This window comes from Crinia signifera, chromosome 5 (assembly GCF_055691185.1).
Source record: "Crinia signifera chromosome 5, ASM5569118v1, whole genome shotgun sequence".
Lineage (NCBI taxonomy): Eukaryota > Metazoa > Chordata > Amphibia > Anura > Myobatrachidae > Crinia > Crinia signifera.
Window position 1 is genome coordinate 74,172,729 of NC_139221.1, and position 72,089 is coordinate 74,244,817.

Below are 72,089 nucleotides of genomic sequence, written 5' to 3' on the forward strand. Positions count from 1 at the left end.
GCTGCTCTGCTTCCAAGATGTGCCAGGTTGGAAGTGTAAGGTCCACATGTATGTGATGCCCACTGCTGTCACTTAGCTTAGTCATCCAGCTACCTCGGTATAACCTTTTGGCCCAACTACAGTAAATGAAAACAACTTTGTGAAGTGATCAAAATTTACTAGAAATGAGTGGAAACTAATGTTATTGAGGCTAATAATACTTTAGGGTCAAAAACAGGCCCAAATTCTGTTATTTTAGCCATTTTTAGCATTTTTCCATAAAAATCCAGATCCAAAACCAAAACCCGCGAGGGTGGTTTTGCCAAAACCAATCCAGATCCAAATAACGAAGGGAGATCCAGATCCAAAACCCGAAAAAGTGGCCGCTGCACATCTCTATTTCTTACAGGATTCTAACAAGTCCCTTATCCACTCTCTGGTCATCTCCCTATGTGGAATCCCTGACAAATGTCTCTCTCCACTCCAATCTATCCTCAATGCTGCTGCCTCATCTTCCAAACCAAACACACTACATACACCTCCACTCATCTTCAAGTCCTTCACTTGCTTACCTTCCCTTTCAGAATCCAATTCAAGTTCTCACACTCACGAACTTCTCACACATCGTCTCCCACTTACATCTCTGACCTTATCTGCCTTTACATTCCCACCTGACCTTGGGCTAGATTCTCTAAGCTTCAAAAGTGATAAAATGGAGAGTGATAAACAGCCAGCCAATCAGCTCCTACCTGGCATGTCACAAACTGTGTTTGAAAAATGTCAGCCAGGAGCTGATTGGCTGGCTGTTTATCGCGCCAGAGTTGAAATACCGGTTAAAGTTAACCGGTATTTCAACCCGTTTAAATACAGTTTTTAAGGCAGTGAGAATGCCTCTTAAACGGTATTTAAAATCCCACACTACTTCCCCCTCCCCTGGTACCTTTCCTGGAAGGGTACCTGCACCACACCCACCCCCTCTCCTGGCACTTACCTGCGTGGGGGATCCGGGCAGCGGGGTCCGGCATGGGCAAAGCACTTCAGGTCCCTCCCTTCCTGTGGCTGATGGATGCAGGGCAGTGGGGAGGCAGCGGGGTGGGGTCTATTTGGGATCCGGGCAGTACTTGGGGCTGATGGTAACTAGTAGTTCCCACTATGCGCATGTGTAATGAACCGCTCATTACATATGTGCATATGTAATGAGCGGTTCATTTGCACGGCGCTCATTACACATGCGCATAGTGGGAACTACTAGTTACCATCAGCCCCAGGGACTGCCCGGATCCCAAATAGACCCCACCCCGCTGCCTCCCCACTGCCCTGCATCCATCAGCCACAGGGAGGGACCTGAAGTGATGTGCCCATGCCGTACCCCGCTGCCCGGATCCCCCATGCAGGTAAGTGCCAGGGGAGGGGGTGGGTGCAGGGTAGGTACCAGGGGAGGGAGGGGGGGTGCAGGGCAGGTACCAGGAGAGGGGGGGGGGGGGTCCAGGAAAGGTACCAGGGGAGTGGAGGGGGGGGGTTATGAAAGACAGGCACTCTTTTTTTAAACGGTTCACTGTGATGTGAATAGCACTTAAACGGTATTTAAAATGGTAATCTAGTGCAATGTGAATGCTAACACCGTTTTAAATACCATTTAAAAATACCGGTACTTTAACCGGCTCTGCAGTGGGAAAGCAGCATTAGTCACTGTGTTGTTTATTTGTTTATGTGCTCTGTAATTGGGCACTGTGGATCTTTTGTGGATAATAATAATTGTTAAAATCAGGGAGATTGCTAGATATTCATAGAGATGGCTACTATTTAAGGGAGTCTCTTGTAGAATATAGGAGGGTAGGCAACTATGCTCCAAGTCTTATGCCCAGGTGCCTTCAATTAAGTGTAGCATATAGGTCACAAGTAGTATTGGGGAACTCACAGGCCTGATTAAGGCTTCCAGCCACCGTAGGCTAATATAGGTTGAGTATCCCTTATCCAAATACCTTATTCAAATATCCGTTATCCAAATTACAGGTCGAGTATCCCGTATCCGAATATCCGTTATCCAAATTATTCCGAAATACGGACATTCCAGAAAGTGAAAAAATTTTTTTTTTTTGCTAAAAACTCACTGGGGACATTTGTAACAGCATCACTGGGGACATGATATGTAACTGGCACTATATATGTGCAAGACAATGATTGCTTGGCATTCAAATTCAGTGCTGAGATAGTACACACATTTTGTTTCACGTTTTGAAACCTTGTTTTTTGAACAATTAAAATATATTTGTGTGTATTTTATGTGGTAATAAAATATATTTGTGTGTATATTATGTGTTTATACAGCATAAATGCAAGATACTTCAAAATACATCATTGAAATATTAAAATATTCCGAAATACGGAATAATCCGTTATCCAAAATTCTCCTGGTCCCGAGCATTTTGGATAAGGGATACTCAACCTGTATTCTGAAAACCATAGTCTCCAGAATGTACTTCTTTTTTTTTTTTAAACCTAACCTGTAACTAGTACTACTGGGGACATGATAAGTAACTGGCACTACTGGGTACATATGTTGCTGGCACTACTGGGTACATCTGTAACTGGCACTACTAGGGACATCTGTAACCGACACTACTGGGGACATCTGTAACAGGCACTACTGGGGACATGATATGTAACAGGCACTACTGGGGACATGATATGTAACTGGCACTACTGGGTACATCTGTAACTGGCACTACTGGGTACATCTGTAACTGGCACTACTGGGGACATCTGTAACCGGCATTACTGGGGACATCTGTAACTGGCACTACTTGGGGCATGATATGTAACTGGCACTACTGGGTACATCTGTAACTGGCACTACTGGGTACATCTGTAACTGGCACTACTAGGCACATCTGTAACTGACACTACTAGGGACATCTGTAACCGGCACTACTGGGGACATCTGTAACCGGCACTACTGGGGACATCTGTAACCGGCAATAATGGGGACATTATATGTAACTGGCACTACTGGGTACATCTGTAAATAGCACTACTGGGTACATCTGTAACTGGCACTACTAGGTACATCTGTAACCGGCACTACTGGGGACATCTGTAACCGGCACCACTGTGGACATCTGTAATCGGCACTACTGGGGACATGATATGTAACTGGCACTACTGGGTACATCTGCAACTGGCACTACTAGAGACATCTGTAACCGGCACTACTGGGGACATCTGTAACTGGCACTACTGGGTACATCTGTAACTGGCACTACTAGGGACATCTGTAACCGGCACTACTGGGGACATCTGTAACCGGCACTACTGGGTACATCTGTAACTGCCACTACTTGGGGCATAATATGTAACTGGCACTACTGGGGACATAATACAGTATGTAACTGTCACTAAATATTTTCAAGAAAATGATTGCTAGGCATTCAAATTCAGTGCCTGATATAGTACCCTGCTCCTTCCCTGCACTGAATAGATGCCGCGTGCAGGTGCATGTCATCTATTCATCGATCACCAGCTGCTCTGGAATCGTCAACTCGCCCAACCTGCCCGCACCAAAAAAAACACTAGAGGGACACTGTGACCCGTGGGAGGGACAGTGGGACATTCTCCAATTAGTGGAACTATCTTGCTGTAATTGGGAAATTTGGGGGTACTTCCTCATCTTTGCGGCCACCGCTTACGCCAGTTACGTTAGCCGTTACGTGAATCGCGATTGTCTCCTCGCAGGCAAGATTAGCACGCCATGCTTCAGGCTTGGTGGATTGCTCCGCTTGCCTCAACTTTAACAAAGGTAATAGACGGTGGAGTGGACACAGGAGGGTGGCGTGGACCCCTAAAATAACCCTTGCAGCTCGCCGTCTGCTACGTAAGTTCCCTAGCATAAGCAGTGGCCTCAAAGATGAGGAAGAACCCATTTGGGGGTATGAATGTGGGGGGTAGAGGGGACATCAGTTGTCTCTCTGGCACAGGGCATCACAATGTCTAGTTACAGCTTTGGCCATGATATTATTCTGTAGGTAGTTGTAGGAGTAATGGGTGTAAATGTGTTTGAATGCAGCACAGTAACTAGGCTGCCTATAGAAGTGATAATAAATAATGGTTTTGTTATCTTAGAGGGAAGAAAGGAATGCAGACAGCAGCTCCTCCTCTCCCGGGTCAGCAGCACTCACTTCTCACCGCCTGCCCCCATTATTCCCACGGCTCTCCTCCTGCTGACCCCCGCACTGGGCTCCGTTAGTTGTAGTGTGACTGTGAGACTGTGAGCAGGCAGCAGCCATGCCGGGGCCGGGCAGGTGACAGCAGCAGCAGGGACTTTGCCCTCCCCTGTGTGTAGTCTGCAGCTCGGGATGACTCGCTGCGGAGTCACAGAGGAATAGGAGGGGGTAAAGCAGGTACTCTGTATGAAACTGGCTGCGGCCCCACCTACGTAGCGTGTCACACCTTCATGCTTTCCATCAGGGAGGGGACAGGTGCAGAGTGTAGGCAGGCAAGAAAAGGCAGCAGAGGACGTAGAGCCTGTGTGTGCAGCAGGAACCAGCAGTAGGCAGAGCCCGGGCAGGCAGCAGTACTGTGCAGGAGGCCGCCGGGGGAACAAGAGTCCGGGGAGTTACTCTGCGCCGGATTACCGCCTGGGACACCTAATATAAGTGCCACTTGTGTCTCTGCTTCCCGGGCTGCATTCTCCTGGATCTCCCGACAATGGGGTATACAACGTCATCCAGAGGATCTGCCGTGCCGTGCTGGCTGCTGGCGGGGCTCCTGGTGAGTGCTCACTACTTATCACTGCTGCTCACCCTAATAGGAAGCGGCTACTTACAGTACCTGCTGCCTCTGGCTGAGGGGCCCCACAATCTGCTCCTGAATGTTTAACTGACAGATGTGAGTGACGGCTGTAGTTACCGCAGGGTGACACAGGTGGGCACACACCGCGGGCTAGGAATACTACTGTACGTTGTGGTGACGTTGTTTGTGTCCAGTTGTATAGTTATTCTCTGTGTGTGTTACTGTTCCTCTGTATGTGTCTATACAGAGTGATAGACGTCATTCTGTCTGAATCATTATCAGTGAAAGAATATTTCCAGGTTTGATGCATTAAAAAACCCTCAAAAAGCCTGTCACAGCCAAGTGTCAGTAAGTCAAGTGTCAGTAACGGCTCAGAACATGGGGAACACTAACCTATACAAACTTGTAACTTAACCTAAGTAAACATCTATCTGTCTAATAACAAACTAGTGTACCCCATGTTCTGAACTTTAGGCCAAGTGTCTCCTTTTTTATTTTATGAATTGACTGACCTCATACATTCACCTAGCTTGTATGTACCTTTACTGGTGTTGTGCATTTGTCATTGCTGATCGCTTCACCACCTGTGGGGTGTGTACAGTATATGTTTTAGTAAAATCCCATTTCAACGATCTTGAAACAAATTTGTTCCTTTTTAAATTGTTGTATCTTTTATGTACTCCATCCTCATTCACTGTGGGATTATTCTCTCTGCGGCACTCTTTGAATTTCAGAAGGACACTTAGCACAGGGTGTATGTCACCTGTGCTGTTGTACACTTGGGTAAGGTGTTGGAAAAGAACTATTACCCTTGGTTTGGGTAAAATGATATAATACGCATGTGATGTGTGCTATACCGTGTTGCAAACTGTAATGGGAGCATGAATCAAAGATTGCAGGGGAAAAAAATACCAGCCAATCAGATTATACCTTACATTTTACAGACTGTGTTTGAAAAAAAAATGCCAGGAGATGATTTGTTTAGTACTTTATCACTCACAATTTTCTCTTTTCAAGCTTGAATAAATGCCCCCTAAATAAATACCCCCTAAATGTGTGAAAAAGCAGAAAACATTATTTTATTTATTCTTCATATAGCTATATAGAATGCATTTAACTTTTACTTACTGGCTGCTTGTTACATTGAAATGGTTTATACAGTACTGTATGTGCTGGAAACAATTTTTAGCTTAGTGGGAAAAGTTAACCTGTCCCATACTGTTGGCTAGAGATGATTAAAGGCCAGGGAGCCTAAGTTGCATACATACAGTAGCTAATCTTGGATGGCTGATCAGTATATCTGATTATGGAATAATTTGAATAGATCTGACACCAAAACTAAACATTTATTTGCCATAGAAACTAGCCTATTTTTCTAGCAATGGTTTTCATTTTGTATTATAGCAAAGTGTCCATAGTTCTAACAAGAGGGGGGACATTATTTGTGGTGATTGTTTGTATTTGACAAATGTTTTAAATGGTTGCAAACTTCCTCAAGTGTGCTTTAATCAGGCAGGTCTAGTAGGGTGTGATTTTAGCTAGATTGCCGTGCCAAATATTTTCACAGCTGCATGATGCACATTAGACCTCTAACTACAGTAATTGTGCTACAAATGCTTCATATTTCTAACAATAGGAACTTTTAGATTTAAGGTTTATGCTATTGCAACACGTGAATAGGATTTTTTTTCTTTAATTCATATGTATACTATTATTTTTATCGTAAGCCCTTTTTTTTTTTTTTTTTTTACTTTTTATTCCCCTTTTAATAGTCCTGAGAGTCTCATGTGGTACCCTGTGTGCTTATTACAAACATTATCGCTGTATGTTATTTGGGCCTGCAAATATTGTTGGAATTTTGCTTTTCTTTCATTGTTTACATTTGAAGGACCCCTTACTGCTCTGCTATGAATGAAATGCCATGTTTTACATTGTTCTCTTCAAATAATCTCATGCTAGATCATTTTTACAGAGCTCCAGTAGTTTAGGCTGTGCATATTTGCATCAACTCGGAAATTGTTTTGTGACAGCCCCCATCCAATACGCAGCTACAAATATCTCACTGTATTTACTTCATCAGATACATCTGATCAGACCTATGATAAACCACTGACTGCTTCAGATCAGACGGATCTTTGGTGCAGCACCCAAAATTTTTTTGTCAGATGGATATGGGACTCAAGGTGCCCATACATGATACAATAATTGTATGCGTTTTGAACTAGATCCCATCGCATGCAATGCGATCCGAATCTAGTTTAAAAAAAGTATGTGCAGCACATAGTTTTGAACTGTGCGATGGGATGTGCACAGGAGCGCGCATTGCACACAATAAAAACGCACCGTGTACGGGCACGTTCAGATTTGGCCTTTTTTCTTCAGATCGGTCTGCCAGATCCATCTGAATCTGAAGAAAACAGCCCAAATCTGACTAGTGGATGGAGGCCAATTTTTATTTTAACAGTGATTGTCTTAACTCAGTCGATTTTGCATCAGATTGTTAAGTATTAACTTTTTTTTAAAAACAAATTTGGTGAATAATAGCTTTGAAATCACAGGTTACTCTATTTTTATTACACTGCATCATGATGTTCCCTCTAGTACCCTTAATGTTTAAGGGCAGAAGTATAACATTGTGCGATTAAACATTTAAGGTACACATACACAGTGGGGTAGGCACCGTGCGTTTTGTACTAGATTGCATCGCATGCATTTTGAACGAGATGCAATCTAGTACAAAAAATGGTACTTATATGTTTGTTGGGCGCCCGCTATAGTTAGTACGCTCATACCCCCACTATCCATGTCGGCATGGAGTTGTTTTTATATAGGCCCTTATTCTAATCGGCTCGGTACGGCCCGCGTGCGGCCGTACCGCCGATGTTTTCTCTCTGCACATGCGCAGAGGTCACTCTGCGCATGTGCAGGGGAATTCTCCGTGTTAAAAATTTAGACGCCGCAAAGGGGGCGTATAGGGGCGTGAGGGGCTTCATCCCCTCATTTCCCTATGTGTACGCCCCGCGTTTCATGGGCGTTCCCATGCAAACGCGGGGCGTACGCATGGTAATGAGGGCATGACGCCACTCATGGGGGCGGAAAGCTGACGTCGCCGGATGTCAGCTTTCAGCCCCCATACAAGCTACCACACGGACGATTGTCCGTGTGGTCTCAGCTTGCGGGAGCTGCCGCGGCGTGCGGTCCTGCCTTCGATGGTCGTCGACCATCGAATGCAGGGGGCAGCTCCCAGCATGGTGGAGGCGTACGCCTCCACCATTTTCGTGCGGTTCGCCAGCCGTCCGTGTACGGACGGCCGTGGCGAACCGTATGGTGGGCGGGGATTCGTCTGGTGCGGTCGGAGCCGCATATGCGGCTCGACCGCACCAACCAGAATAAGGGCCATAGTGAGACCGAAGCGTGGTGAGCGTAGCCGGAAAACTAAGCAAATAGCTTAGTGGGCGCCCAACTAACATATGTAAGTACATAAAAAATATGTGCAGCATGTTACATTAGATTGTACCATGTATGGGCACCTTTTTAGTTCCCACTGATCAGGGTGCTAGAGTGAACCCTGTCATATTGTGTAGGTTACACAGCGCTGTATTATAGGTTGTTTTTGCTTGAAACAAACAACAACTGTTTATAGCATTTTGAAAATACCATACAATGAGATATTTTTGTGATTATTTTTGTACATTTTGCAATTTGGTTTATCACACTTTGGCACATTTTTAGGTAAATGTAATAGATATTCCATCAGGTTAGGCTACAGTTGCTTTTTTACATATCTTCCAATATGACCCATTCCAAATTTCCAGGCATACCACTATGCAGTAGGTGTGCGTCAGTGGTGCCTCCATCACTGGCGCACCACCTCTAGGGCCATCCCCCATCACCTCCGCTCCGGCGATCATATGCCAGAGCTGCCCTGCCGCTTCGCCAGCCTCCAGCCGCCATTCACTTCTCAGCAGTGATGAAGGCGACAAGCTCGAGGATGTTTGGGGGGAGGAGACTCGGGAGCGCTCAGGAGTTCAGGCGCCGAGTCCTCCCTGAGCTGAGTTGGTTGGTTATTTGGACTGAAAATCTGGAACTGTATGGAGGCAAATGCCAATAAGCAATTTGCTCACAAACTCAGGAGAATGAACAAAAACATTCAGTGAAATTGTTTAAATCAAATCGGTCCAACTACAGTACATTGTCTGAGTGACAGCTGTTATCCATTTTAAGATTTGGGAAACATGACTAAATTACATTTGCTCCTACCCAGTACCAGGTTTTTATTCCATCTAATCAACTAGTTGGATGGTTGGAGGAAAGTTGGTCTGATGTGTGGCCAGCATAAGTAATTATGCATACTGTATATTATATTACATTTACAATCAAATGAGGCTTATAACAAATCAACAAAATTAAAATTAAGCAGAGGGGGGTAGTTGTGGCCATAGGAAAGAGAATCCCCCCCGAAAGCGGCCTCCATCTGGTGCGATGATCGTGGAAGCGGACACCATGCTCTGTGTCTGATTCCCCAGGATCACCAAAGTTATCACGAACACTGTGCCTCCAGGTTTCCCTATGTGCATAGTGGGGATAATATGTACCTATCAATAATCACAACATTTAAGCGTTATTAATATATGCCGCTATTATTATTTCTAAACCCAGTAAAGCAGTGTAAGGTGTGAATACAGGAAGTCCAAATTTTGAAATGTGTTGTAAGGAAAGCCACATTTGAAGCCTGTGAACATCCAGTTGCCTTCCACAGTCATGTCCTTTAGCTGCCATTAGATAAAACATTTTTTATAAGTGTGCACCAAATTTCCTTGGGAAACAATGGTGATTGTTCATTTTACTGATGCACTTATTTTCTAATTAAAGGGAAGTGAGCACTAGATTTTTTTTTTTTTTTTGAACCTTCTTCCAAGTCACAAATTGGAATATTAATCATATACAGGTTGAGTATCCCTTGTCCAGATATCTGTTATCCAAATTATTCTAAAAACCATAGTTTCCAGAATGTGTATATATATATATATATATATATATATATATATATATATATATATATATATATATATATATATATATATATATATATGTATATATTTTTTTTTTTTATAAATGCAGTACTGGGGACATGATCTGTAACTTGCACTAAATGGGCAGGAAAATGATTGCTTAGCATCCAAATTCAGTTCCTGAAATAGTGCACAAACCTTGTTTTATTTACAAATGTATGTGTGTGTGTGTGTGTGTTTCATGTGTTTGTACAACATAAATGCGTGATACATCATTGAGATATAACAAATTAAATGTAATCGGATGAAAGATTCATAAAGTGAGAGATTTGGTAAGAAATCTCCAAGCGGCAATCATTTACACTGCATTTTCGATAAGTGATACTCAACCTGTATTTCATTCTGATTTGTAATTGTTTAATAAACCTGTCTGTATATAGATGACTGCACTGAAGAATTTATGTCCTTTTCCATACGTATCTGCTATATTGAACTTGCATATACATACATTTGATGTGCTGGTTACCCTTGCGCTTAAGGCCCAGCCTGTTTGAGCGGCTTTCAGCTCAAAGCCGCCCAGTGTGTGTGCCCCAGCGATGAGCACTGCTGCGCACTCCCGCATCATCGCCGGGAAAGCCGCTCATCTGATGGTAATACCAGCAGGTAAGCGGAGTTGAGGATGGCTTTGCATAGCTCTGCGTTATGCAATGCCGTCCTCCCCCTCCGTCGGCGCCGGGCAGGGGGAAAGCCGCTCAGTGTGTATGCACTGAGTGGCTTTCCCCGCAGCGATGATTGACATCATCGCTGTCCATACACGCTGGGCATAGTCGCCCAGTGTGTATGGACCTTTTAGATGTCCCTTAATGACACTATGTATCTATTTTCTTTTAAGGTCCATACACACTGAGCGATTTTACCCAGTGTGTATTTACAGCGATGATGGGGAAAATCACTGGGCTGAATATCACTCAGTGCAAACACACTGAGTGATTTTCACCCCCTCTGAGTGCTTTTTTCCCCCAGAGGAAAGCTGTCCATTCTGTCTCTTATCTGCTGGTAATACTAGCAGATGAACGCCGGTAAGGATGCGGGAGCACTCACCGCTCATTGCTGGTCGTACACAATGGGCGGCTTTTGAGCCAAACCCAAAAGGGTTTGGTCCATTTAAACCCAGTGTGCCTTTAAACAGGGCACTATTGGGACAGTGTGGAATAGATATTATGCATTGTAACTACAGAGTGTGGCATATAAACTTCAAATCATTTTTAAATTGCAAATATTTGTCTGTAAACATTGAGTTAATTAAATTATGTAAATAATACCCATATACAGTATTTTGCAGCAATATTCAGAGAATATCTAGCTGTTTACATTGTGCTGCTTTGTTCTTAGGCATGTGTTGCAAAGTTATATTTGCCTTAAGGAGAGGGAACTGAAATGAATCGCTTTCAGGCAAGGCCTGGTCTCATAACCCTTCATATAATGACGAGAAGAAGGTGAAAGGAATGTAGAAGGAGAGGCTGTGGAAAAAAAAATGCAGTGTAGGGCAAATAAAATGCATTAAACACTATTTTGCATATACTGTATTTACAAACTACATTTTTAATGTGCCCTGCCCAGGGAAGTATTGGAAATGCAGAGGATGAAGCAGAATTTGTTACTGTCTATAGTGAAGCAGTCACCTATGTCCACTAAAAGGCATGCTGTCAAATGCTTAATATGTCTATTTCCTGGACTGAAAACTGCTAAAAGCACCAGGCATAGGGCCAGATTCAGCCATTCTGACTAGCTGATGCTTCATTGCTGTTGGGAACGACGGCATTAAATAGGCGCCCACCGCTGAAAATAATGTACATGCTTTGTCCAAAATGAATATTTAATTTCTAATATTTACTTTTCTTTATCTTCATAGCCATTGGTCGTGTTTGGAAATCCTTGTCACAAAGTGAAACTTCATGTGCCAGATGTTATCCACACTGGACACTTAGTTGGCAAAGGTGAGCTTAAATAAAATGTCATGTTGTTTGTAAAAAGTGTGTGCGCATATAGGGGTACAGTGAGCTTACAGTACCTCTTTATTGAGTATAAATTCCTGAAGTATACACTGATTCCTTAAACAATGGTCTATGGTTGGGGTAGCCAACCCTAGTCCTCGAGAGCTACCAACAGTGCATGTTTTGCAGGTCTCCTCACAGAATCACAAGTTAGCTAATTAGCTCCATCTGTGTATCTTTTAAAATGTGTCAGTGATTAATGAGTGCAGCTGTGCAGCAGCTAGGTTGTCTGGAAAATGTGAACTGTTGGTAGCTCTCGAGGGCTAGGGTTGGCTACCACTGGTCTATGGTTACATCACACACACATCCCTGTATACTCTGGTATTCCAGAGATTTATAAACTGTTTTATTACGCTCTTAAAAATCTGGAATTAGGATAATTCAGAATAATCGCAATGTGTAGAACTTTATATTGTAGGTAGTCACCCAATTGTTGGACTGATTCTTGGGATTAGATTATCAGGCAGCTGCATGGGCACTTTGTTTCTCCATATTGTAGCTCTTCTCCCTCTGTATCCCAAGCCTCTGCTAATAGGTTGCCGGTTTTTATTTTTTTAAATGCTCATTGGAATGGAAGTTCCCCCTTCCCCTTTCTGAAGGGGTTTTTCTTCACCAGGAAAGTAATTCTTCTGTCATCCACCACATTCTTCCGGGTCTTTTGGTGTTGCTGAGCTCTCCAGTGCGTTCTTTCTTTATAAGACTGTTCCGAACAGTTGATTTGGCCACACCTAATATTTTTGCTATCTCTCTGATGGGTTGGTTTTGATTTTTCAGCCTAATGATGGCTTGCTTCACTGGATCTCATATTGAGGCATAGCCACTCCTGACCTTTTATCTGCTTCATTGATAATGAAATAATGATGGAATAGCCCACACCTGTCCATGAAATGGCTTTTGAATCAATTGCCCATTACTTTTGGTCCCTTAAGAAGTGGGAGGCACATATATAAACCATTCTTGCACCGTTCACCAGATTTGGATGTAAATACCCTCAAATTAAAACTCCTCATTTTTGGTTCATTACACCACCAAAATGGATTTGAACAGAGCCCAAAATCTGAGAATTGTGTCCCAATATTTATGTACCTGACTGTATGCCTAACGGAGAGGTTGAGACTTTGCTGAATACAAGAAAGTCAGACTTTTTAGGCAGGGTTGAGCTTGCATCTCCTATTGTGAAAACAAGGTTTTTTTTCCACCTCTTTATTACAGTTGCATTCCTTTCTAGTTTTCTTGCAGAAAGGGAAAGCATGAGTTGAAACCTACAGTAGTTGCCTGATGGTGCAGATTTTCTCCCACTCCATTATCACTCGGGGAACTGGCATGTAAATGTACAATTTTGCAGGGGATGCTGCATGTGTCACCTCTCAGAATATGATTCTATCATATACCTGTGGCAGATCTCCAGAAGAAAAGGTCTCTTTTTATGTTTTGGTGGTTAGGGCTTCGAAAACCTGTGTTCATCAAACTGGTAATCTGTGCATAGAAGCTAATAAGATATATATATATATATATTTTTGGTATGCTAAAAAACCCACAAGAGATTGTCCACTGTCCAAGCAAACCATTGCTATGTGGATTACTTTGGTAGTTCTCCAAGCTTACTTAGGAACAGAGCATTCTGTTTCCAAAAATCTAAAGATGGAGCATCTCTATTTAAGCATTGCACTGGTGCTCGGGTGAGAAGCTATGTCAAGTGGACATCTAGTTTTTAATGTTTGTGTCTAGAGACTATATTATTTTCACTGATCTTGCTTCGAGAGGTTTCTAATGAACCTAATTGGATAAAAAATATTTACTTACGATTGTATCCTGATGAAGGGGTCACCGAACCCCGAAATGTAGATCACCTTGGATTAGGGCAGTACGGATGGTGTAATGGTTAGCATTACCGCCTAACAACACTGATGTCATGGGTTCAATACCCACCATGGCCCTAACTGTGCAGAGTTTGTATATTCTCCCCGTGCTTGCGTGGGTTTCCTCCGGGTACTCCGGTTTACTCCCACAATCCAAAAATATATACTGGTAGGTTAATTCGCTCCCACAAAATTAACTCAAGAATGTCTGTGTGTGCGTGTACATGTGGTAGGGAATATAGATTTTAAGCTCCACTGGGGCAGGGACTGATGTGAATGGTCAAATATTCTCTGTAAAGCACTGCGGAATATGTGTGCGCTGTATAAGAAACTGCTAATAAATAAAATTAAAAGCATCCATCTTTTTCACCATTTGCCAGGTCTCTGAGTGCCACTTCTTCTTGATATCTATCTATCTATCTATCTATCTCTGTAGATATATTAAGCCATCTGGCTGTGTGTATAGGCAGTGACCGCTGGTGACTGACATTTCAACTAGCTGGACACCTATATACGACTGCCCAGTTGTGATTTCAGCCGTGATAAGAGCCAAATCCATTCGCAACTCGCTCACCATTAAATAAGTTGTCACTGTGTGCATCCTATGCATAACCCAGGACTGACTCGGCCTGTCAGACATGGGGTGATCAAGGCTGGAGCTGACGTCACATGCCTGGCCATGCCTGCCCTTTCCCTGACACTCCCAGAAAATGTCCGGTTACCACCCACAAATGCTGGCTTCCTGTAAATCTTTTTGCTAACTGGCAGCGATGAAATAAGATGCCAGATTTTATTGGAAGATGGCCTTGCGCGTGAGCGCTGCCAGCTGTATGCATGCACAGTCGATCGATTAATCGGCTGGGTTGCTGATTCGCAGCCCAGTGATAAGTTCTGAATAACTCTCTGCGTGTCAGAATTTAAATGCACGGACACCTGTCTGAAACTCTGTGCCCAAAGCTTCCCAAAGTCCCCCAATGGAGAAAATAAATAAAAGAATGAACCGTCCACTTTGAGCTTTCGGAACGGTTTCTTGAAATATTTATGTGTGTGTATGTGCAATTATGTGAAATGAGGTATGTTCAATATATATATCTTTTATTCTTACTTATATTGCCTTGTTTCCGTTTTATTTTATTAGTCAATCTGCAAAACTGCTTGCATTCCAGTGAAGTAATCGGTGGATCAAACAATCCAGATTTTATAGTTGTACATTTAAATTCCACATACGATATTTATTCTACGAAATTTATTACAATTCCCAGTCATGCTTTGTCATTTGGAATTATTGTCGTGGATGTGGGCACCTTGAGTGAGAGGATTATTACCGTTAAGCTTGTAACTGAAAAAAAAGTAAGTGCTCCGTTTTTCCATTCTGTTTGGTAAAAGATAACTTCTTAAGTAAATATACTAATGATGTGTACACGGTGAAATTCTGGCTATAATTTTGACTATGTAGTCAAAATAGGATAGTAAGTTAGCCATCGTTTAGGAGGCTTGTGATACTGCTGCGCGGCCCCACGGTGTCAATATTGCAAGAGAAAATAGAATGTGCAGGCAAGTCTATTTTCACAATGTCACCTGTTAAATGTATTTGGCCTAGGGCCAAATAGCAAGATACTGTAGTCAAAATCGCAAGTGCTCTTAGCCGAAATCGGATTGTCAAAATCGTCCATTAGCCTGAATCATCGAACCGTTTGTACACGTCTTAATCCAACAATTGTTTTGAGCAGCACTCTCATTCTTAGGGGTCTAGGTCCCTGAGGATGAGCGTGCTGCTCGAAACAATTGTCGGATTATAACACAAATAGACTTCTGCATTTAAAATTTGGAGTGCCGCCTTTTTCCATTCTGTATCAAGGTATTGTCTAGAAGCGGAGCAAGGATTACACACAAGTGCTGGATTATATTATACATATATAATATTTTTTTTTTTTTTTGCAAGTTGCAACAGGAGGTGAAATTTTTTTGTCTGAAAATAGAGGTGCCTCTGGCTGGCACAAATACTTACACAGGTTGCAGTAAGGAATTTGTGTAGCCAGAGCATAATTTAAAGGCACAATAAACCTATATAAATACGTTTGGTGCTGATTAACACTTAAGGGGTCCAGTCCATTAAGCTGCACATGCAAGATCCATATTTACATAAATGAAAGGATGATATTAGTTTGTTAAAGTAACAGTACTTAAAATAACTCTTCTGATAAAATGTTTGTATTTTAATAAAGATGTATGGCATTGTATCATAAAGGGAAAATCGGTTTAATGGAGTAATATTGCACTATACATATGGATAAAGTGTATTTTTTTTTTTTTTTGTAATGATTTGGGATTATTTATTAAACCGGTTTTCTCCAAAAGTTCTGAAAAACCTCTTCCCCTTTGTATTTTTTTGAGATTGTGTATATATATATTTCCTAGGCTTGCCTGAAAAGCCGCCCGTGCTGTGGGCTTATCGGGGATATTGTTTCACCTGTCTCGGGCAGACGAAATGCCTACTGCAGCTGAAAATACCAGTTTCACTGAACCTTTTCAGGAGAGTTGTTGGGCAGTCCAAGGGGGGTATTCAATCTAGGATCACGGCTGTCGATCCCTGCCGATAGCCGTGATCCTGGCCCGTTTGCGGTCAGCCCGACAGCTGAACGTCAGGCGGGATTCAATGTCCCTGCTGCCGATAGGCGCAAAGGGGGCGTGGCTGCGAAAACGGCCGTGGGTTGTCGATCTGAGGCCGGGATCGCGACAATCCACGGCCGTAATCGGCAGAACGGGCCCGACAGCTTCTAAAGTCGGGCCCGTTCTGCCGTGATCCCGCTTCACTGCTGTCGCTAAAGACAGCATTGAATAGGGAGCCGTCGCTATTTCCCCCGTCGGAAATAGCGGTGACACATTGAATAGCCCCCTATGGGGGGTATTAGAAAAATAGAAGTTTTTCACTACCAATGTTTTTTGGGGATAGTTGGTTGGGGAAACTACTATATTTTAAAAAAATAGGGTTCTTAGTTTGGCCATGATATCTTTTGTCCAAGAGTGTTCTGAATTTCAAGGGAAATTTTTTTATGTTAAAATAGTGAAGACTTAGAAGCTATGTTGCTTTTCCATCGTTGGAGGGGTATCCAATTGCCCCAGTAAATATTGGGAGAAAACATCTGTTCGCTATTTTTCCAGATGTTTTTTTCATGGGGATTGGATCATCTGTTAAAAGACATGTTCTGCTGTGAAAACACACCGGTTCAGTGTATTTTGGCCTGGCCGCAGGGCTGCTTCTGGGGATTTTGCTTCGCCTGCCTGAGGCTGGCGATACAAATCCCCTGATGTATTATTTTAATTTGTTTGATTCAGGTTGGTAAATCAAGAATTGCAAGAGAATTACTGAAGCGTACAAAGAGAAGATGGGCGCCTATGCCCTTTTCAATCCAGGAGAACTACAGAGGAAATTTTCCAGCCTTTGTTGAACGGGTAGGTTTTGCAGAATTTTTTTTTTCTTATTTTCTCCATTTTTGTGTGTGTACAGTATATGTATGTATGACTCCAGAGGTGCGGCACTGACAAAATCAATACAATTGAAACGTTGACAACATTAACATATACATTTATTTCTGTGAAGGGACCAGGATTTGACTAAGCATAGTGTATAACACTACAGTATAGCGCTTCTACTTTTTCCACCAAAAACCTGCGTTTGACCTGGGTAATTGAATACGAAGTTTTAAGTAGTGTTGCAGCGAGATAAAACTTTGTTTACAGCGTAGGCTGGACTCTGCTTATTATAGGGTCTACCCCTTACCTGCGCTTGACCTCTCCAAGTACTGGGGATCAGGCTCTTTATGCTTCCTGGATTGGTGTTCGGGTTGACCCTGGTAGCTACCGGGTTCAGATTCCTGGATTACCTGAACCGGGTTATTTTGATCTGACCCTCTTCCACCAAACTTCAACCTGGGTTATAAATTTAGTGGTATTGGAGAATCTGCACATTCCTGTGGCCTCATGTTTTAATTAACATCTTTAGTGATTTGACATGAGATTACATTTTTTATATTTGTTTTAATTACTTGTGCACATCCCAGCATAACATTGCCTAGTTTTGCGTCCAAGTCCTCTGTCCACTAAAATTGTCATTGTTGGTCATAAATGACCTTTTCAGCTCATAATTTGTTGCAAAAACTGGTGTTCTGATGGCTTCAATCCAATAACCATATCAACCAAATATTTATTTATATGCTTAAATACATATGTTGCCATTGCGGGTTGGGATCATTTGGTCTACAGCATGATGGTCGACATGGGAAAAGTTCGACATGATTCTAGGTCGAAAGGTCATTAGTTCGGCAATGTCTATGTCGACAGTCAAAAGGTCGACATGGGGTTTTCCCCTGTTTTTTTACCTGCATGTCAACACAGTCGACAAGGACACAGCTGCGCTCGCTATGCGTCGGGCACCCTTTTTTCTCCCACCACACCCTAGTGGATGGTAGGGCAGGAAATACCACCTGCCGGCACATGTCGGCTCAAAAAACTGTGAAAAACCCATGTCGACCTTTTGACGGCCTAGACATTGTCGAACTAATGACCTTTCGACCTAGACCCATGTGGACCATCATGCTGTAGACCAAATGACTGCATCCTGCCATTGCTTATCTCAAATGCGATCTTTAAAACAGATAACCTATATCTGTCCCACATCACCGTACAAAAGAGTATTGTGCAGGGCCTGATTTAAGGTTCCAGGTGCCCTCGGCTAATGCACATGTCGCTCCCCTTGAATTGCTGTTAAACACACATGTATGAGTGCTCAGAGACTTGCCATTTATAATGCCAATGAGCATGTAACAAAAGTCACACAACTGGCATGAGACTAGCTTTAAACTGACCCGCTGGTGCTGTAGCACAATATACAGAAAGGAATGGTTCCATTAGTAAGATACACTGGCACAGCCATCTGGCAGTCTCCTTAAACACTTTAACCCCCCCCACAGTACATCAGGACAGGGGATCGCTAACAAGCATGGAATAAATTCGGCCTTTAATTTTATTCCTTGGCTGTCAACTGCAAGGTGCCACGCCCTAGGCTGCAGCCTGATCAGCCTATTTGGTTAATTAGGCACTTGTATTGTGGATCACTGAATAAGACTATGTTAATAAACCTTTTTTGCATTTTTTTTTTATCCATACAGATCCAGTCTGACACTCAGCAAAAGTATGACATTTTATACTCCATCAGGGGACCGGGTGTGGACCAGCCACCCATTGGATTGTTTCAGATTGTTGCAGAAACTGGTGATATATATATTACAGGCGTGGTAGATCGTGAACAATATCCCTTTTTTCCGGTATGCCTACCACTTTTTATAATTTATAATTTTTCAATTTGAGGAACAGAATAACATTCTTTAAATGTATAAGACTTAAGCCTGTTTCTTTACAAAGCTTCTGATTATGTTTAGGCCCGATATGTAAATGGACAACACTTTTATCTAGCAAAAAAATAAATGCTTTGGGGTAAATTTTATAACATCCCAGTTTCTGGTGGTCTGTGGTTTTTGTCCTGAGAATGGGTATATTTTAGAAGCCAGACCGGTTTTGCCTTGTAAACTATTGCTGCTTAATAAATATTCAGGCAACTCCGACCCGATTACATTGCTTTTTACAAAAATAGGATGCTTTGAAAATGTAACCTCTTTTCCTTCTTTTGGTCTTGAGTACATTTTGTTTTGGTTTCATGTATACTTATTTTAAAACCTCCTACAAGTTGTTTTGGCTTGGTGGACATGCTTACCATTTGGTCAATCTGCTCTGTACAATGGGGTTGAGATCTGGCCACTCCATTACAGACCGAATACAAGCTGCCTGCATCTTCCCTAAATAGTTCTTGCATAATTTGGAGGTGTGCTTTGGGTCACTGTCCTGTTGGAGGAGGAAATTGGGTCCAATCAAGCGCTGTCCACAGGGTATGGCATTGCAAAATGGATTGATAGCCTTCCTTAATCTCCCACTTTATCAGCATGAAAGCAGCCCCAGACCATCACCTTACCTTCACCATGCTTGACAGATGGTGTCAGGATCTTTTAATTTGTTCATATGTTCTTCTGTGTGATCCAAACACCTCAAACTTCAATTATTCTGTCTATAACACTTTTTTGCAATTTTCTTCTGTCCAATGTCTGTGTTCTTTTGTCCATATACATTTTTGTAGCTTCTCTAATGAGCAATCCCATTTTCAGCTGTCCTAACTTAAATGCACAAGTGTTTTCAAGGGTTTTCTAATCAACCATTACTCTTCTAATGCGATTAGAAGAGTAATGGATGGTTGCTGGAAATGGGCCTCTATATACCTATGTAGATATTCATTTAAAAAAATAGGAATTTGGTACTCACCGATAATTCCCTTTCTCCGAATCCGAAGGGGACACTGAAGTACTACGCTGGGGATAGTGTGGTGTTATGGAGGAGTTGGCACTTTAAGAACTTGAAGTGTGGTGTGGCTCCTCCCCCTCTATCCCCCCCTCAGACTCCAGTCTTAGTTACTGTGCCCGAGAGGAGAAAAGAGACCAGGAAACCTCTGACAGAGAGAGAGAGAGAATGAAAACAAGACACCGAAACAAAAATAAGTCAAAAGAACTTACATACAGACCATCGCATGCAACACAACCTGGCCACATGCGACCTGTAAAAACCCCTCCCTTACCAGAAGACCAGTGCCGGGAGGGCGCTCAGTGTCCCCTTCGGATTCGGAGAAAGGGAATTATCGGTGAGTACCAAATTCCTATTTTCTCCTTCATCCTCTGGGGACACTGAAGTACTACGCTGGGGACGTCCCAAAGCCATCCCCACGGGCGGGAAGGCGCTGGGCATCCTGAAGCACCGCGCGGCCAAACCTAGTAGAGGATGCCGCGAAGGTGTCAAACCTATAAAACTTAATAAAGGTATTGGGCCCAGACCAAGTGGCTGCCCTACATACCTGAGAAAGAGACACCCCCCTGGCCGCCGCCCAAGAAGGTCCCACCGAACGGGTGGAATGAGCCGAAACTCTAGTAGGCGGAGGCCGGGAGGCCTGAACATAAGCTTGTTTAATGGTTAGACAAATCCACCTGGCCAAAGTTTGCTTGGTAGCCGGCCAACCACGTTTTGCGGAACAGTATAGGACAAACAGAGAATCCGACTTCCTGAGATCCTTGGTTCTGTCCACATAAACCTGTAAAGTTCTGACCACATCCAGTGAAGCGAACTCTCCTGTCAAGGCCGGAACCACGATTGGTTGATTAAGATGATAAGCCGTCACCACCTTTGGCAAGTAATCCAATCTAGTCCGGAGTTCCGCCCTATCTGAGTGGAACACCAAATACGGAGAACGACATGAGAGAGCACTGAGGTCAGACACTCGTCTAGCCGATGCCAAAGCCAGTAAGATCACCGTCTTCCAGGTAAGTAAACGTAAATCAATAGATTCTAAAGGCTCAAACACCTCCGACTTGAGATAGTCCAGCACCAAAGGAAGATCCCAAGGTTCTTCCGGAGGTCTTACCGGAGGCTGCAGCCTTAGAACCCCATTCAAAAATGTTTGTATTTCCGGCATCAAGGCTAATCGCCTATGAAAGAAAACCGACAAGGCGGACACCTGGACCTTAAGGGACCCTAAACGAAGGCCCGCCTCAAACCCTGATTGCAGAAACCTCAACAATCGGGACAAAGAAAAAACAGCTGTAGGGCACTTGTGTCGTTCACACCACGACACATAAGCCTTCCAAATCCTGTAATAATGCCGGGAAGTAACCTCCTTCCTGGCTCTCATCATTGTGGGAATGACCTCTTTAGGTACCCCACGCCTACTCAGCAGCTCGGCCTCAACAGCCACGCCGTCAAACGCAGCTGCCTTAATTCTTGGTAGACGAATGGTCCCTGTTGCAATAGATCCTCTCTTTGAGGCAGTAGCCAGGGTTGATCTATCAGGAGCCCCTGAAGATCGGCAAACCAAGGCCGACGAGGCCAATTTGGAGCTATGAAAATCACCGTTGCCTTCTCGCGCTTGATCCGTTTGAGTACTAACTGAATCAAGGGTAACGGAGGGAACACATAGATTAGATGGTAATTCCACTCTGCGGTCAGGGCATCCGTCGCCACTGCCTCCGGATCTCGTGACCTGGAACAATACTGAGCCACCTTGCAATTCCGTTTGGATGCCATCATGTCTATCTGAGGTAACCCCCAACGATTGACAATCTGGCCAAACACCTCCGGATGCAGTGCCCACTCCCCTGGGTGCACATCCTGGCGACTTAAGTAGTCCGCTTCCCAATTGTCCACCCCTGGAATGAACACCGCCGAGAAGGCCAGAGAATTCCTCTCCGCCCATTGAAGGATCGGGCGTACCTCCTGCATAGCTGCCCGACTGCGCGTTCCACCCTGTCTGTTGATATATGCCACAGCCGTGGCATTGTCCGACTGAATTCGGATCGGCTTCCCTCTGATGAACAGGTCCGCCTTGAGAAGAGCCAGACGGATAGCCCGAATCTCCAGAATATTTATCGGCAGCCTTGATTCCTGCGGAGACCAACGGCCCTGAAAGTGACGTCCCATCACAACCGCCCCCCAGCCCCTCAGGCTGGCATCCGTCGTGATGATAGTCCACTCCCAGACTCCGAACCGACGCCCCTCCAACAGATTGGCCGTGTGAAGCCACCAGTGAAGGGACAGCCGACTGCAGGGTGAAAGAATTACCGTCCTGTGCATGTGGACATGCGAACCCGACCACTGTCTCAACAGATCGAGTTGAAAAGTCCTGGAGTGGAAACGGCCGAAAGGCAGAGCCTCGAAGGAGGCGACCATCTTGCCAAGCAACCGAATGCAAAGGTGCACCGACACCCTCCGAGGACGAAGCACCTGCTTCACCAAGTCCTGAATCGAGGCAATTTTCTCCAAGGGAAGGAAGACCCGCTGTACTTCTGTGTCCAGAATCAGTCCAAGAAACAAAATCCTTTGGGAAGGTACCATCTGGGATTTGCCATAGTTTAGAATCCAGCCATGCCGAATCAAGGTCTGACAAGTCACGTGAAGAGCCTGTTCCAGCTGACTCCTGGATCCGGCTTTTATCAACAAATCGTCCAGATACGGAACAATCTTGACTCCTAGTGTGTGGAGAAAGGCAACCATGACTGCCATTACCTTGGTGAAAAGGCGAGGCGCCGATGACAGGCCAAAGGGCAGAGCCCGAAATTGAAAATGTTGGTCCTTGATTGCGAACCGAAGGAACCTCTGGTGTAAGTCGTAAATGGGAATATGTAGATAGGCATCCTTGACGTCCAAGGATGCCAAATATTCCCCCGGTTCCAGACCTGCCACCACCGAGCGAAGCGACTCCATTTTGAATCTGTGGTACATAATGTACTCGTTCAGCTTCTTTAAATTTAAGATCGGCCTTACCGACCCGTCTGGTTTTGGAACCAGGAAAAGAGGAGAATAAAACCCCTCTTTGCGTTGATCGGTTGGGACATGCATTACCACGCCTGCTGATAACAACCGCTGAACTGCTTGGAGTAGTAACTGAGAGTCTTTTTCCACATGCGGAAGACCCATCGTAAAAAACTGTTGAGGAGGAGGACCGGCAAACTCTAGTTTGTATCCCCGAGACACGACTGAGAGAACCCACTTGTCCTTGCAGGATTCTTCCCAGGCCTGCCGGAAATCCAGAAGCCGCGCTCCTACTCTGGGATCCCCCAGGTAGGAGGGAAGGGCGTCATGCCGCAGGCTTTTCTGGCTGCTTGGCGTCTGCACGCCGGGAGCCAGGGTTAGCGGCGGAGGTGGCGACGCCAAAGCCTCTACCTCTACCACGGCCCGAGGTAAAGGAACCTCTGGACTTACCTCTAAATTTCGGGGCCCCTCGAAAGGAGCGAAAAGCCGGACCCTGGTAAGGTTTTTTCGGAGGAGGCGCTGAGGAAGGGAGGAAGGTAGATTTACCCCCTGTCGCCTGAGCAATTAATCTATCCAGCTCTGGGCCAAAAAGAACATCCCCCGTAAAGGGAAGAGCTTCCACTGCTTTTTTTATATCCGCCTCCGCCTGCCAAGACTTAAGCCACAAAGACCGTCTGGCTGTAATAGACAGAGCCGAGATCCTTGCCACCAGTGAAGCCGAATCCCTGGCCGCCTCTCCAATATATGCCGCGGATTCCCGCATTTGATCAGCCAACTGAGCTAACTCCTCAGGAGGCCTCTGCTCCTCCAAGCCCCTGGACAAATCCTCTGCCCATTTCTCCATGGCCCTGCTGACCCAGGAGATAACAAAAATAGGACGCAAAGAGACCCCAGCCGTAGAAAAGATGTGCTTAAGCCCCGCCTCCAAACGCCTATCTGGCGCCTCCTTCAGGGCCACCGCTCCCGGAATGGGAAGCGCTGCCTTCTTTGAAAGCTTAGAGACGGAAGCGTCCGCTAACGGCGGGTTCTCCCATTTCGCCCTGGCTTCCGGGGCAAAAGGGTAAGACGCCTTAAAGCGCCTGGATAACTGAAATTTTTTCTCAGGCACTTTCCAAATGTCCAACAGAGGCTTCTCCAACTCTATGGACTCAGGAAAAGTTACCGCAGCTTTAACAGGACGGCCAAAAATAGAAACCGGAGCAGGAGGTTCTTGCTCAGCAACATTAAGAGTCACCTTAATAGCCTGAATCAAGGCCTCTAAACCTTGAGCCTCATCCTGAACACCCTGCTCTTCATCCACAGGTGCAAAGGTATCATCCAACACCTGACACTCCCCCTCCTCTAGAGGGTTAACTTCCTCCTCATCAGAGGTATCAATCCTCAAAACCAAAGGAGCACCCCTTTTTTTAGGTGGAGGGGGGGCGCTGGACTGTGTAGGCATAACGGTGGATTGTACCAGCGAATCCACTGACCTAATCAACTCTCTGGCCCATGAAGGCTCAGCAGAAGACATAGTAGACAGATGAGAATGTAAAATCTCCCTGTCCCTACGAGACGCTGCCAGCTCAGAAGCTAAGGTAGCTAACACACTTGTAACCCCTTCAGCATTAAGGAGAGCAGCTTGCTGTTGAACAGCCCCTCCTTTATAGCAATCCTTACACAGTGACACACCTTTCACATGTTGTGTAAATTGCTGATTACACTGAGTGCAGGTGAACAGCTTCTGAGAAGCCTTAGAGCCAGAAGCTTTTGTAGCCATAATGCAATCCAATACAAACACTTCCTTCACTCAGCACACTCTAACACAGCCACACAGATAGCAGTGTAAACCTCAGCAGTGTAAAAGAAGGAAATACAATAGGGGGAGAGGAGCTCACCTTCCCCGAATTAGCCCACCTGAATACTCCAAGCGGGGACTCCTAAAAAGGAGAACCCCTTCACTCACCCAGCGCAGTGACACAGTCTGTCCAGTCTGGGATGAAAAACGCTTTGCTGTCCTGAAGCAGAAGGGCTCTGAAGAGGCACAACAAACAGAGGAAGGCAGCGTGGGCTTTAGGAAGGCAGCGTTTGCCGCACTGAGGATTTTTAACCTGGAGGAGACGCCCATGACACGCCTCCTCCTTCCTCCGTCCCAGCGCGCGCTGAGGACAGCGGCGCTGAGACACAGTCTGCCCCTCAGCTGGACCAGCGCGTGACTCTGATCCAGCAGTCACCCGGCGCCCAGCGCCCCAGTCCTGATCTCTCCGGCGGGTGACTAGCCAACGGAGCAGTAACACAAGCCGCGAGCGGCTGTGGCTGCTTCCCCACACCTAGAGTGCAGGCGGCTGAGGTCAGCAGCGTGCACCGCACGCAGTGCCGCTCTGACCTCCCAGAGAGCTTTATACACACTGCAGGCAGCCAGTCTAACACTCAGGCTGCCTGCACACTTCTATATAAAACAAAAAACGGACAACCAGAGACCCCTGCGGGAGCCTCCTGCCCAGGGATCCTACTCCTCCGGGCACTAAACTAAGACTGGAGTCTGAGGGGGGGATAGAGGGGGAGGAGCCACACCACACTTCAAGTTCTTAAAGTGCCAACTCCTCCATAACACCACACTATCCCCAGCGTAGTACTTCAGTGTCCCCAGAGGATGAAGGAGAAAACATGTTTGCAGGTAGTATTAGTCATTTACCATATTAACAATGCATAGAGTGTATTTCTGATTTAATGTTCTCTTTATTGAAAAAACAAACAAACAAACAGTGCTTTAGTTTCAAAAATAACCCCAAACTTTTGAACTACAGCATGTGTTGACACATATATATATATATATATATATATATATATATATATATATATATATATATATATATATATATATATATATATATATATTCCTAATCCTGTATGTTTTGCATTCAGTTGGTAGCATATGCAGAGACCAAAACTGGATATTCACCTGAAATTCCACTCGAACTGCCGGTCATAGTGGAAGATGATAATGATAATGCTCCCCAGTTCACTGAAGAATTGTTTTGTGCTGAAGTCTTGGAGCACAGCAAAGCTGGTGAGCTACTACAATGATTTTTTTTTACGTTCTCTTGACAATATTCTGAATACAGTATTATGAAACTCATGGTATACTTTTAGCTTTATCTATGTTTTTTCAACTTTTGAATGAGAAAGTGAAAACAGTAATATGCTGTATGTAATCATTCCGCAACCGTTTGTTGGTGCGATTTCAGCGATGTAAATGTGTGTCTTTCGTGATGATCTTCGTGTTTGATGTGAGCTGTGTTTTTTTTTTTTTGTGTACAGGTACTGTTGTGGGAAGGGTAAACGCCACAGACAGAGATGAGCCGAACACCCGTCACACCCTGCTAGCTTATTATCTTATTCGGCAAATTCCCCAAACTAATCCTGCTTTGTTTGCGATCAATCCACAATATGGCATTGTCACTACAGTTTCAGATCAATTAAACAGAGAGGTATGTAAAAACACAACAGAAATCGTATGTTAGCATGTATGTATGGTTAGTTTTTACAAGCAACAGTAGAAATGTTACAGAACCAAAATGGAATAAACTAGTGTGGGCTCAGTTTAAGATTTTATTTATTTTCTTTTTCTTATACCAGGAATGTCTTTTTGAGAGCAGTTCCATTAACATGTCCACAATACATATTAGACTTGGGATGGCTGGACTAGAGATGGGTTGGTACAGGGTAAATCCCTCTCCAGTATACAGTTTACACATGCATACAGTATAAGTAGATTCAGTGTATGCCAGTATTTCCCACTCACTGTGCCTAGGCACCATGGGATTCTGTGAGGCGCTTGTGGGGTTGCCTCGGGTTGGTTGACCGTGACGGAATCAAATTATTTATGGTCAATGTTTTGGGCAAAACCAATGCTGGTGCTGCAAATCCTAAAATGTGTAGACAATCAGAACACTACATAACTGAACCCAAAGATAATAATTAGGCACAATTTACTTAAATACTTTTTATTTCCAAATGTATACATAAAAAAAACTTATCCTGGGCGTGCCGTGAAAAAAAATTGCTGATGCTGTAAAGCACCGTGATTCAAGAAAGTTTGATAACCACTGCAGTATGCAATATATTTGCACGGACATAATAAAAACTAAAATTAGATGCTATTGTAAATATTTTATAATGACCATAATTTTTTTCTTTTTTCTTTTTCAAGGTACTAGACAGCTATACTCTTATCATTGAAGTGCGTGATATGGGTGGTGGCATTGGATGTTTGTCTTCAACTGGGACCATGTCCATAACTATCCTAGATATCAATGATTTTGCACCAACTTTCTCAATGCAATCAGTAAGTACTTAATCCATAATCCAGAAATTATAGTAATAAAAATCTTTCAATAGCTAGATTTGAAAATTGACATTTAGGGGACGTGTTTGTTGCACTAAATTTCAGCTAGAACTTAATTTGGTACTCTTTACCTAGAAGGGCGGGCATCGCATGCACTAAAAAATCGCATGCGATGCAACCGACGCGATGACCGCGATTTCCCATAGGGAACAATGTTAAATGTCCCAATTGACTCGATTTTCCATAGGGAACAATGTTAAATGGCCCACATAGGCCAAATAGGCACCCTGAAGTGTGAAATGGCCCCCCCAATTGTTAACGCCACCCCACGATCAACATCAACCCGAAGTGTGGCGAGCGCAGCGGTACGCGTCCTCCGACCTTTTCATACCCCCACTACAGTTGAGAATAGAAAGTGTGGCGAGCGCAGCGAGCCACCGAGCCCGAAGCGTGGCGAGCGGACGCGGACACCTTCACAGGTATACGCGTCCCCTCGCGGGCTTCACAGGTGTCCGCATCCCCTCGCCACGCTTCGGGCTCGGTGGCTCGCTGTGCTCGCCACACTTTCTATTCTCAACTCCACGCCGACGTGGATAGTGGGGGTATGAAAAGGTCGTAGGACGCGTACCGCCACCCCTCGCGGGCTTGCTGCGCTCGCCATGCTTCGGGTTGACGTTGATCGTGGGGTGGCGTTAACAATTGGGGGGCCATTTCACACTTTAGGGTGCCTATTTGGCCTCTGTGGGCCATTTAACATTGTTCCCTATGGAAAATCGGGTCAATTGGGACATTTAACATTGTTCCCTATGGGAAATCGGGTCAATTGGGACATTTAACATTGTTCCCTATGGGAAATCGGGTCAATTGGGACATTTAACATTGTTCCCTATGGGAAATCGTGGTCATCGCGTCGGTCGCATCGCATGCGATTTTTTTTGGTCGCATGCGATGCGACCGACGCGATTTTTTTTTTCCTTACGATGCCCACGATCAAAATCGTGGGCGCCCTTTTAGGTAAAGAGTACCCTTAATTTGTATCTATGTAACTAAGATACATGCAGTTTTCTATCATTTATTCATTATCACAACTTGAACCACTTTGAGAACATTAATAAACCATGTATGATCTTCTATATATTGCTTTTTCATACATTTTGCTCAATGCAAGATTGCACTACAGTACTTATTCTGTCTAGTCTCTACAATGGATCATCCTAGATCACTATTGAAGAAGGCTACATAGAATGTAATACATTGGGGTAAATACAAAAGTCCATATTACCATGTTAGATTCCACCCAAGTATATTTCTGCAGAACTTTTTGCTAGTTTTATAGATCCACCTCTACCTCTAGTATTTTATATAGGATATGTATCAATCCATTGATAGAAATTACCAACCAGTCAGCTCCTAGCTGTCATTTTTTTAGTGCGACCTATAGTACTTTATCTCTACTACTACTTTATCACTTTTCTCTCTCTCTCTCTCTCTGTGCTTGATGCATCTTTTCAATGAAAGCTAAATAGTGGCTTTTACTTACTCTCTTAAAGAAAAACCTTTTACATTTTTCTGGATGAAGAATTTTTTTTTTTAAAGTACTGTTTAAAATGTTACTGTTTAAGATTTTATCTGCATGTGTAGGAATGCAGGAGAAATGGTTGAACATTTCACTGTATTGGTGCTTGCTGCTTTTCTGTAGAGATCTAGATTTGTTTTACTGTATTATTTGTTTCTTATGTACATGGTTATGACATTTTGTTTTACCCATCATCAGTATCGTGTGGAAGTGGATGAAAACGAAAGTGGAATGGTCATACTAAGAATCCCTGTAACAGATAATGACTTGGTCAATACTGCAAATTGGAGAGCTGTATTTACGATCACTAAAGGAAATGAAAAAGGTTTTTTCAATATAAGCACTGATCCAACCACCAATGAGGGACTGCTTCGTGTTATAAAGGTAACAACTTATTTTCGTGCCTCCACCCAGTATGTTATTTTAAGGGGGGTATTCAATGTGGGGTCAGGGCTTTCCAGCTGGCTCGAGAGCCATGACCCTGTCCCGTTCTCGGTCTTCTCGACTGAGAAAAAGCAGGCGGGATTCAATGTTCCGCCTGCAGCGGGAAGAGAAGGGGGCGTGGTTAGGAAGAGGCGAGCTGCAGCCGGGAGCTCATCACTTCCCAGCTGTTCTCGACAGAACGAGCCTGACTGCTTGTGATGTTGGGCTTGTTCTGCCGAGATACCCTGTTCAATGCTGTCGGGAAGACAGCATTGAATAGGGTCCCGCAGCCATCTCCCCCATAAGAGTGTTTGGGTGTCAGTGTGATCAAACGCAATGGATAACTCCTACTCTTATGGGGTTGTCATAGAACAGGAACATGAATCTGGCCAGGGAAAAAGGCTGTGAGGTTGTTGTTTATTTATTTTATTTTTTTTCTTAGTGCTGACCTTTTATTCGTGGTTATAATATGTACAAGAAAGATAACCTTTTGTGCAGCAGCCCTCCCCAACTTCCTATTGTACAATCTCTTCTCCTAGCTTGCTCACTTACCCTCCATTGGCACTGTTATGCCGATGACACACTTATCTAACTATTCTTACTGTCGTGTAATCCAGTGCCTTCTGTGTAAATATAAAATCTTCCGTGCAATCTATGCCTCCATACATCCTAAATCATCTTGTTGCCTTTTGAAATTTCCTCTGACTTTTCTCAGCTCCTCTTTGATAAGTCCTGTAAGTAGCAACAAGAGAACTACTTCTCATTCACAATCACCTATGAAATATCCAACCAATACTGATCACTCTCCTCCAGCCTTCAAACATTTAACCACTGTCAGAAATCTTTTTAATAGATATGATCTTTTATGTATGAAAATGACATTTCTACATACATAAAAATAAATGCAGTAGAACAATGTTTAATCACACTATTTATCTAATATTGAGGATGGTTTGTAATCATTGTCTTGCGAAGAACAGACAAAGGCCCATATTCAGATCTGATCGCAGTTCTAATTTGTTCTCAAAATGGGCAAAACCATGTGCTCTGCAGGGGCCGGGGGGACAGATGTAACATGTGCATAGAAAGTTATTGGGTGAGTTATTTTGTTTCTGTGTAGGGTAAATACTGGCTGCATTATTTTTACACTGCAATTTAGATTTCAGATTCAACACACCCCACCCAAGTTAACTCTCTCTGCACAAGTTACATCTTCCCCACCTGCAGTGCACATGGTTTTGCCCATTTTGAGAACACATTTGTGTTGCGATCAGATCTGAATAAGGGCCAAAGTGTAAGAGTTCCTGATAGGGTGATTGCGGTGGAGATGAGGATAGTGCAGGATGAGAACCTAGATGGCAGATGACCCTGCTTGTGAGAGCCTAAAGCATTGGAGGTAAGGGGGTGGGGGGGTTGTTTTAGAAGAGTATATAGAGGATAAATGGGTGGTGAACAATGCAAGGTTGATCACACTCCTATTCACACTGGTACAACTTTGCTGATGTACCAATCTCCACTTGTCTCTGTTCTATTCTATGGATAATAGATTGTAAGATTTCACAATCTGTGTTTTTCACTTTTTTTTTTTTTTAGCTTGAGATGTGTAGAACAGACATGGTCAGTGGTGGATTTTACCTATGGGCTACAGCACTGTAGCTCACCCAGTATATTCCATCACTGCGAGTGAGCCAGCAGTCCGGTTGACTGCAATAGCTATACTGAGACTGTCAATGACTTTCAATTTGAAGTCCTAATTGTCAGTCACAGACCCTCAGGGACTTTTAACTCAAGGCTGAGATTAGCAGATAAATAGGTTCCTATATTTCCTATAGGAACCTATTTATCTGTTAATCTCAGGCACTTCCTGCCTTACCACCATCCCAAGCCGGCTTCTATGGGCTGCAGCTGCTGCAGTCCATAGAAGGCGGGTTTATCGGTCCTGTCAGCTTCATAATGCAGATGCCAGGACATGGGCAGCAGGGGCATTCCTCCTTCACCATCCTCCACCTACGGCAGACCAGGCAGCATGGCCAGTGGCAGCCCCCCTACTCCACATAGGTAGGATCCGCTACTGGACATGACTGTATAGGCATGCACTCCCACCCTTTGTACTCAAGGCACAGTAACGGTGACATTTTTTGTAATCTCCACACTTCAGCACAGATAGATGAAACAAAATAACTGCGATACTAATTAAGCAATCATGCATGGTTATGACTAAAACCCGGACTGTTCTATTATATCCAATCATTGTGGTACTAGCTAAAATCTGGTCATGTATGGAAGCAAATGGAAATCAACCATTTTTTTCCCAAAACCGTGAAAATAGTCAGAAATGGTTGTTTAGTTAAATCCACTTTATTTAATCAATTTGTCTGGATGTCCGTTTTTGTCTGTTTTTCAGTATTTGGAGCAAATGGTCAAGTGTCATTTTGCCATTACCAGATTTTGTTTCTAGCAAAAAAGTATATGTGTATCCACCATAAGTGTGCCTTGAGGACCGAGGTTGGGAATGCCTGGTGTAGGGCATTGTCAAACTTGTGTTTCATGTATAGAACAGTAATTTTAGTATGCTCTCATTTAAAGTATTTCACTTTTTTTTTTTTCCCAGGGAATAAACTATGAAGAAGACAAACAGTTTTTATTACAGGTGGCCGTTACTAATGAAGTTAGTCTTATAACACAATCTGGGACAAAAAGCAGTGGAGTTAGCACTGTTCCAGTCACGGTAATTGTAAAAGATGTGGATGAAGGGCCTGAATGCCAAAGTCAAATTAAAGAAGTGCACGTTCGTGAAAATCAGACAATTGGAACGTTGGTTACAGAATACCAAGCCATTGATCCTGAAACTAAAAGCAGTTCTGGCATACGGTATGTGAAATTCCCTCTCCCTCCCATATATATTGTCTGTTCTACGTTCTTTTTTTTATGTATTTATATGTTTGATTTGTCCTGTCCTGTTGAATAATTATAATCAATAAACTTTCACACAGATACACCAAGCTGTCAGATCCTCAATCTTGGGTCAATATTGAAAGTACTGGGCGAATAACAACTGCAAAGGTTTTCGATTATGAGTCCCCTGATATGCCAAAGAAGTACGATGTAACCTTTTTGGCAACTGATCAAAGTAAGTGTTTTTTGTTTGTAAATGGGTATCTCTCTTTTGATAAAGCAATTGAGGTAATTGTGAAAGCAACACCTATTTCTGCTCGTCACTGAAGAGGGTCATAAAATTGACTTAACCAAGTTTTATTTTAAGGCTCAAACCTGTTTATGGTAAAACTTGGAAAATTTCCTAGCTGTGAAGCTGGGTACAGACTTCTACAATTTGCATCCACGCGAAGTCACCCCTACCCCACCGGTTGAATATATATGTGTGTGTGAAAAGTTCCGGGTCTCAACCAGAGAGGGCACTCACCACCAATAACAGGTAAAAATGCTTTTAATCACCAAAAGGTCATCATACATGACACTTTGTGCTTGTCTTGAAACCGGCCCTCGAGGTTAAAACGTCTACCATGTATGATGACCTTTTGTGATTAAAAGCATTTTACCTGCTATTGGTGGTGAGTGCCCTCTCTGGTTGAAAACCGGAACTTTTCGTTATGTTTTGGAAAATTCATTCTTTCATCATTCCCTCTTTGGAAATACTGGATGTGAGTGAGATCCCTGGACTATTATATATTATATATTATATATTATAATATATATATGTGTATATATATATATATATATATATATATATATATATATATATATATATATATGTTTCCTCATATATTCTGCTGATTCCTTCCTCAAGTAGCTCTGGTTAAAGGGCTGGCTGAAATATTTGACGGTTTAAACAAAAGAAAGGGGGGTGGGTGTTTGCTCCCCAAATCAATAACCAGATCAATTACCCTGGACTAGCCTTGGAAATTTTGGTAAAAAAATGACATTGGAGTTCCCCTATTTTCTAGTAACCAGCACATGTTGAGCTATCCAGGGGGTGTAATTCTATAGCAGGGAGACAAACCGTATAGGTTAGCTGTACCTTAAAGTTAACTATTCCAAACTAGTCAGCCCAAGGCTGGAATCCCTGTAACAATTGGGAGCTAAAAATAAAATTAAGTTCATCCTGAAGGGCAGCTAACCCCACACTTGTTTTCCAATGTAATAATCCCAAAATCTTTGGATCAGGTCCTCTTCGGGGTAGGTATTCACGAGTTGGCCCATTAGTATGTATTCCTTACACTTTATTATTGACACTGTAAAATACATTGGTGTACTACCAGCATTCTGCAGATTACAATCCATACTACAAAAGGATATCGTTGTTTCATTGTGTCTCCCCCCCCCCCCCCCCCCCCCTCATATGCAGTTCACATTGCCACAACAGAATGATTGCATACAAATGTTACAGTTCATATATCCTTTGGGTAGTTATGCACGAGAACTTTCATTGGGGAGGTAGAACTGCATGAGGATTTTTTTTTTCTAAATGCATATCTATTATACCAGGGATGCTAAGGGGTAAATTTACTAAGACAGGAATTCTATTTCAAATGGGCTGTTGCTATGGACAACCAATCAGATTAAATCTATTCTATTGTATGAGGTGCTCAATAAGTAAGTAGAATCTGATTGGTTGCTATGCTGCCCCTAAGTGTTTTGCATACATGGAAGTTGTTTTAGTGTGCCATTGACTAACTTAAATTATTATTTTTTTTAAAAAACTAGGCGGCAAATCCAGCACCTGTGGTCTGTCTATTGTTGTTGATGATGTGAATGACAATGTTCCAGTGGTACCAAGAAGCGATTTCTCCGTTTGTAGCAAAGGCAGGGCAACTTTTAGTGTTACAGCACAAGACGCAGACAGCTCTTCCCATAGCAATCCATATCAATTTAGTCTGGATGATGGCAAGGATCCGAATGTTAAACAGAACTGGCGAATAATACAGCAAGATGGTATGTCATTTATATGTATACTGCATTTTGATGAAAAGGCTGGCATTAACTTGTTTTGTAATCTGACTAGCATTTTTTTTATACTAGGGGTTTTGTTTTATTAACTATCCTATTGCAGACTTGCACTCCGATTAAAGTACAGGAGTAGAATAATGCTGGGTATACCCTATGTGATGTGTTGTGAGCATACACACGATTGCCCTCCGTTGTCTTGCATGTACAAACAATGGAGGATGTTGCTGTTCAGACAGGAGTGCACACAGTCAGCAACATACTGCATACACACGGGAAGATATAAAGATTTGGTCTTTCCGACCTCTCTGACTTAGCAAAATAATTTTTCTTATTTCTGAGCGATAATAAATGGTAGTCCTTGCATTGATCAGAGGCTCTTTTTAACCCTAATTAAATATCTTAATATTCATCCTAGGTTTTTAAATTAGTGATACCCGGTTTTAAATTATGAGTTATACAATTGTATAAAATTATACATTTTTATAAAATGTGTTTTATAATGATTGAACACACTAGATCACATGACCATGTATTATTTCCCAATGGCTGCACACTTCCCAGCGGAACAACAGACCTGCACTACTTCCAACTGTCACCAAAACATCGTTGCAAGTGTAATCTATAGCATAGTTTACACAATAATATATAATATGCACAGAGGACTGACATGCCATGCATGTATAAAGCTGATCAGTACAGACATTGGCATCCCTCTGGAATAAAGGCAAAGTCACCATAGCTAAAAGTGGTGTCCGTTTTAGAATCCCTTTATTCTTTCAGCAGGGATAAATATACATTGTGTGTATGTTCATGTAATTGTGTTTGCCTTTCAGGAAATTCTGCACAAATAGAAGACCTTGGTAATAATCCAAATGGACCTTCGCTTATTCCCTTAAAAGTGACTGATAGTCAAGGTCATGGTTCTACACAAATGCTGCAAGTCATGAAATGTGATTGCCCCGATAGTCTCAATTGTGGTAGCCGTTCTTCCACTAGTAATACTGCACTTGGAGGATTGGCTATTCTTGTGATGGTTCTGTCAGCAGTGTTGTTTGCTGCACTTCTTTGTAAGTATCTGAGTTTGTGTCATACTTTGTCATACTTTATACATTGCCTTGCATTCAGACCTAGTTATTGACAGATACATCTATGAATCCATGAGTTATGTCACTGTTTCCCAAACACAAGGACCCCCAACAGTTCACGTTTTCTAGGTCGCCCGGAATGTACACAGGTGTTCTCCGGACTCACCGGCACATTATAAAAGGTCCACAGGTGGAGCTAAGGAGGAAGGAGACATGGAAAATGTGCATTGTTGGGGGTACTTATCCCTTTAAGTGCCAAGTGAATCTGTCAAAATAAGTGTTATTAATCATAATGACCTGTAATAGTTGCCTTTTTTTTAAATATAGGAAATATAATCTTTTATTAAACAATTTTTTTTTTATTTGAATTTATAGAACAAATGTCAGTGACGCTGGCATTTTTAGCGGATATTTTGCACATCTCTCACAGATGTTGGCACTCAAACGGTTAAGGACTGGGTTCGGGAACCACTGAGTTGCATGTATCCAGTACTTTATGGTGCCGTGTTTTAAAAAGTTTGGGAACCACTTCATTAATAAGTTAAAGTCCTAAAGTAATTTTTATTCAAAGCTTTGTTATGTTAATTGCCTTACAGTAGCTTGAAAGGTTTTTTTTGTTGTTGTAAATCTGTAAGGAATGGTTGCATGGCTGAGCTATTTAATTTGATTTGGAATCCCATTATTTGTAACGTTTGTCGTGCCAATATGAATTGTAACTGAACATATCTAAAGTGCAACAAGTATACAAAAGCTCAACTTTTTATACTTTTTTGCTTGTTACCTCCTGAAGGATACAAGTAGAAATGAGGTGCCCACGCAGAACTCTCTCCAATTCAGTGTGGCGGCCTGTAGAAACTATTTCATCTCCCCACCAGAGTTCTTTTTAGGCAAAAATAGGAACATAAAAGAAACCAAAATGAAACCAGAATGTTAACACTTTGCACCTTTCTCATTGTATTCTTATTTCATATTGAAAAATAACTGCTCTTAACGAATGCAGAATAAGGTTCTCCATCAAATTGGTAATGCCACTCAGATGCTGAAAGGTAGTGTGTTCTAGACCAGAAAGACACACACAACCTGTCCCTAGGTGTGCTGAGTTTCCCCCAGCACACCAAGGGGCATTAGCAATAAGTTTTGGAAAAAAAAACATGGTAGGAAGTAATTCAGAGTGATCTTGGTTACATATATTTGCAAAGATATATGGTAAGTATCTCTGATACTGGAGTATCTCTTACACTGCATGATAACCGTACCCACTTTAGCCATATAATTGTAAGGCTACATGATGATAGCACATACACCTATATCTAAATTGAGAGATGGCTTACCAGTAGTCCCCTCTATATCCTCCTTGTGGCACTTCACGGACCAGCACATTCCTTAAGTGCAAGTACCATCAATGCCTCTCTGAAATAAACAAACTGGAAGCTGCTCAATCAAATTAGTAATGCCCCTCATACTGAGGCGGATTTAGACCTCCATGGGGCCCTAGACAAGTTATGCCACCCCCCCCCCCCCTCCCTCCCTCCCTCCTAAACAATCCATAGCACTGTCTTTTTGCTGCTGACTGACGTGCGGTCAATAAAGTACCTTGACGCGTGCACAGTATACCAATAAATGCTCAGCTGCCTGAACATCTGCATTGCGTTCAAATCATAATCCAGGTATAGGTCTTTTGGAAGTAATCTGACTGCCCACTTACAGTGAAGGAAACCATTTTGTGTTTCTAATTGTTTTTTATCCTATCAAAGAACAGGGACTTTGGGTGTATGGGATGTCATGAAATCACACAGTAGTTGCAGAGAACATTTTCGATGGCTAGGATATCTAGAGCCCCTTGGGATCTACTGGGTCCTAGGCAGGTGCCTAAGTTGCCTTGTGGAAAATCTTCCTCTGCCCTCATGCTAAAAGGGAGGGGGGGTTCTAGACTAGAAAGACACACACACACGCACTAATTTTTTCTTCAGTACACCATGTGGTACAATAAGATGTGAAAAACATGTTAGTAGGTAATTCAGAGATGTTACACACATCACCTAAAATTACTTATTTAAAAGGTTTTAGAGACTGGTCAATGAAAAACAGTTATGCTACATTATTGGTTGTTCCAGTCAATATATTTCAACTGTAAATATACCCTCACAGAGATTAATTCTTCCTCCTCTCCATTTACAGTTTTACTAATGGCATGTCTATGTGGTGCGGCGGCAAACAAGAACAAACTTGGATTCCCTGATGATGCGGCACAGCAAAACTTAATTGTAACAAATACTGAAGCACCAGGAGCAGATGTTATGGTAAATACATAAAGTATTTATTTTAATCTCTGCATATATTCATTTATCTGTATAAAAAGTCATTAAGTGAACAGTTATGCATCCAAATGTATTTATCCAATATATGTAAATGATGCAGGACTGCAGATGCTGTAAGTAATTTTCTTAAATCAACCATAGGTTAACCACATGTCCTAAAACAATGAAAAAGAGAGTGGAAAGAGAATAGCCATAGCCTTTTACCCATTAGCATTTCAAATCAAGGGGTTTACCTGGCAACTAAATGCCATTTGGTTCAGAGATTCCATGGTCCACCATAAGTGTACGGCAACATTGCTTATTTGCATACTCTTGGAAACTTGTATTATGGTTACCACAAAACTGGTAATTGACTCTGCCAAAACTTTTCCAATGGCTTCATTTGTCCATCCTATCTCATTGTTGTATTTAAATCCCAACAAAATTGCTGTTGGAAAGCAAACTGTCCCCAAACACCATTATTTGTCATCAATCCTGGGAAAAAACAATCAGCTGGCCGTGTGATTCTATCTATCTATCTCTATATATATCAGAGTTGTTGTTCGGCACTCTCTTCACTGGATAATAGTCCTGGTGCCTTCCTCTTGTATTCAAATAAATTCGTAATCCTGGACCTATGGCTAGGTCACAAAAGACTCAGGCGGCACTCGGTTGGAAGGTAAAAAATAAACTTGTATTGGTGCAAATTACATGTTAGTACATCAATATTTCAAGACAGAAGCTGTCTTTTCATCAGGATGCCATAATAAAGTGCATAAGTGTTGTGAAGTGTTTCTTCTCTTTTTCACAACACTTATACACTTTGTTATGGTATCCTGATGAAAAGACAGCTCCTGTCTTGAAACGTTGATGTTCTAACATGAAATTTGCACCAATACAAGTTTATTTTTTACCTTTTCTTTTGTGACCTAGCCATAGGTTCAGGATTACAAATTTGTATATATATATATTGGAGAGCGCTAGATGACACCACCACCTTGTAGAGAAATTATAATATGCTATGCTAGACAACGTCAAATGAGATCTTGCTGTTTGGGGAGCTGTTGTGATAGACGTCACTCCAGGCATCAAATCAATTTTTGGTTCGTTGCTGAATGAACATCATCTGTAAAAAAAGTTCGGTATAGCATCTTGTGGATGTCAAATGGTTTTTAAGATCCATTGATTGGACCTTTTGAAATCCCCATTCTCTATTCTTGTATTTGTTTGTACACCATATAACCCCTGATGAAGTCTGGTTAGACGAAACGCGTAGGGTTTGGATGCGTTGTTGTGATCTCTACCACCACTTTGAGCTGAACAAACAGATATGGATGTCAAGATTGTATAATATTTTTAAATAAAATGCAAAAAGATCTTATTTGACGTTGTCTTGCATATTATAATTTCTCTACAAGGTGGTGGTATCATCTAGCGCTCTCTACCTTTCTGTCTCCCACTAACTGGGATTCTGATAGAGTAGCTGCTTACTATTTTAAGGCGCACTTTGGGTCACACCTTTTGAAAAAAAAAAAAAAAAAAAAAAAAAAAAAAAAAATATATATATATATATATATATATATATATATATATATATATATATATATATGGTAGTGGGTGGGAGTAGCACTCCATAGGTCTTGAAAAATACACTCTTACTAGACTGCTTGCAGACAACGTTTCATCGATCTTTAATGATCAATTTCCTCAGGTCTGAGGAAATTGATCATTAAAGATCGATGAAACGTTGTCTGCAAGCAGTCTAGTAAGAGTGTATTTTTCAAGATGTATGGAGTGCTACTCCCACCCACTACCGTTTGTATCTTCTATATATGGAGCGGGCACCCAGCGCAGCTAAAAACTAACAGGGAGAGGGAGAGCTGGATCCCCCACCCTTCTTGTGTATATATATATGTATGTATGTATATGTGTATGCGAGACGCTGCATTTTGTGGTGAGCCCCACTGTTTTGATGGCTGCACTCGCTATTTCTACCTTGCTGGAAAGAACCATTGAGGTGGAAACAGCGAGTGAAAGGGGGGCAGTTGAATACTGATGGCGAACTATCGGCACTGCTCACCGTCAGAGCATTGAATATATCCCAAGGTGTCTGGCCTTTCTATCTTCTTTGAGTAATGTCCCAGGCTCTCGCATTGCTTTGACTGTTGCAAGAACTATTAAATCTACTTCGGTTTCATGCATAAATCATTCCTGTGCCAAAGGTGGCTGACAAATTTGAAGGAGGTTGAAGTGGGGGATTGTAAACTGGCCTGTCCGCGAATAAATATTATGCTACATGTGCTATATCAAATGCAGGCTGCTATTTTGCCAAAATAATCTAATGAATAAGTAACAGAATGTGTGTGTGTGTGTGTGTGTGTGTGTGTGTGTATAATCTATCTAGATATGTAATTATGTAATATCTCTGTCTTTCTATAGGGAAATAGTGTTGATTGATATTTGCTACATCTTTATCCTCTTTATTTTAGAATTCGTAATACTGGTAATGTAGGCATAAACATTACATTTATGTTTATTACGTTGACTTTTTGATAAAAAAAAATATTTATATCTACTTTTTAGGACCAAAATTTCAAAATCCCTGTGCACATAGCAAATCCCAATGTTTCTGGAAGTGGTCCATCTGGTTCATACAACGAAGGTGGACAAAATATAACTCAAGTATCAACGCAACAAGTAACGACTGCTGTAAAAAGACCATTAGGTTCAAACTCGACTGGACAGTACCAAAGAGAACAGCATATATTTGATTCGAACAGACACACTTATGCAGAATGGCAAAGTTATATGAACAGCCACCTTGTAGATGTAAGTTTGGTTTCTGTTTGTATTTGTGGAATCTTGTTGCATTATTTTATAGGATTGAATAGGGGTTTCACTATTTCATTTGCACTTCGTGAATTATTTAGGCATTTTTCAGGTGTCATGTGAAATTAGAAATGTTTGTAAATGTCCGATTAAATGCTCATTTTTTTCTGTATTACAGTAGAGCAGTACAAGCATTTCATTGCTCCCTCTAGTACAAAAACAGAATGTCCTGTATACTTACACTATGCTACTTTGGTCCTCATTTCCATTCGCTGCCTATATTATGTTATATTAATCAAAGATGCCTACTGTACAGGGAAAGTGCAGTAGGACGGTAGCAATCATGAGTTAGGATAATGACGAATGTGGACATTTTTACATTTAGAGGGCACACCCCAACCCACGCATTTTTTATTTTACAATCCAATTATATAAAACACTAGTAAGCCCGCTCGAAGCAACAGTTTTTAAAGCTAGTCTGCTACCTTCTGTGTTTGTGCATGTGTTAGAAAGAGATGTAGTTTCACTCTCTGCCAGCAGATGGCAGTGTTTCAGAGACTCCTGGACACCAGATGTGTCCAGGAGTCTCCGAAACACTGCCATCTGCTGGCAGAGAGTGAAACTACATCTTTCTCACACATGCATAAACACAGAAAATATAGGTGCCCTCCCAGGTGGGAACTCCACTAGATGTAGTATGAAATAAACAGGCGTCACTCCGGGTCTTGGCGAAAACCAGCAAACTTTTAGGTCAAGCACTAAAAGTTTGCAGTTTTTCACCAAGACCCAGAGTGACGCCTAGTAATTTTTGGGGGAAAATTCAATTTTAGCATTACATTGGCGCATTATTACTCAGAGCCTGACATTAGCCTATAAAGAAACAAAATTTAATTTATGCATGATATAATATATAATAATAGGTTAAAACACAATATTAAAATGTAATAATTGTTCATAAAACCGTAATATTAAATGGGACCTACAGAGGGTATAAAAGTGCAAGCTGCTTGTTTCTATAATGCTCAGTTCCTCACGCAATTGCTTATATTGTAAGGGGCCCCCACAACTGCTGTTATAATGCCACTTGTGTTTGTATACGTCACCACTGCCTCTTTCGTCTGAAAAAGAAGATGAATGCCGCTGGAGGCATGGAGTTCAAGCTCCAATTGAGCATTTGATAACCTCTGTATGTCCCATTTTAATATTACGGTTTTATAACCAATTATTACATTTTTGTATTGTGTTTTAACCTATTTCATCATGCATAAATAAAATTGCAGTAAACACCCACAAAGAAAAAGAAGTATCTTACAGGGTGCACTGTGAATCAATTTTTATCATAAAATTTAACTTTTATTCATATTAAGTATAAAAGAGTCTCTTATCAAGAGGAGACTATGTTACGTTACATAGTCTCCTCTTGATAAGAGACTCTTTTATACGTAATATGAATAAAAGTTAAATTTTATGATAAAAATTGATTCTCAGTGCACCCTGTAAGATACTACTTTTTCTTCGTGGGTGTTTAGGTCTAACTTTAAGTTGTGGGTAGCACCCCCCAGACTGATTTTGGGGAAGATTTGATCTCCCTAATTTTTGAAAATAACTGGGGGAAGAGAATCGAAATAATAAAAGGTACTGGTGCGGGAATTTCTCCTTCTTTGTGTCCATAAATAAAATTGCATCTACAGTATATTCCAATTACCCAATTGTTATTGTCAGCGCTACTTTTGTTTCTATTGTTTTTGTATTCGGAACTGACCTTTGGTAAATTTCTTTGCAAAGAAACCAAATTGTCTACATACAGATTCTTATGTACTTTTTGGGGCTGGGTGTTGAAGTTTAGCAGACCATTTATAATTGGAAATGGCATGTGACAGATGTAGTTGTTTTTTTGGTGAATATGCATCGTAAGCCCCATACACACCAAGGGATATTACAAATATTATTGCTCTTTTGGTCCTTTTGAGCGATATTGCTTATTGTGTACGCTCAATATTGTTAACCGGATGACATTACAGAAAGATCAATGTGTATGCGCAATATAGTTGCCCCGGAGTTCAAGGGAAATAGTTAACATTTCTCATGGATTGTATAGTGTAGTGCAGGAATGTCCAAGCTATGGCCCTCCAGCTGTTGTGAAACTACAAGTCCCATCATGCCTTTCCACAGTTTTGCTATTAGGGAATGCTAAAACTATGGCAAGGCATGCTGGGATGTGTATTTTCATAACAGCTGGAGGGCCATAGTTTGGGCATGACTGCATTATGAGTAAAGCCCATACACACTATACCAAAGTGACTAGAATGAATTTTTATATTTGACACTTTCATTGCTTTGTTTGACTGAGTGAATTTAAACCCTGTTTCTCCTTTTAACAGAAACTGTACATCTGTGGACAGGATGAAGAACACCAGCATGGTGAGGATTATGTTGTACCATACAATTATGAAGGAAAAGGGTCAGTTGCTGGGTCTGTAGGCTGTTGCAGTGATCTACAAAGAGAAGAAGATAGGCTTGACTTTTTAAATACACTGGAGCCAAAATTCCGGACATTAGCAGATGTTTGTTCAAAGAAATGAATTGACCTAGCTTCTTAAAGCAAAAGAATTTGAAACCATATTTTGACCATGTGTTTATTTTCTCATGACATCATCTTGACTCGCTCTCATAAAATAGATTGAAGACCATATAAAAACCGTTGTTTCTCCTGTTAAATAAAAAAGCAAAAATGTGATGTCACTACATTTTTTGTTTTTATTTACTTGAATTATTGTAGCTCTACTACATTTTCTATTCTACGGACAGAAATTCTAGTCCCATTTTTTTTTTTAAATAGAATTTTTAGAAGAATGTATATTCACTGTAATTTTTTTTTTCTAAGGAAGGCAAATTGGTTTGGTTTGCTTGGCAATTTTCACACCTATTTTGACAAATTCCCCAGGCACTGAAAGGGTTAATCGTTAAAGCCATATAAATGAATTCTGTTCAGGGTTTTAACCCTTTGAGTGTCAACATTGCTGTGAGATCCTCAAAATATCCACTAAAAAATGCCACCGTCGCTCACAGCGACTGTACTTTTAGTAAAAATAAATACAAATACAGCTAAGTCAATAAATTGAAGTTTAGTTAAATAGTGGACCCCCCCCCCCCCAAAAAAAAAAAAAAATACATTTTTAGCGGATATTTTGAGGCTCTCACAACGTTGGCGCTCAAAAGGTTAAGTATGACTTTTAATGCATTTGAAACCAAGAATTGTGTGTTATGTATTTTGTTTTCATTACATTTTTTGTAAAATATTAAATTCATTAAACTCAGAATCCAGTTGTTTGAAAAAGTTGTTCTTTATGAATTTAGCACAGTTTTAAAGGTATTTTTCTCTTTAGCACCCTGTACAAATAAGGTATACTGTATATACAGTTAAAGTTTAGTAAGTTTTCATTGTGAGAATCTGCACCTTAATTGCTTAATTTGTTTCTTTGACATTAATTGCCTGTAACTATATGAAATTTTTTTGGAAAGAAAACCTGAAATAATGCTTAATGCTATGTTATTCTCTCTTCAAATCTATGTACCGGTAGTTTTTAGACTTTATTTTTTTTTTTGGGGGGGGGGGGGGGGGGGGGGGGGAATAGTAAAACTCAATTTTTAATATTTATTTGAGTGAGTCAGTATCAAAAGAAAGTAGTCCAATTTTTTTGTACAATTTGGCATACTGTCTGGCACTGAAAGTTACAAAATAATTTGTTATCTCAGATTGGGGGAAAAACATACAGTATATTGTAGCTTTTTTTTTTTTGTAAATTGCACTGCTATTTAAGTACATTTTTTGTATTGTACATTTTTAAATATGCATCCTATTTAGAAACTAAAGCTAATTATAGAAGTGATGTCTAATTTGAATGAGATGCACTTTTTGCAATGTTTTAACTGATACGGAAAAAGTGTACAATTTCTTTGCTTGCTAAGTTTAATATTGTGCCACATAATAACAAAATAAAGTGTTAATAAAAATATTTTTGTAAGAATATGCTATTGCATAACAGCTGTTTTACATGTCTATTAAGTAAAAAAATGTATGAATTGATTCCAGATACTTTTGATACTTTTTCATATCATGAATATCACATCTCATGTATTTTCAAAGGTTCGTATTTTGATACAAATACCATTTTTTAATAAGCCCTGTTTTGAATTGGAAGAACAAATTCATGATTATTTGGAATGACTAATTATATCTGGAATGTTATTACTGCTTCATACAATTGTGCAGTATTTTTAAATAAAAAAAAAAAAATTCTTATACAGCTTTTGTCATTTTTTTTCTCACTGTTATATCTTCCTAATAGTCTTTTTCAATTGATTTGAAAACGTGATCTTGAATCATTAAAGAACATTAAACTTAAGTGTAAAAGGCATCTATTCCTAATTTTAAAGATTTTCAACATCAGTTAATGTTATATATGAAACTAAAGGAATATACAGTAATTAGAAAACTTGCACAATATAATTGACCAATCTACTAATGTATGTTATTTTTTGAGCTTTGTGTAAAAAAAAAAAAAAAGAAAAAAATAGGCTGTCGTGAGTAGATTGCTTAGAAAGTAAGCACAGATCTCTCCGTGTGTATGCTCCGAGAGATTAATTATCTCCTGCTGACTAAGTCAGTGCATGCAGTCAAAATCTAGTTAAATTGCTTAGCAAGTGACTGCAAATCTCTCTGTCTGTACAGAATGAGATATACTGATCGCAATCTCTCATTCTGATCCACTACCCTGCCTTTTTTTGCTTAAGCAAAATTGCATAGCAAAATCGCTTAGCACAAATCTTTGCATGTGTATGTGTTCCCCATGGAAGATCTGGACACCAGGAATTCACCTACCCTAAATAGCTTAGCACACATCTCAACGTGTGTATGCCCCTTAACTCTCACAGTAAATATTTGGAAACCCATGCAAACATGGTGAGAATATAGAAACTCCGCACAGTTAGGGCTATGGTAGAATTGAACCCATGACCTCAGTGATGTGAGGCAGTAATGCTAACCATTACACCATCCATGCTTCCTGTGGATTTTTTGATTTTGTTCAACTAACACATTTTTGAGTACATTTCATACACCGAATTTGCTGCATGTACACCTTATGCACACAGCCTGAAGATGTTCTATTTATTTCATTTTGTGCTTTAAGAATAATTTGCTTTCTGATGGATTCATAGAGGCATAAGTGTAATTTTCTCAGTTGTGCTCCAAAAATTTCGTGTTTTGGATATGGGAGACTACCTTTTTTTTTATAAATACACAGTGTGTGCCTGTCTATCAGGGTCCTACCACCTAGCAACAGCTGGAGGGTTAACTGCAGTAGTCCACTGACAGTGCCTGAATGCTCTGACATTTTCACTTACCTTTCCCACAGACCTAGGAATGCTAGTGGTCATTTGCATGGCAACTCCCATTCCCTAGCTCAGATTACTTCAGCAGTGAGGAGATTGAGTTCTCTGGGGGTGATGTATGAAGTGGTGAAGTTGCCCAGAGCAACCAACCAGCTTTGAGGTAGCCTTTATAAAGTACATTCTGTAAACTAAAAAGGTAGGAACATTGGTTACCATGGGCAACTTCTTCACTGTCACAGTTCTCCACTACTTTTTAGATATGTGAAGCAGAACTCTGTGGGGGGGTGTCCAACTAGATCTGAAAATGTTGTGAATTATTTATTATTTTTTTCACCAATTTATTTTTAATTGCATTAATGCAATTGTTACAACTGGGAAACCCCTCACATTTTTATCATGCAAGAAAACATAGGGTACGCAGCTTTTGGTGGATCTAGTTATTTCTGTGGCTGTGATCACTGGGGAAAAAAGCACTTATTGCAGGTTTGGCTTCACCTGCCTGACAGCAGGGGAAACCAAACCCACGATTTCTAACGACATTCCAGCTAAGAAAAGAGCCTTGGGCCGCCTAATCCCCTTGGTACCATGTGAGGGAATGTGTTCACTAACATCCCCTTGCATGCATCCACTAGCAGGAGAAATCATTGAATGGTAGTCGACCATCCAATGATTTCTCCAGCCTTCAGAAATAAGTCTCCACTGACTTTTTTATTTTCTTCGGTGTCCACCAAAGAGGGGGCAGGAGCTGACGTCCTGTGACATCAGCCGCCAGCACTGGTAGTCATCGACCTGCCTGCATTCCCATGGTATTGCCCAGCATTTTCATGAGAATGCTCATAAAAAGCAGGGCAACCCTCTTTTCTGCCCCGTTCCCCTCTTCCCCACAATGAACGTGCTGGCGAGTATGTAACTCGCCAAAGCAGTTAGTTGCCGGGGTCTGCACATGTGCAAATATTCACATGTACACAGCCACCATCAGAACAGGGACCAAGTTGGCCCCGTCCAAGTCTTAATTAATCACCCCTTTAAACCTTTTGCCAATGTTTCCAGAGATGCCTTTTAAGGGGTTAAACGTTATTTTAAAAAAAATGATTGCCAGTAGCTGGAATACCACTATGGTGCATAGCAATGCCAGAATGCCACCAAATAAATATATCAGGGTTTAGCAATTTTCATTCAGACCCACACTCACTAAGGAGGATGAAATAATTCTTAATCACACTGGGATCCCTGATATCTCGGCTCTCTTTGTACTTGAGATTTACAGAATTTAGCTCTTCGTTCACTCATTGGTGATTAAAGTCCATAGTGACACAACAGATACACTTCTGCATAAGCTTCAACTCCAGGCCTTTGACACAACTGGCCCCTTGTTCATACTAGGCCAGACTGAAAAATGGGGTTTTAATGTTTCCTTGGACTCCTTAGTGGACTCCTTGTCTACTCTCCTTTAAAGCAATCCGTATTGTACTAAAGAGTTACTTTACTCGGAACATAAGAACCTTGCAAAGAACTCCTTACAGAGAGCGCTTTCTTTCAAATCCAATAAAACAATTTTTAAGTATTAAATTCACAATGATTTTATTTCTAATCCTAACATGATTCTAAGAAAAAATCCATCATACATCATTGGTACATCATAATAACACAAAATTAAGTATATAAAATGAAAATGTTTAAAACAGACAAATCAATTTATTTAAGAGCAAATCAAAAAACATTTGAGGCTATATGGTAAGAGGCATATATTGCTAAAGAAGAAGTCTCCTCTAGGCATTCAGTTCTTGGGGGGGGGGGGGGGGGGGGCATTATTTCTCTTTTTGGGCCAAGAACCAATGGAGATATGAAATTAGGATACTGTGCGGCAGATGTATTATGTCAGCCAAATATATTTCAGGACATTTAAACAAACTAGTAGGCTCCTTCCTTGTCCATGAAACACCTTACTCAATGGGAGTGATTTTGAAACTGAGGATATTCCAGATGACCATAAAAACTTTCCAAGTTTGGACTTTTGTTACCCCATCAAGGGATATCATGCCCTTTCCATGGACAGATTATCATATTCCTTTCTCCCCCTCCTGCTATCCTATTGAAGGCCTCCTCCTAGTTCAGTGATGTCTAATCTTGACATGCCAGCTGTTGATGAGCTACACATCCCAGCATTCCCTGCTTTGGTTTTAGCATGACCAAGTAGTAAAACTGTAGCAGGGCATGCTGGGATTTCCTTCGGAAGAAACCGCTGCACATTGCCATAGCGGAGAAACACGTCAAGGGGCAGAGTCTGCATGCATTCCGGTTTACAATTATTCTCAGCTGTACCTGTGTAACCATTTGCATTGGCTCCAACTCAAGTTGCCGGTTTCCTGTGCTGCCTATCAACAGGAGTCTCCACCAATGCCCGCAAGTGTTCTGTCATCAACAGCACTAGCCGGTTTCGGCTGAATACAAAAGAACCAACAGCCTGGGTGAGTCTGCCTTTATTATCAAAGTCCAGCAGTTTCTGGCAGTAAAGCATTCTCGATCTGAGCTGACTGCCGAGGGTGGACGGCTCGCTCCCTGCTCTCTGTGAGCGGGTCGTCAACAGGCGGCAACCGCTGGCGGGGTGGCTGGCTGTCTGCAGACGGCGTGGAATAACAGTACCGGTTATCACTTTCACACCTGTCTTCAAATTGCATTACTCAACACATGGAGTATTCCATTATAAATATCCTTATTTACTACGTAAAGAGAGCTCTCTGAATTTGGAGCTATTGGTTACCAGGACAACCGTATATGGAAATCATCTCTAAGGGTATGCATGTGTATATCACTTTTTTCTTTTAATGCTTTTTAAAAAGTCTATTACTTTTACATTGTATGCATTTATATATCAATAAATTAGTTTTTTTTTATTATAATTTTTCTCCGATTGTGTGGCGCTCACCGATTTATATACAATTTATCATATATATATCTTCCTCTCTTCTCATGCTGGGATATGTAGTTCAACAAAAGCTGGAGTGTCAAGGTTAGCCATCACTGTCCTAGTTTAAACCTTCTGGCCTTCATGAGATTGGTGTTCTTCATCCACCAACTATTTACGGAAACAAAATTCTTCTGGTTTATAATGCACTGTTTTCAGGGAAGCCCACACCTTATTCGGAAACTCTGTCTCTGTGGTTGGAAGAAGCACCCCTCTCATGCTTCTTGCAATCTCAATCTAGCATTCAATTTGTTGCCAGCCAAATTTGAGACCAACTTAACCTTGACGACCATATCCTCTTGTGATTCTACCTTTTGCCTTATTGGTACCAATCCTAATCAAGAATACATTTTACCTGTGCTTGCTGAAATATTTTCTCCGTTCTAGATTCTGAACTCTCATTGTTTTAAAATCTACTATAAATTCTGCCTCACATGTTTCCTGGTTGTCTAGAAAACTAGTATTTTGATTTGCCACAAGGGGTGCTGAACTCACCTTAATAGGTACAGTATTTCAGATCCTTGGATGGTCCAGACACAAAATGAATTTCATAACAAAACCGATAAAACAGTGGAAACAAAACACGTTTTTTTTTTCAATGTTTCACCAGTGTTTTTATAGCATGCTATCCAATTAGATTGCCTGATAAAAACACAATTTCTGCTGCTTTTGGGGATTTTGCTTTTTTTGCCTCAGGCAGGCAAAACAAAATCCCTGATAAGCTGTGGCACACAACAGCTTATCTGGGTTAATTGGATAACCTTCTGCAAGCCAATTTCCCACTATCAGTGATTGTCAGTAATTGGTTGCTGCCCATAATCTAAAATAACTATATATAATGATCAAAATAAAAATAAATGCAAAATCATAGTAATACACCAAGAAATGGGGTCTTAAGTATTGATATTTTATTGTTATATTTCTCCTCCACAACAGGTTTATTTAGCATATATTACAAAGTGGCAGCTAATATATATTCACTAGTTCGGTCTACTTGATGTTTCTCTTTTGTTTATATGTATGCTAGTGTTTTATTAATGAATTATCATTTTAACTTATAGATGACTTACTTTTAATTAAAAAAAAAGTTTTTTCTTTCACTACTGGTTTTCTTTTTTATGTACTGGTTATTGTTGCTACTAGAAAGATACAGCTTCCTTCTAGCCCAGAGTGTTTAATTATTCTGAATATAGAGGATATATTTTAGGTTCATGTTGACACATGTTTTAAAACGACAAAAATGTAGTGTGTGTAGCTCAGGCTAGATTCCTTAGATGAACTGAGCATCCTGTTCCACGTGTGAGTCAGAGAGCAGTATTCAATTTGGGATTGTGACTGTCGAAACATCCCTACAGTCAGAAACCTGTGCCGTTTACACCCAGCTGGACAGCTTTTCAACAGGCAGAATTCAATGTTCCACCTGTAGACTGTCAAATAGGGGACATGTTGGTGAAAACGGACGTAAATTATTCTATTATAGCAGGTTCATGAGCCCATTTATGGTGGCTTTATTTGTTAAAGTATTTCACACTGCCTGTTCTCTCATCTTTCATATATATGATCTGGATATGACATATTGATCTCTTAACAAAAAAAAAAATAGTTTCTGTACTATTTTAATTTGCTATATTCTTTTTGTCAATATTAGATATTAAAAAGTTATATACAAACATACAAAACATTTAACTTTTCTTCTGCAATGATGACTATACACCACAAGATGGTGATATACCCTAATCTAAATGTTACACTCTTTCAAATTAATTCTATATTTTTTTTATTTTAGCCATAGAGTCAGGTTTTTTTTTATTACAAATTATTCTTATTTGCACAGTTATTATATCTTATGTTAGTTTTTGGATTGCCTGTATGTAACACCTGGGCAACATATTTAAAGAGCCTTGCAAATATTATTAACAAAATATTGTGTTAGAAGTCTTGTATAATATTATTAAATTGGAGTATGATGATAAATAATTCCTCACCAACACCACTGCCTGGTTATTTATATGGAGAGACATCACCATCAATCAAACAATAAGACTAATCATGTTACAGTACATAAACTATGTGACTGATATATACTCACTGACATTAGAGTAACTAGGTAATAGAACAACAATGAAATCATACTAAGGCCATTTAACTTCTGCAAATCTGTTGTCCATTAATGTTTTATTTGTTTAATATATCACTATAACTAGGGCTATTTTTCAGCAGGCTCCAGCAGGAACTGAGGCCCTTATTCTAGTTCACTCTTTCTGACAAAATATTTCTTAGATGGACAAAACCATGTGCACTGCAGGTGTAAAACCCCACCCAAATCAAATTATCTCTGCACAAGTAACACCTGCCTGCCTCACCTGCAGTGCACATGGTTTTGTCCATCTAAGAAATATTTTGTCAGAAAGAATGAACTAAAATAAGGGCCTCAGTTCCTGCTGGAGCCTACTGAAAAATAGCCCTGACTATAACTGTACTGGACTTTCTAGCCAAGCAGCAGAACATTGTGTTGGGAGAGTGGAGGATTTCCTTGAAGGACCTGGCATTTACCTAACCGCACTTGGAGGGAACGTGGGCTGTCTTCATCCCCTGGACTAACCACACATACCTTGTTGAGAACTCTGATTTATTTCTTTGTTCTCCACCTGAGACGGTAACATGCCATTTGGTTTCTTTGTCCTCCATTTTTATGTTATTTCATACAAATAAATGATTTTACACTATACCCCCCCATTATCTTTATTTTGGGTCACCATTGTTTGAGACGACCGTGTGAAGAACCTATACAGTTCCTTTATTTGGGTGTCCACTCGTGTGATCCTATTGAGCTCAGCCATTCGGAGAAGAGGAGCCCTCTTATACTTTAAGGGGCGTACGGTATTTATACCTAAGCTTTCCCCATTTTTGGAGAAGAGGACCGTTCCCACATATATAGGAACGTATTAATTGGCGCCAGTGGAGGAGTTATCAATTACCTTTTCTACGCAATACATGATTTCTGTGGTTCTAGGGTTACCACACTATTGATACCACCCCTACAAGGCAGCCTATTTTAGCGCACATCCACCATCAAATTCCTTTTCTGCATTAGCATCTGAGCACCAGCTTGTGGCTCTGCACAGCTTGGCGACCGGAGGGCATGCTACGCAGGCCGCACCCCCACTCCCAACATGCCTCCCGGCTGCACCACCTACTCTGCTGCTGCTACCAACCTACTCGCTCGTAGAGGCACCAGTAAATGTGTTGGACAGCTGGTGTGTGTGTGTGTTTGTGTGCAATTTGATTTGCCAATTTGGTTGTACAAATTGATTGGGTACAGTTAAATTGGATACAAGGTTTACTTAATGAACAATACACAATAGTGCATAAATCAGTGCCCAAACTGTGCGCCTAGGCTCCCTGGGGTGCCTTGGAGCACTTGCAGGGGTGCCTCAGGTTGGTGGTTCAAGTTATTTATGGCCAATGAAATAGGCAAAATCAGTGCTTGTGGCTTCTAATTAAGAATATGTGGGCAAACAGAAGTGAATCATGTTTCTCACCACATAAGTGGACCTAAGGAAAACATTTACATCACAACTTATTTAATATCCTTCCTGAAAATTGTAACCAACTTTTGGCCTAGGGGTGCCTTGAAAAATATTCTGATAGGGTGCCGTGATTCAAAAAGTTTGGAAACCACTGGCAAAAATGATACATTACAGAGGGTAAAATTCAATTGTACAATTTTGATTGGGTATAATTAAATTGGATACAATTAGCATACAATAAGAAAATAATGTTCATAACAAGAGAAGTGAGAGATCTTATCTCTGCTTCAATGTAGGTGGTTCAATGGTGATGCGGTCACTTATTGCAATTGTCCGGTTAAATATTGGGTGTGTGGTGAGGGTGTCCAACACACCTGGTCCGACGGTGGCATCCTGCTGGTCTAGGCCTGCTTTTTACATGTTTCGGCCTATTAGAGTCTTCTTCTATGGAGTTGAGGTTTGGTGTTTGTGGGGTGTGCTATATCAGTCCAGGTGGGTATTCCGTTAAGTCGGGACTGCCAGTGCCAACTGCTCTGCTGGCTGCTCCCCCGATTCCCTCCTCTGTGTGCAGTGCATTGGGCTCCCTGATATCCAGCCCCTCCTCCTCAGGAATGCTGCACCACCGCGTGCCAACACTGGGGTCCCATACTCGTTCACGTCAGAAACTGTAAAAAGCAGGAACACTGCATTGGTCATACTGTAGCTCCCTACAAAAGGTTCATGATAATATTCTGCCCCATGCACTAAATCTAGTCCTTTTCTTCAGATAAAAAGATAGAGACTCTGAGGTGTAAATTTACTACAGTAAGATGTAAGTTGTATTAAAGATGGGATGTTGCCCATAACAACCATTCAGATTTTATCTATTATCTTCTAGAATGTGCTATATGAATAAGAATTAGAATCTGGGCAAGAACCCATCTTCAATAGAACTTCCATCTTAGTAAATTTACCCCTAATCATGGGTGGATTCAGGGGGGGGGGGGGCACCCGGGCATGTGCCCCTCCTGTCATTGGAACAGCCCCGTGTCTCTAGCCCCCTGGGAACCGGAGATACCGCCAGGAAAAACTGGAACATTTTCCCCATAGGATAACATGGGACCCGCTAATTCCAACCCCCACCCGGTTCCGACGGTTGCCAGTTCCCCCTGCGGCATAAAAAAAGCTTGTAGTTGATCTCATTCGAACCCAAATCACTGAGTCTTCAATCTAATACCAGGTGGACTATATGGGTTAATTGGTTCCAGAGATATTGCGGGTAAAACGATTTTTTTATTTCTGAAATGTAATTTCATGGCTGTTCATGTTATTTGAGGGCAGATTTCTTTGGAAGCAAATGGTCCAGTTTAACAGGACCAAAATCATTCGAAGATATAGCCAGTTAAAGGGGGGGGGGGAGGGGTGGTTTTCTCTCACACCAGAAAATGCAGGCCAACAAGGGGCCAACCTGGGAATGTCCATGATCCTGGGAAAGTGGTATTATTTCAAATAGCCAGGACCTGCAGTGCTCTGAATACCACCGGGCTGCCCCCGCTCTCTGCCTGGCTGTCAATGTCTGTCACTTCTGCCTGGCATTCCCCCTTGGCAATGAGCATGTAATCCCACATGGCAACAAGCATGGAACCCCTGGCAATGAGCATGGAAACCTTGGCAATAAGTGTAGCACTTATGTAGCATAATTTTTAATAGGCATTATGGTGTTTGGCATAATACGTAATGGACACTATGGTGTGTGGCATAACATGTAATGGCCATTATTGTCCCTGTTTATGAAGCATATTGTGAATTTTGGCTCAATCCTTGTGGCATTATGTGAATTTTAGCTCAATCCATGTGGCATTATATGAATTTTGGCTCAATTCATGTGGCATTATATGAATTTTGGCTCAATCCATGTGGCATTATGTGAATTTTGGCTAAATTTGGCATCATGTGTAAGAGGCAAGTATAATGGGGTCTAGTATTTTGTTGCATAATGTGCAGAAGTTGTATATGGTGTGGTACACCACACTCAAGGACATGCCCTCTTTTTATTGGCTACACCTCGTTTTTCGGAGTGTGCCTATGGCGCACGCACAATTACATCCTTCACTTTTTTCGCCAAGGTGGGCCTGTGTACTTTAAGCCCACAATGAATGTTATCGCCAGGGCAGCTGACAGGTCAGCATGGCCATGGTAAAATGGAGGAGGCCCTAATCCAATTTAGATTGATAAACCTATAATAATTGTCTTGAAGTAATAGCAATTATTCCTGGTGTTTAGTAAAAACAACCCATTATCTGATGTTTCCAGAATTATGCACAAATTAGAGTAACACGCTATCACATTCGAACTGCTGTATGTAGCCTATATGTGAAATAGCTGATGAAGTGCTGGCAGGACAAATTATATATTTCTTATGAGTATTTAAGCAGTGCATGTTGTGTATGTATCTTCTTCATTTAATTGTACTAAATTGAAATAATAAACAACGGAATAATTTCTGCTTTTATTATGTTTATTTTTAACATGACTTTCAGTTATTCTAGTGATTACAAAGTTAATCTACGTTCATACATTACAATTATATTGCAAATTGGAAAACAACATTTACCAATTAACATCATCCATAAAGTCAGAGACAACTGTTAAATAAATGAGACTTCTAACTGCGAGATCATAGCGTAGTGCTTAGAAGCGTTTAACAAACTTATAATTGGGAGACAGAGTTGATGACATGATAAATCCAATATAAAGCCATACGGCCTGCTCCTAGTATATTTATAGTATAAGTACAGTAATGTCAGCATTCTCACTGCTGCTATGTTGATCAATGACTTTTTGTAATTTGTTGCTCAGAGTTTAATAAATGGTATAACAAAGAGTTTATGTAATATGAACCGAGATTTTTGTATCAGAATGATGTCGAGGAATTTGGTACAAAATTTAAATCAGCAATCGGGCTAGTTTTAAATTTATATCAGATTGATGTTTTCATTTAGTAGAAAACTCATCAAAATCACAACAGATCCACAATCTTCAAACCTATTACATAACACCTCAGCGTTATAGCTCTCTGTGAATGATAAAAATTGTAGCATATTATTTTTCTCATAGGGTCCTATTTATCAATGAGTGTTAAAAAATCATTGTGAATAATAAAATGCATTGTGCATGATAAATGGTGTTCCAGCCAATCAGCCCCCAACTATCATGTGTTAATCTCCTAACTTTCATGTGTTTGAACATTAAAGTTGGGTGCTAAACACATGACAGTTGGGAGCTGATTTGCTGGAGCACCATTTATCATACTTTCATTGGCTAATGAAGGACAGAATATTGATCTTTCAACTTTTCATTAGATCTGATGGGCCCAGGATCCTATATGTCGACCCACCAGGCTGATACTGTATATCGTCTGGGTACTCATCGCATAGTTTGTACCCTGCTTTAGTCTATTAGCGGATGTACTAAACATTAGACATAGTGGAGTGGAGGGAGATAAAGTAACAACCAATCAGCTCATGTGATTTTTCAAGCATAGCCCGAAACATTGCAGTTAGGAGCTGTCCTTTAGCTTCACTTTATTACTCTCCAATGCTTAGTACATATGACCCTTAGAATCAATAAATAATTTTACTTGATGTATGTGGAAGCACTATACAGTATGATTGGCAACTCTCTACCCCTCATTTCCCAAAATATTTGTATATGGGGCCTAATTAATGCATGTATGCAAACTCAAAGCTTGCGTCCATCTCTGATGATCTAGGCCCCTCATGGTGCCCTGGATGCTGCAGTCTGAATCACAGGCTCCAGCCATTTGGCCACTGAATGAGGGGAATGGCAGCCAGGGTCACAGAAAACAGGTACAGATGATCTGATACTACAGTACATCCTCAGTCATAGCGGCAGCTCAGAGAAGGCAATAGGAGGCAACTATGCTAATGCCACATGAAGCGCCTTGTGTACAAATTATCACATATTGGTCTTGATTCAGATTTATTCACAGAAGTGCGGAAATCTCTATTCAATGAGTTCTACACTTCAGCGTATGTGCACATGCTGAAGCCCTGAAACTGTGATCACATCACGTCGCAGTGTCGGTGCTGGCCAGAGGCAGCAATGGGGCTGCGACCAATTGATTTGTGGGAGCAGTCTGGACAACGCAGGCATGACCCGTCCGGTCATGCCTGCGTTGTCCAGACTGCTCCCACAAATTAATTGGTCGCAGTCCTCAGGGGGAGGACTTCAGCAGCTGCGGGATGTCACACAGCTGCTGCAACCCAAACATGGCTGTCCTGCATCTGGCTTTGCAGCTAGGCTGTGCACATGTTCTCGCTGCAAATGTTACATCTGCCCCCCCCCCCCCCTGCAGTGTACATGGTTTTGTCCATCTGAGCAGGAATTTGCCTCTAAGAGTGAACTAGAATCTGGCCCTAACTCTTGTTTTTGTATTCTCTACACTGCTCTTTTCATTAATTTGTTGTCATTAAGACCTCCTTTAAGACCACCTTTCTTATGTATCCACATAACTCTCATCATACCCCCTTTTTCTTAATGTTTTTTTTTTCCATTTATACAGAATATTAAATGTGCATATGTCAATTCTGTCCTTGCACCCTTGATTACTGTTCCTGGATAGAGTTCCTAGATTGTTTTATTTTTTCATCTCATGATTGTACTTAATTTTCAAGAAAAGTTTCACAGCAGGCAATGACAATTTAAGAATTGTGGTACCCCAGACCTTGGATGTACATACCCATTCTGGGTCTTAAAAGAAATATATATGGTATACATAAAAAGATATGCATAGATTTATGCACATATAGTAGTAATATATGCTATTGGTGAGGATTAACAGGAACTTCAGCCTACTCTGAGTTCCATTAACTAAAATTAATTATACTGTTGGAAATGTGTTTTTTTTAATGTAATTAATTTGAATTTACACCCATTGTTGATAAGCTTTACATGTACCTGTATAAGATCAAACTCGTTTTCAGAAAATAGTATTTTTTAATCAAGTAAAATTGTTTTTTTTTTTTAAGAAAAATCCTAGCTAAAACCTTGGTGCCTAAAGAAAACTGAATTACCTCCCTGGTGAAACTGGAAGAAAAGGTGAACCCTAAAATACACCAGTCGGGGTAATACAGAATTCATGAATAAAATACAATTAAAAATAAAGTCCAGTGAGCATCTTCTCAATATTTTTTTCAATGTCCTTTTCTGACATTAAAAAACAAAACAAACAAAAAAACGCTTATATTAAATGTTTACAATTTATTTTTATCCGTAATTACTTTAAAACTGTACAGCTATACTTTGCAATAAAAAACCCTGACATAATAAGGTTTTTTTTTTCTACATCGCCATTTATTTTAAATATGCTAAACTATATTAGAAAAATACATATGAAAAAAAAAAGATAAATTCTGATTAAACGATCACTCAAATGTATGTAAGCACAAATGTATCTATTCGTGTAGAGATGAGTAAACCCTTTTTATAGAAATATTACAAGTAATAATTAGACAAATATTTAAACAAAAATGTATACAAGTAAATTATGAGTATCATTTGTAATATTAATTGATTTGTTGTTATATATGATGTTTTGCACAAAACTAATTTTTATAGAACATTTAAACTGGCAATTTCTGAAAAAGCCTGAATATAGAGTATATAACAGGTTCTAAATCACTGAATTTCAGACATACAGTATAATTTTTTTAAATCATTCGCTAGTCTTTTTATTGTAACTATTCATTGCCTTCAATTGAAGGTGAAGAGGAGGCGTGTCATTGCATTAAAAAAAGGTATTTTAATTTAGATAATAAAGTGACCCATAGAGATCAACTTGCTATATGTTCACTGTACCAGAACTCAGTGCATATGTCTTTGATGCATTCTCAGGATTTTGCTTATTAAGGAGATACTACTGTATATCAGGATTTTTTTTTTGTAGGACTGTACAGAAGGAGAAGACTGCTGTGAGTTGGTAAGTATAACTTAAATTACAATAATATTTTATATTATTATTCACTGTTAATGTAAAATACAACCATACTTGTTTTTATCACAGAGCTTGAAGTTCCAATTATAGCCTTGAACGAGAAGACTTACCCGAGTGTGAAGATGAATACCTGTGTATAAATTATTTAAATCCCTCAATCAACATGACACCAAGTACTACTAAAGGGGGTATACAATGTTGATTCCGACTGTCTGAAACGTTCCAACAGTCAGAACAGCAGTGGATTGTTGAAAATGGCTACAGATTGTCAAAAACATCTGCGGATTTGACAATCCAGCGGCCATTTTCGACAATGTAGATTTTACTTTTTAAAAAGTCAGATCTGAATGGGCTTCAAAGCTGTTGGAAATGGCCACATTAAATAGAGGTGTGCCAATGTTTCAAGTTTTGGAAATATCTGCCCACATTGAATATCCATTATGTCTATTATAATATAGTTTAAAAGCTTCCTAAAAAGTTTGAATTTATTCCCTGACTTTTATCATGATTTAAATTGATCAAATATTGTATAATTCAAATAATTCTCTACATGAATAGACAGGGGCGGCTCGTACCTTATGGCAGGAATGGGGCTGCTGCTGGTCATGATGCTGGCAACCCCCATGCCACTGCCGCTCCTCATGGTTCCTAGCGCCTGTACTATGATGACAGGCACTGGGACTGGTGCACGCGCAGTACCGATATGTTGCCAAAGCAGCCCATAGAATGGAAATCATGGTCCCGGCGCCTCTATAATAGAGATGACAGGCACCAGAATCGGTGCGTGCGCAGTACCTACATAGGTACTGCGTATGCTCAGACCCTGGATTTTATGGGTGTCCCGGAGGGAGGGAACACCTCCCAATGGGACTTCCTTAGTGACTGGCAGGTCAGTCTTCCAATAGGAAGTCATTGCCAGTCACAGTGAAGCCAGTGCAGTCTCAAAGACTACATCTGGCTTCACTATAGTGGTGGATTTTACATGGGGGGGGGGGGGGGGGCGCAGCCCATAGGTTAAAACCGCCACTGTGAATATAGCATTTCTAAAACGCGGTATATATGACTTGTGAATTATTTAACAATACACAGACATAACATTCTGAACTATAATATGAGCTAAAGTGACAAAGTTTATTGAATAAAAATAATTACACAAACATCTATGAATTTTAAAAAATCAAAAAATTATAACTTATCAGTAGAAGGCAAAACCCCAATACTTGACTGTATATCTAAAATATTACTAGTTTTAAAACTTTTTTTAACCAGTGTTACACTATATAAATGGATACAGTGACACGTTTTTTTATAATTTTTCATTGTGTAGGATATTATACCAATAGGAGAGAATGCTTAATACAGAAGGAGGAGCTTACAGAAGTCAATGCAGGAGATTATAGTATAATAAATAAGCATTTTCTGTAAGTAAAAAAAAAAGGTTGTTTTGTAGTCATATTTTTAAGGTGAAGGTGGAAAGATTCTGCAAGTAAAGCAGAGGTGGAGAAGTGTGACACCAAGGGATTTTAGAGAGATTTTAAGAAATGTTTATATTGTTAAAGACAATGTTCAAAATCTTGAAGAAGGGAATATGATGATCTATATTTTGGACATACAGTATCTTGCTTTAGGTAGCATTAATACATCCAAATGAATATGGTACCGACATATAGGGGGACATTTACTAAAATTGAATGGCATGAATACACATATTCATTCCCATTTTAAGTCAAATTCGGCCAGTAAATTAGCATCTGCAAATTTACAGCCAAATTTGGCTAATTTCTGTATTTCTGTATTTACTGTATATACAGCAAGTTCAGCCAATTTCTGCTTTATAAATGAATATACCATCAATTGGCTATGGCCATATGGCCATGATTTCTATGGTGGTGTGCTCATTTACTGTCATTCGTACTGCTGAATTCGGCCAGTAATTCTGCAGAAAATACAATTGTAAAACACTCCTCATTTTCTAGGCATATTGCCTGAAGGATCTGGCTGATCCATGCAGGCTCCTCTATGTAAAAAAGTAGATAAATAATTTTTAAAAATGGTGTGGGTCCCCCCGCCCGAGTACAGTACAACCAGCCCTGGACTCATTAAGCTGATCCTGGTTGCAGAAATACAGGGGAAAAAATGAATCGGGGTACCTCTGTATTTCTATAAATAGCAAAAGGAGTAGGATTCCCCTGTATTTTGGAAACCTGTACCGGTCTCAAACAGCCAGTGGCGTCATGCCAAATCCAGGCGACCCTTTACATAAGGTCCCCCCTGCCAAAGCATGATCACCCTGGCTGGTCAGCCACCGCATGCACATCCTTTCCAAGTCAACAGTGGGGTGCACCACTAAGGTCACACAACATAGAGGTCTGCCACATACATAGAGATTGTCAGGCTACTTAAATCCAGCAAGAAGGCACTCAACAAATAGTCTAAAAAACAAATAGTCTCAAAACGTTTTAATACATCACCAAATCAAGTGGATTGTTGACATTTTGAACCAACAGGTTCTTTGTTAAGACATACAGCTTCAGTGGCGGCTCCTGCCTTTAGACTTAAGGGGGCTGCAATTTCCTGGGTACTGCTCGTTGCATACAGTCATTAAATATTTGCAGGTTATTAGTTTGATTTGCTCTGTACCAGTGTTTGTATGCATTTACTGTAAATAAATGATGTACTCATATGCACACAAACACAGGTACAGAGTAAAATACACACTTTTAATAACTTTAATATTAATTAAAGTACACAAAATGATGCTCCTTGATAAAGATCTACACACACAAATATTATTATTTTTAATAATTCTAGTTGAATCGGACGGATGTTTATTTCGGACAGGAACCGAGTGTTCTTAGCCCCGCCTACCGTACGGATCGCTCACACCGTCTGAATGTGGTAAGATGCAGAGTGAACAGACTGCGAGTGGATGTTTCATGTGAACACCTCCCCCATTTGTGAGAACCTCCCACATCCTCCGATGGTCGCCGACCATCGAATGATGGACCGAGCCGGCAACACCGAGTGCTCCAGACCACTTGGAAATTTTTCCATATGAAAGCAGTGATATGGGCGGGCAGCTGACATCCGGCTATGTCAGCTGCCCGCCCCCCACATGTGCATCATGGCTGGATTACCATACATACGCCCAGCGTTTTCATGGGAACGCCCGTGAAACGCGGGGCGTACGCATATGGTAATGAGCCCAAACAGCCCTTCACGCCCCTCTCCACCCCCTGCTTGGATTGTTCCGTACAATGTTTTTCTGCACGGACCTTACGCCGTGTTCGTACGTGTGAGGCATTTGCACATGCGCAGATATACGCCTCTGCACATGCGCAAACACCAACCATCGGCCATCAGAGTGCACTCGGAGCCATCTGACTCAATCAGAATAAGGGCCTGACTGACTCACTGAAGTCTGGGCATGCTCACTGCAAAGGATTGCTTCTGGGCTGCACAGACAGCAGCCCATAGAAGCACTGTAGCTATGGCGATTTGCACAGAATGGCTTCCTGCTGGATATCTATTGCTGTCATCGCTCCATGTACTGGCAGCCCAAGAGAAGGAGGAGTTTCCTGCTCTGTGTGTGATGAGCAGTAGCAGTTCCAGTAAGAATCTACTACATGCTGAACTCCTCCCCACAGGGTTGGGCTGTTGCTGTGTCTGACCTGCTGCTTCATGGAGCCTGGTGAGAGGTGGTTACCAGCATGTCAGAGACACAGCCAGCTCGCGGGGGGGGGGGGGGGGGCAGTAGCGCACGCAGGGGGGGGTTTCTGAGTACCCAGAAACCCCCCAGGAGTCTAGGGGCTCTAGGCTGAAGGCTGAGGGTCCCCTCTTTCCATAGGTACAAGAATTTTAAAAATCGGCCCTTGGGAACCGGAGATATCTGACTTCAAAACAGTTGTCCCCATCCAAGCCTGTTAATTGCTCTTCCCAGTCAGATATTTCAGGTTCTCTCTGACTTAGAGTTTTTCTGAGGATAAATTCCAAAAGCTGGGACTCTCCCCCTTTGATGGACACTAGTAGCTTGTCTCTACTGATCCCAGATCCAGAGATATCAGCCTTCCAGCAGCTGGTTACTGCTCCAGCTCCACACACCTGGTATGTAGTTTTATATTCTCGTTGGCAGATTGCTCTGCCTCCTGAACTCTGATCCCCTAGTCCCCAATACCATTTGGTAAGAGGGATTCTCTAGTTTTTAATTCCATTAAAATCTAAAAAAGCCCACTCCACTATACACCCCTCCTTTACATATTAAACATCCTCTACCACCCTGGAAGTTATGTATCAGGACCCCTTCATTCAGCCCAATGCCCTCTTCTCCCACCATCTGTTCAGTAAAGGGGTAATTAGTGGAAATTACTGATCCAGGCCCTACATGCTGAGTGGTTTATATAATACCTCCTGCCACCCGCGTGACATCAAAGCAAAGCATCCGCTGGAGGATTGGTAGGGGCCCCAATACATTGCTATGCCCAGGGGTCTACACTGCTGTTGACGTCTACACTACACTGCTGTTGACGCCCCTGTATGCAAATATATGTATGTATATATATATATATATATATTTTATTATTATTATTTATATTTATATACATTTGGTCTATAATACTTTAACTGACCCGGCATATACTGGGTCACCTAAGTGTCCATCTCCGTGCTTTGCTCCGCCCCTCTGGAAACTCCCTTCTGAAAATCCTGCGTTTGCCCCTGGGGGGGGGGGGGGGGGGAGCACCGGAGCTCTAGTGCTGTCTGTCTGTGTCTCTGGAGTTGTGATCTGGTGCAGCCCTATAGCAGGAGACACCACTGTACAGCTTACAACCGTGCAGCAAGGTGAAAAGCAGCCAATCCAAACATTGACAAACCAATTCATTTGGTGATTTATTGAGCCTACACAGCCACCACTTGGGCTACAGTGCCATTGTTACACCACTTCCTGAGACTATGGCAATCCACCATATGTATCTCGGATGATGACTGAGGGTGCAAATCATAATAATATTGAAAAATAATATTATTTGGAAAAATGTAAGCAAGTACCTGTAAGTGGTTAATAGAAGCTATCACTATGCCTTTAATATTTATTTTTATTTAATATAGTATTCCTTGTTATTATAACTATTATACAGTCATTTTGACTCCCTTCTTGATATTTCCTCTGGATACGTTATAGATTGTATTGTTCAGATCTTACATTTTTGTATTATTATTATGATTATATTCAGATTAGCTTTTGTAGCCTTGTTCAGGTGCTGCTAGCTAGTCGGGTTTTATTATAAGTGGCGGGGCTGTATAATCAATTTGTGCTATATCTCTAGGAAAGAAGAATCAATCACTTTGATACTTTTAAAGCTATTCATAATAATCCGAATACAAAAAGTTCACGGCCTTTGATTATTGCTGTACTCTGTGGGCTGCGGTTCATGTCATAAAGTCATTTGAAAGAGTGCTATCATATAAAGCAGCAATTGCCTATAGGGAATATTACATTGTGAGCTATTATAGAGTTTCTATCTATTGGCTTAACAGCAGCTTCTTAACGCTAAGAATTTAACATGTAGGCATATTGTATGGGTTTAACCTAAGAAATAATAAGAATGGAGCAGAATTTGTCCTCTACATTTTTTCAATGCAGATTGATTTATCGCTTTGTGAAGATGTTTTAGAATGCATTACACATTTATCCACAAAAGATTGTTATTCCGTAACAGTATATATTTATTCAGTACAAGTTAATTAAGACAATGTTCCCTTGCTAATACAGGAAGGGCACTTGCAATTTTTCAGATGCTCTCTTCAGAATTTGTTGGTTGATTATCTCAAGTTTGTATGTTGCATTTTTCATGCAAATGTAGCAATTAGGTGACCCGAGTCTATGGCTGTTTAAAAATTGACATTTATTTTTTACTTTACAAGTTAATACAATATAATTTATACACACACACACACACACAGTATATATAATCTTTTTTATAATATAGATACAATAACAATTTGTAAGCTTTCGGTTTTAAATATTGTTATGTAGGTCATACATCTGTGCTGTAAATCCTTTTTGTACTGATACCCTCCAGCAAGACCCATTCCATTAGGTACAAAATGCTCTGTTCCTTTACATCCTTCTCGTCAATTAACTAGTTTAATACAGGTAATGGCAATCATACGTTAAGAAGGAAGTCCAGGAACAGAGCTTTTTGTACCTAATGGAAAGGGTCATGTTGGAGCGTATGCTATCAGATCCCTTACTTAGTGACCAAAATCGCAGACACCGTTGATCGCCAATCTGGCAAGGAATTTCTAAAATACAGCATGTTAAAAATCTCTACTCACCAATGCCTAAATGGTGAATTGTACATTCAACATGCTGGATTTCCCTGATCCTCTGACCCAGGGATTGGTTGAATGAGGAATAGCCTTGATAGCTACCTTATGTACGCAAGTCATTATTTAGAGTCTGAAAAAAAGGCATTTGTGTTTCCATACCATACAGGTGCACATAGTAAAAGCTCCTCACACCTGTAGATGCAGAGCAAGGACGGCAAACTTAAGTGCAGTGAGGGTGTGTATATTTTCTGTGAGTGTAGCATGCCACCAGATGTAGTCTCTTAGGTGTGAAGATATAATTGTTTTTACGATATGTTTTTAGATCTATATGTAACGTGATTTTGAGACCGATTGAATCTGGGGAACAAAGGAGACTTCAGAGTCATGGATGACACCTAGGTAGTGAGCTTGTGGGATTAAGGTTTATTGTAGAGTAATTATTTATTTATTAACAGCTTCTTATATAGCGCACACATATTCCACAGAGCTTTACAGAGAATAGTTGAACAAACACATCAGTCTCTGTCCCAGTGGAGCTTACAATCTATATTCCCTACCACATGCACACACACAGACAGACATTCTAGGGTTATTTTTTGTTAAAGCCAAACAACCTACCAGTATATATTTTTGGGAATGTGGTAGGAAACCTGAGTACCAGGAGGAAACTCACGCAAGTAAGGGGAGAATATACAAACTCCACACAGATAGTGGGAATCTTACCCATCGAACCCTTGACCTCAGTGTTGTGAAGCAGTAATGCTAACCATTACACCATCTGTACTGCCCCAGTTATCAACAGTGATTGAGATATCAGGTGTGTAGCTACTATTAGAAATAGTAAATAGAAATAATTCTGTTTTGGAAATTTTTAATTTGTGGTGGCAAGTTTACATCTACGATGAAATGACAGAAAGGCATTCAGTGACATGGACCAATACAGATGAACACAATCTGGAGAGGATTAGTAGATTTAAGTATAATTCACATACAAATGACCTGAAGTCCAAAAGAGCTGACCAGTTTGTCAAGAGATATAGATTGTATAGATGGTATAGATTGAGAAAAGCAGATGGCCGAAGACTAACCCATGTAGTATTCTAACTGATAATGGTAGCAAAGATGAGGTGGATTAAGAGAAGCAAACACTGAAAGAGAGATTAAATATATAGGATGAGATCCGAGAAAGTGCATGAAGACCTATAGATCATAGTGTTTGTTTGTATGTATAAGAAGAGAGTTGTCCACAGTGTCAAAATCAGTACAGAGATATCTAGAAGAACAAGAGGGATTGGTTTTAGACTTATAAGTGACCAGACCATTCACTACTTTATTCAGTGCTGTTTCTGTGGGATGTTGGGAGTGAACACCTGTCTGAAATGGTATCAGCAGTTACAGTATGTAAGTAAAGAAAGTGCATGAAGCGAGTGAAGACAATTCTCTGAAGTACAGTAACTTGGATAGAAATGGGACCAGAGAGATGAGGCAGTAGTTTCAGATATAGAGATAGTCATAATTGGTTTCATTAGAATGGGAGTAATCACTGAATGCTTGAACAGTAATGGAAATATACCAGTAAAGAAAGAGAAATTACAGAATTTAGTTAAGGCTTGGATGAGCACAGCAGACAGAGTTGTACTAATTTGTCTGAGTACCATATATGATCAAGATAAGAATTAGTAGAGTAGGATGAGAATAGTATTGATACTCCCCTATAGAATTGAAGCTTTCACAAGCAGGGCTCTCTTCCCTCACATTAGTTTTCTTCTCTTATTTGGGATTTAGCGTGAAGAAACATCTTGCACTATCACTGGACTAGACTTTAACGGCAGTACCACTGGACTTTAACGGCAGATCCAATGACCTTTAACTGCAGTACCATTGGACTTTAACTGCTGTATCACTGGACTTTAATGGCATTATCACTTGACTTTAATGGCAGTACCAATGAACTTTAATGGCAGTATCACTGGACTTTATGGCCGTTCCAATGGACTTTAATGGCAGTACCACTGGACTGGACTTATGTAGCAGTATAACTTGACTGGACTTTAACTGCAGTATCATTGGACATTAACGGCAGTATCGCTGGACTTTTTTCAGTGGCAGTATCACTGGACTTTAATGGTAGTACCACTGGACTGGACTTATATATAACACTATCACTGGACTGGAACTGCAGCAGTATTGCTGGACTGGATACAGCATAATCACTGGACTGGAATTGCAGCAGTATCACTGGACTTTTATGGCAGTATCTTGAGAGTGGATTTATACAGAAGTATCACTGGACTGGACGTATACAGGCATATCACTGGACCTGACTGGACATTAACGGCAGCAGTATCACTGGACTGGACTCAACAGGACACAACAAGAGTCACAACACCACACCACAGCAGCACAGCACACCCTTCCTCTCCCCTCTCCTAAACTGGAGTGAGGAAATGGCGCCACCTGCCTGCAAATATACGTGGTCTAGATATCCCACGTATTTGGATACCTACCTGCATTAACACTGTGACCGTACTAGATCCCACTAAATTTCCCCCCACAGCTGCACTTTATTCGACCAACACAAGGAACGTTTAAAAAAACAGGTGTTCCCACAGCAGAAGAGCGCTGTCTCTCCCTAAAGTCCAACTATTTGCATCTACAAATTTGTCTGTCACATTACCTGGGATCAAACATGGAAGCATCACTCAGGAACAGACACACAGCAGGAGCCCTTATTGGTCAAATTGGGTGAATATATCTGTATATTTGACTTTTCATTGGCACCAGCAATTTTATTATTTTTATATGTAATAGATAAAAAGAATATGTCTATTTTTATGAACCTGTTGCATGAATTAATATATCGCAGTTATACCTCTTCTCTTTTAATGTGTTCATAATATCTTGGGGGTAACCCATGTTAACATAACTGCAGCTTGGCAATACAGCTTACCTCAAGGTGCCTACACTTTTTTAAAAATTATTTTGGTACTTCCTCATCTTTGCGGCCACCACTATGCCAGTTACGTTAGCTGCTAGTTAACCGCTACCTAAGGTTTTTCGACGAGGAAGTACCCCACCCTCCTGTGTCCACGCCACCCTCCTGTGTCCACGCCACCATCTATTACCTTAAGTAAAGTTGTGGCAAGCAAAGTGAGCCACGAGCCCCAAGCATGGAGAGCAACGCGAGCCCGCAAGGGGACAATGGTGCTACCTAAGTTCTATAGCGTAAGTGGTGGCTGCAAAGATGAGGAAGTACTTTTATTTTTTTACATTTACTATGCATTTCATTTTTTTTTGCATTTTGAAGGAATCTTTTTCTTCCAAATAAATGCCTAAAGTAATGTATTTCAGGTGCAAAGTTTTTTTTTAAGATTTTCAGTATGAAGGTTCAATTAAGTTTCAATTTGAACTCCCCTTGTTTATGTAGTTATTCTGGGAATTATATTCAGCACAAATGTACTAATGTTTCTCTGATTTAATCACTTCCTAAACAAATTCATTCATCCGAATAAATAATTAGATTTTGAGAGAACATGAAAAAAAAATTCAATATTTTGAAATGCAAGAATCTCTCAGCTATTTGACAGCTGGGAAAATAACTAGGCACGAAGTATAATCAAACAGAATGAGAATGTTATCAATATATTCTTAGTAACGTAATTGTAAGTGTCATTTACACTACCAGTCATAGGTTACATACAAAAAGAGCAAGCTCATTTTCCTGGTTTATAGCATAACAAAAATGATACTAAAATAAAACATGTCTGTATAGGATTAGGTGGTGAGATTGCTGCCTAACTGGTATTTTAATGAATTGGCTGAGAAAATGTGACAGGAACACCTATATTCCTTTTTTCAAAATGGGACAACTGTACAGTATGTTGAAATGTGGCTCCGTTCTTGCACATGTATATAACAGTTTATTTTATTTTATAAGCAAAGAAAAATAACCCAATAGAATGACCGGTACTTGTGTATTATCACGGCGCCCATCGCATCGCATACCACTAATTAAGGTATGCGATGGCATGCGATGGACCTGATTTCAGCCTTTTCCAGGGCTGAGTATACAATTTTAAAATCGTGTCACATCGCATGCCATTACAATGGCATGCAATGCGATGCAACGTGATTTCCCATTGAGTCCCATGTTAAATGGCACCCCCAGACCCGATTTTTAATTGTATACCCACCCTGATGGGTAATAAATATGTTAAATGGCCCCACATTGTTAACGACCCCCCACTATCAACGCCAACCAGAAGCGTGGCGAGCATCCTCCGACCTTTTCATACCCCCACTATCCACGTCGGCGTGGAGTTGATTCTATAAAGTGTGGGGATGAGCGCAGCGAGCCACGAGCCCGAAGCGTGGCGAGCGCAGCGAGCCGCACGAGGGGACGCGCATTACTTCACAGGTATACGCGTGCGCTCACCACGCTTCGGGCTCTGTGGTTTGCTGCGCTCGCCACACTTTATAAAATCAACTCCACGCCAACGTGGATAGTGGGGGTATGAAAAGGTCAGAGGACGAATACCGCCACCCCTCGCTAGCTCGCTGTGCTCGCCACGCTTCGGGTTGGTGTTCATAGTGGGGTGGCGTTAACAATGGGGGGTATTTCACATAGTCATGACCTATGTGTGTGGATATACAATTAAAAATCGGGTCTGGGGGGGCATTTAACATGGTAATAAGGCATCTGGGTGCCTGTACAATTAGAAATCGAGTGAATCGCGTTGCATCGCATCACATACGATGCGACGTGATTTTTCATCGTACAATGCCCTGCGATGGAAATCGTAGGCACCGTGATAATACACAAGTACCAAATAACCAAAACACATTTTTTTAAGTGGGTCATAAAATATGTGGTGTAGTAGCTTTGGCTGCAGATCAATCTGACTTAGGGTCCAATTCAGACCTGTATGCTCAGCTGCGAATTCACAGTTAGCGATTATTGAATGAATGCATATGCATATGGATCATAACGCGCATGCATGATGTCTCCCTAAGATGAAAGCCATCATCGGCTTTTATCAATGGGCGGAGATTGACAGGCCGCCGGTATTTGAGGGTGGCACTGGCTGTTTTCAGGGAGTGTCAAGGAAAAACGCAGGCGGGCCCAACCGTTATCAGGGAGGGCCTCAGTCATCAGCTCCAGCCCCGTTCAGCCAGTTTATTTGCAGCTGTAGATCCTGGAATACTCAGCCACTGCACACACGACAGCAATCATTCAATGGTGAGTTATTGTGAATTGATTAGAAGATTTTCGCAAGCCTGTGATGCCATTTGCAGTCTTGCACATGGGTGGGATTTCACTCTGGTGGGGTGGCAGCTTAATGACTCTGCCTTTTAGCAGCACTGCGATCCGATCTGAGTCAGGCCCTTAGTGCTGAAATTACTTTTTCCCTCTTTGATGGAATAGCCATTCATGGTGATGTTCACTGCTAAATATATAGTCTCCCAATCCATGTATTTAAAAATCTTTCCCCAAAAATGCTATCTTGTTTATATGCTGGACAAGGTATAAAGATACAGTATGTTTTCGTTGCACTTTTCGAGTCATGCATTTATCCTGATTAATTCAGTCTCCCTTTCCCTATTAATGGACAAACCTCTGTTCCTTCTCAACTGGTGTGGATCTTGCTCCACAATCCTCTGTGCTCCCAAGTGCACTTGTATCAAATCTGAATATACAGTGAGGGACTGGCTGATGACTTTCAGCTACCATGGGGTGCGCAAAGGCAAAAATGTGGGCCAGTCTTTCAGTGCTTGCAACTAGTGGCACACAAAGGAAAACATACTCAACCTGATGAAAAGTGTTTAAATACACTGAAATGTTGCTATGTTTCCTTATTATGGCCATGACTCTGAGTCAAATTCAGTCATGACTGACCTTGGGCATTTGTCACTGTCAGTTTATGCTAATAAAGCTACTAAGCCCTTCCCTGATTTGTATCCATATGTTCAAATGTATGAGGACTGAGACACAAACTTTCAGTCCCTCAAATACTGCTTAGTGCATCTTCAGACGCACCATAGCTTGCACTATAAGGCTTGCGGTTCCCCCCTCTCTCTCCCAAAGCCATAAGTCAAGATGTGTTCATGCCAATAAGGTCAGACCTCTACAATGAAAATGGAATGGTCACTATTTAGTAACCATGACACAACCCCCTGCTGGAACGGTAAATGCTGCTTTGAATGGTATTTTAAAATATATTTTTTTGCATCCCTGAAGAAGGCCCACAAGGGTTGCAATGCATTGGAGGCATTTAGACTCACTCACACACCCATACACAATCCTTGCAAGCCTCCTCTGACCACCAGAGTTAAGCGCACAGCATCCCACAGACTCAGGGAAGCACATACTGCCTGGCGATACTGCCAACCGGGAAGTCACATCTGCCTGTGTGAGGTGCAGTGGGACACCAGCCGGCCGATCTGCGGTGCACGCAGACCCCGGCAAAGAGGAAGAATAAGGGATGGCCATCGGTGCAGACGCCATCGATGGTTTCCATCGATGGCAATTCTGCACCCAGCCATCGATAGTGGCAAACTATTTGATGGATAACCATCGATAGTTTTAGCTATCGATGGTCATCCATTATATTTGACTGAATGTCCTGTAGGCCAATCAGAACATGGGGGCGGGACTTCCGGGTGTCGGGGCGGAGCTATGCTCCGTGTCCCGGCACCTTGAAAAAAAGGAAAAGGAAACATCGCTTCTCCTTTGCCATCGATGTACGGAAACCATCTGGTACTCCCACATCGATGACAAAAGTTTTTGACATCGGCCACAAACCATTGATGATTTTAGATCATCGATGGTCGATGGCTATCCCTAGGAAGAATCTCCTAAGGATAGTCATGGAGCACGAAGTGACCTGCACCCACCCATCCCTTGGCCCCCTCTCCTGGACATTGCCTTTATACACTTCCAAGCACTTTACACATTCCCCACTGAGAGAGCCTGCTCCCGTACTGTAACCTGCATACACAGCAAGACAGCATGGAGGGACTCCCACACACAGACTGTATTTACTCTCTTCTGGGTGAATGTGCACACAATCCAAAGCTGCTTCAGCAGTTACACTTTGACTAAGAAGGAATCTTCTCTTTCAACTTTGATTTATTGACTGCCTTATATTAGTGTGCCTAAGTAACCACTTAGTGCCCTTCATTATTGATTATTGTTTTTACAAGAATACTGTTTAGGTTGTTTTGATATAAAATCCGACTCTGTGACCAGTAAATATCAGGTACCAGTACAGTAGTGCTTACATTT

At 41.2% G+C, this 72,089-nt stretch overlaps 1 protein-coding gene across 1 annotated transcript; it reads left to right on the forward strand.

Moving 5' to 3' along the window:
* Positions 1–4,228: 4,228 nt before the first annotated feature.
* Positions 4,229–43,734, forward strand: LOC146080326 (desmocollin-2-like). Its single transcript, XM_083187474.1, has 16 exons — positions 4,229–4,746; positions 11,692–11,776; positions 14,831–15,042; positions 17,029–17,145; positions 18,861–19,016; positions 25,996–26,140; positions 26,392–26,561; positions 27,284–27,418; positions 29,193–29,378; positions 32,029–32,288; positions 32,411–32,547; positions 34,140–34,367; positions 35,216–35,449; positions 37,646–37,767; positions 40,348–40,593; positions 42,975–43,734. Exons 1-16 carry the CDS (start codon positions 4,684–4,686, stop codon positions 43,173–43,175), a joined length of 2,697 nt encoding a protein of 898 aa, XP_083043600.1. The 5' UTR covers positions 4,229–4,683; the 3' UTR covers positions 43,176–43,734.
* The last annotated feature ends 28,355 nt before the right edge of the window (positions 43,735–72,089 follow it).

What these genes read in the sequence shown, in the direction of transcription:
- LOC146080326 (XM_083187474.1), top strand. Translation starts at nt 4,684, where the DNA reads ATGGGGTATACAACGTCATCCAGAGGATCTGCCGTGCCGTGCTGGCTG. An exon ending in GCGAATAATACAGCAAGATG is followed by an intron (nt 34,368 to 35,215) that starts GTATGTCATTTA and finishes TTTGCCTTTCAG; the next exon opens with GAAATTCTGCACAAATAGAA. An exon ending in TGAACAGCCACCTTGTAGAT is followed by an intron (nt 40,594 to 42,974) that starts GTAAGTTTGGTT and finishes TCCTTTTAACAG; the next exon opens with AAACTGTACATCTGTGGACA.